Here is a 72,089-nt window from a genome sequence, read left to right as displayed (position 1 = left end):
GCGGCGCTTCCTGCTGTGACGACGAGCGACGCGTGGAGCCAGGCGGGAGGATGCAGGATCGCCTAGTGTGATAGGTAAGTAGCGACCCCCGTCCCCAGCGATGTCACTGGTGAGATCTGCCTGTGTGGCAGCTCACTAGCGACCACTTAGCGATGTACCAGCGATCCTGACTGCGTCATATCGCTGGTCGGGATCGCTGGTACATCGCTAAGTGTGACACTACCTTAAGAATGGTCACCTGTAAAATACAGAGATAACACTGTGATTGCGGCATCTAAGTGATTTGACAAAGTTAGCGGACTTTGTCTATCAACTCATCGCCCTCCTACCCACTCGTAGTGACAAAGCTGTAGAGTACAGATGGGTTGCCATAGCAGCTGGGCATCTAACAAATGATGAAATAGCAAAGTAGTGTATCACTAGCAGACATCATGCATTGCATACATTGCAACAATACATTATTGTAGTGTCTTATATGAGTTTTCAAAAGATCAAACATTTAAGTCATCCATGAGGGCTAAAAAATGTGAAGAAAATAATATTTTGCTATTGGCATCATCTGATTATTAGACTGCACTCTTCTGGGTGTCTTCACCTAGTCTATTCACTGTTTAGCTTGCAACTGAGTTATCAAACTTAAAAACATGCATTTATCATACTGGATAAATGAAACATTATGCGTGGTCAGGTAAAAGCTGTTATCCTACAGATACAGCTGAATTGAACTGTTTGGTGTTGTGACTCATTCCACCTACTTACTCTGGTTGTTGAATAACAGCACTCACTGACGGCGCAGTATGTACCCTTCGTCTGTGTGGACATGTTGCTCTTAGTTTACTAGAATTTATTAAAATGATTGTACAGATTTAATAGACGCAGCAGCAAACTATAATGATTCCAAGTGAGCAAAGTTATGTATCCATATGCCTTCTCTTTAAAGAAGCATTCAAAGACCAACGCCTGAAAGCTATCTCAAGATACAGCTGACTGTGATGAAGAAAAAGCCTTAGGTACATCCACAAATGTAGATTTGCTGATAGAAAGGCAGGAGACATCATTACACAAGATAAAACTCTAACAAGATATGCTACATGTCAGAGACTTTACCAATGCTGCAGGCACTCGGATTGTAAACAGCCAGTAACTTATAAACTAAACCCTAAGGTGGAGGTATAAAGGAATAGAGAAAATAACATATTTATGTGTTTAGTAGTAAATGCACCTCTACAAGCTGAAAACATATAAATGTATTACCCTAAATAATGAGCAGATAACTGGACTAAATATTAAAAAGTCACAAATAAAATGGCAGGCACTCTGTTTAGTCATGATTCAAAAATTCAGAATTAGGATTATAATTCAGACTCCAACCATAATTATTCACTACATTACTGTAATAACCTGTATCAGCTGAAAGCTCGCTTCCGCTGTTGGAAACCATTCGGCAGAGTCTAAGGAGCTCTCTTGTTTTCATCTTTTCTCCTACAGTGAAGGAAATAAGTATTAGATCCCTTGCTGATTTTGTAAGTTTACCCACTGACAAAGACATGAACAGTCTATAATTTTAAGGGTAGGATAATTTTAACATTGAGAGACAGAATATCAAAAATAAAATCCAGAAAATCACATTGTATAAATTATATAAATTTATTTGCATTTTGCAGGGAGAAATAAGTATTTGATCCCCTACCAAGCATTAAGAGTTCTGGCTCCTACAGACCAGTTAGACCAATTAAATCAGCAAGGTCTCAAATACTTATTTCACCCACTGTAAATGAGTGTAGTAGCCTGTGAATAATACAGATAACAATATCATAATAATAATTTTTATTTCTATTGCGCAGCACTTTACATTTTAGAAGGGACTTGTACAGACAAATCATATATATATATCCCTTAAAAATAGTACTTTATAAATAGTGCCTCAATCCTATGTACAAGATATATTAGTATATGAAAAGGGCACTGACTCTAATAAGTCATAACCCACAAGACAGCCAAAGGCTATATCCCATTGCTGTAAATATACAAAAAACGCAGAACTGCCACAGCGATACTTATCTGCAATTTCTGCCACCTGCCAATAAACAGTTAAAGCCTCAGCTAGATAAAACACATATGGCATTCGGTGGTCAAATTTGAACAGCAGATATCATCATGGGAAGCAGCAATTGTGAATAGTGCCTCAATCTCATGTAAAAGATATATTGATATATGAAAAAGGCACTGACTCTAATAAGTCATAACCCACAAAATGGCCAGAGACTGTATCCCATTGCTATATATATACAAGAAACACAGAACTGCCACAGCGATACTCATCTGCATTTTCTGCCACCTGCCACCAACCAGTTAACGCCTCAACGCGTTTCGCCTTATTAGGCTCATCAGGAGGCCTGATGCTGCGATATCTAGTGTCCCATAAAGGTGCAAATAGGGACACTAGATATCGCAGCATCAGAGTCAGTGCCCTTTTCATATACTAATATATCTTGTACATAGGATTGAGGCACTATTTACAACTGTGTCTTTGCTCAAATTTGACCACCGAATGCCATATGTGTTCTATTTATTTTTAACCTCTTTCTCTGGGGCACAGGGTCCTCTATAGAGCAGTTTGGTCTCTGTCTAGAAGTAGGGGTTCCCTTATTTGTATCGGGTAGAAGGGACCACTAGTGGCGGTAGGGTTTACTAGGGCCCCTAGGGACAGCCATCGTTGAGCGGGGGCGCCATAACGTTCTCCCCTAGGGTGCCAACCTCCGCGGACAGGCAGGATATGGCTTAGTCTCATATGAGGGATTCCAAGGTGTCACCTTAGTATGGGCTTTGTTTGAACACTTAATTTCATTTCTTCATTTCTAGTCACTTCTTTTCTGGTGTATACCACATCTGTGGTTTTTAAACAATAAAGTACTATTTTTAAGGGATATATATATATGATTTGACTTGAGAATCCTTATAGTATTACATTTGGACTTGTACAGACAATAAAGACATTACAAAGTAACACACAACTCAACAGATACCATGAAGAGTAAGGGACCTTGCAAGCTTACAATCTAAGTGGAAATAAGGAAAATATGAAAGGTAAAAGGTAAAAAGTGCTTGTATGGTCAATATAATAAATAAGGTATTTCACCTAATATTGCATGAAACGGGCTCCAGCCAGTATCTGTACAGTACAGATTCAGAGAGCTATTAAGTTCATGATGCTACAAGGGATGTGACTTTGAAGAAATTTTTGTTTCGGCAAAACAGGGATAATTAGATATGTGAGGTGAGGGGATAGGCCAGTTTAAAGAAATGCGCTTTAGGACACACTTCAAACTGTAGGTATTCGGAATCAATTAAATTGTCCTGGGTAGGGCGTTCCAAAGAATTGTCGCTACACACGACAAGTCTTAGAAATGGGAGTGGGAATTTTGGATTATTGAGGATATTAGTCTTAGGTCATTAGCAGAATGGAGGGCACAGCTAAGGTGGTAGACTGAGATGAAGGAAGAGATGTAGAGTGGTGCTGAACCATGGCGCGCTTTGTGAGTGAGAGTCAGAATTTTTCTAGTCTACTCCGGTGTAGTGGTTGGAAAGGAATATGATCCTGGCTGCTGCATTCAGGATGGATTGGAGAAGAAAGAGTTTAGTCAGAAGGAGACAGATTAAAGAGTTGCAAAAGTCCAGACTAGATAGAATAAGAGCAAGAGTAGGTAAGTAAGTAATTTTAAAAAGCATAAAAGTCTGGCAGAGAGGTGCTTTTGAACAGTCTAATGTTAACTACTGGGTTACATTCATTTCTATGGTGAGGTCACATAGACGTTATTAATAGTGATGAGTAGAGTTGAGCGAAACGGGTCGAAAAATTTCAAAAGTCGCCGACTTTTGGCAAAGTCGGGTTTCATGAAACGAAACCCGACCCTAGGATGAGGTCGGCCACGAGGTCAGCGACTTACGCGCCAAAGTCGCGTTTCAAAAGTTTGTTTTGCGCTCTTTTTCAGCCAATCAGGATCCACGGACACTGTGGGCAACGTGATGACATAGGCAGGGGTCACCACCATCTTTCAGAAGGGCATGCAAGTGATTGGCTTGCTTTGGTGGGCGTCACAGGGGGTATAAAAGGGCGTGCACGCCGACCGCCATCTTACTTCTGCCGATCTCAGTATAGGGAGAGGTTGCTGCTGATTCTGTAGGGAGAGCGTTAGGCAGGGAAGAAGACAAAAAAACTGCTTCTGCTGCTAGCGATTTGGCCTGCACAACACACCAGTCACTGTGTGTGCAGTGCAAGGGGAGGCTATATAGTGGTGTATCAGTGGTGTTGGTTGTTGGGCTGCCTTCTAAGGCTTCCTGACATTCCTGCATTGCTGTTTACCCACTGCTCCACAAACTGCTTTTTTAAAAGCAATCCCAATTTTTTTTTTTGCCCTGCTGAGAAGAAAAAAAACTACTTCTGCTCCTAGCGATATGGCCTGCACAACACACCAGTCACTGTGTGTGCAGTGCAAGGGGAGGCTATATTGTGGTGTATCAGTGGTGTTGGTTGTTGGGCTGCCTTTTAAGGCTTCCTGACAGGCTGGCATTGCTGTTTACCCACTGCTCTGCAAACTGCTTTTTTAAAAGCAATCCAATCTCCCTTATCCTCTAGTCACTTTTGTCACAGCTGTGCCATCGAGCCTGTGACATAGCGCTCAGATATCAGTGGGCCTCACACAATCCAAAAGTGTCCAGTGTCCACAAGTGTCTGCAGAAATTCAAAATCTCCCTTATCCTCTAGTCACTTTGGTCACAGCTGTGCCATCGAGCCTGTCACATAGCGCTCAGATATTCATTGGGTCTCACACAATCCAAAAGTGTCCAGTGTCCTCAAGTGTGTGCAGAAATTCAAAATCTCCCTTATCCTCTCGTCACTTTTGTCACAGCTGTGCCATCGAGCCTGTGACATAGCGCTCAGATATCAGTGGGCCTCACACAATCCAAAAGTGTCCAGTGTCCACAAGTGTCTGCAGAAATTCAAAATCTCCCTTATCCTCTAGTCACTTTGGTCACAGCTGTGCCATCGAGCCTGTCACATAGCGCTCAGATATTCATTGGGCCTCACACAATCCAAAAGTGTCCAGTGTCCACAAGTGTCTGCAGAAATTCAAAATCTCCCTTATCCTCTCGTCACTTTTGTCACAGCTGTGCCATCGAGCCTGTGACATAGCGCTCAGATATCAGTGGCCCTCACACAATCCAAAAGTGTCCAGTGTCCACAAGTGTGTGCAGAAATTCAAAATCTCCCTTATCCTCTAGTCACTTTGGTCACAGCTGTGCCATCGAGCCTGTCACAGAGCGCTCAGATATTCATTGGGCCTCACACAATCCAAAAGTGTCCAGTGTCCACAAGTGTGTGCAGAAATTCAAAATCTCCCTTATCCTCTAGTCACTTTGGTCACAGCTGTGCCATCGAGCCTGTCATATAGCGCTCAGATATTCATTGGGCCTCACACAATCCAAAAGTGTCCAGTGTCCACAAGTGTGTGCAGAAATTCAAAATCTCCCTTATCCTCTAGTCACTTTGGTCACAGCTGTGCCATCGAGCCTGCCACATAGCGCTCAGATATTCATTGGGTCTCACACAATCCAAAAGTGTCCAGTGTCCACAAGTGTGTGCAGAAATTCAAAATCTCCCTTATCCTCTCGTCACTTTTGTCACAGCTGTGCCATCGAGCCTGTGACATAGCGCTCATATATCAGTGGCCCTCACACAATCCAAAAGTGTCCAGTGTCCACAAGTGTCTGCAGAAATTCAAAATCTCCCTTATCCTCTCGTCACTTTTGTCACAGCTGTGCCATCGAGCCTGTCACATAGCGCTCAGATATCAGTGGGCTTCACACAATCCAAAAGTGTCCAGTGTCCACAAGTGTCTGCAGAAATTCAAAATCTCCCCTGTCCTATAGACACCTTGTACCTTGTTTTACATTACTATATAGTTTGTTGGATTTTGTCTACATTTCTACCAAAAATGAGGAAGGCTGGTGGAAGAGGCCGTGGAATTGGGCGGGGGTTGGCAGCTGGTAATGATTGTGTTGGTGGTGGATCTGATGGTAGTGGCAAGAGCAAAATAGGACCGAATGCAGGAGGTGTTGAGCCTGCGTCATTGTCTGGCTACATAAGGCCTCGAACGCTTAGTTTTCTAGGAGTTGGCAAACCGCTTTTAAAGCCAGAGCATCAGGAAAAAGTTTTGTCTTACATTGCTGACTCAGCCTCCAGCTCTATCGCCTCCATTTCTTCAGTTGTAAAAAGTAAAAGCACTGAGTTGTCATTGGAGGCTCATGTTCATGAACCACACCTTTCCTTGTGTCCTTCACCCCAACCAAGATTGAAGGATGACGCAGGCCATACTACTGATTACTCCATGGAGCTGTTTTCACATACCATGCCTGGATTATCAAGTCAAATGGTGAATTACCCAGGCCAAGATGAATCTGACATGGATTGCACTGAAGCACAGCCACTGATGGATGATTCTGCTGGTACATTCACTCAGAGCACTACATTGTCCTCGCAGTGTACAGAGCCAGATTCTGACCCTGATGAGACTCAGGTGCCCCTTCCCGCACACTATACCACCATACACGGTGACACAGAGGAAGGTGCACATGACATAGAAGAGGAGGTGATGGATGACCCAGTTGTTGACCCAGATTGGCATCCATTGGGGGAAGAGGGTGCTGCTTCCAATAGCTCAGATGAGGAGCATCCACAGCAGACATCGACATCGCAACAGCTGTTATCTGGCAGGCCCGGAGCACTCCAAAGACAGGTTCCAAACATCAAAAGAGTTGCTGGACAGCTTGTCCAGACGGTCAAAAGATCACAGCGTGCTTGGCCGCAAAATGTCTGCCAAAGTAGGAAGAGTGCAGTGTGGCACTTTTTTGACCAAAATCCTCATGATCAGGCCAAGGTTATCTGTAAGAAGTGCGCAAAGACCTTTAGCCGAGGGAAAAATCTGAAAAATTTGAATACCAGTTGCATGCTTAGACATTTAACCAGCATGCACTTGCAAGCGTGGACACAACACCAAACCTCAAGTGCCACATGTGCAACTGATCACAACGAAGGTAGTCAGCAACGCTACATTGTTTCCCCCACTGTAAGCCCACCGGTTAGCACAGCAGTAAATGTTGAGGTGTCGTTGCAAGGCCACAGCAGTCAGGGAATCCCACTGTTATATCAACGAAAGACTGATTCTAGGCCATCAGAAAGAACACCAACTCCATCACCATCATCAACCCTCTCTCAGTCCGCCCTGTCCACCGCTACTTCCACCATATGCAGCTCTCAAGTCCAGCTCACCCTCCCAGACACTATGAGTAGGTCAAGAAAGTACTCAGTCTCTCATCCGCGTACACTGGGTTTGAACGCCCACATTGCCAAACTAATCTCGTTTGAGATGATGCCCTTTCGGTTGGTGGAAAGCACAGCTTTCCGCGAACTCATGGCCTATGCAGTACCACGCTATGACCTACCCAGTCGCCACTTGTTCTCTCGCAAAGCCATCCCAGCCCTCCACCATCATGTGAAAGACCGCATTGTCCATGCACTCAAGCAGTCAGTGAGCGGAAAGGTGCACCTCACAACTGATGCATAGTCCAGTCGGCATGGCCAGGGCCGTTACGTGTCCATCACTGCGCACTGGGTTAATGTGGTGGATGCAGGGTCCACAGGGGACAGCGGTGGTGGGACAGTGCTGCCTAGCCCACGGTATAGGAAACAGTTGGCTGTAGGCGTTCGACCCCTCCAGAAGCGAAAGCTCGTCCACAGAGCGCAGTCGCACGAGCACTCCATCTGCAGCTGCCACTGTTGCACACGATGTGTCCCCCTATCGAGCAGCTAGTGGAAAGCGTCAGCAGGCTGTGTTGCAGATGATGTGTTTGGGCAACAGACACACCGCCGAGGTGCTGGCCGAGTACTTGAAGCGACAAACTGAGTCATGGCTGGGCAGTGTACATCTTGAGGCAGGCAAGGTAGTTAGTGATAACGGCCGTAATTTTGTGGCAGCCATAGCCCTTTCAAAACTCAGCCATATACCTTGCTTGGCTCACACCTTGAACCTGGTGGTGCAGTGCTTCCTCAAAAATTATCCGGAGTTAACAGCCCTGCTCCAGAAGGTGCGAAGACTGTGCGCGCACATCCGCCAGTCGCCTGTACACTCCGTTCGTATGCAGAAGCTGCAGCGATTGCTCCACCTTCCCAACCACCGCCTCATTATCGACATTGCAACAAGGTGGAACTCCACCCTGCACATGGTGGAGCGGCTGTGCGAGCAGAGGCAGGCCATAATGCATTTGTGGGAGGATACACGGCCAGGCACTTTGAGAGCAGACATGGAGTTGACAGATGTGCAGTGGTCGAAGCTGAAAGACCTCTGTAAAGTCCTTCAGTGTTTTGAGGAATGCACACGGCTGGTAAGCGCAGACGACGCCATCCTAAGCATGAGCATCCCACTTATGCGTCTGCTCATGCAAACTTTGACGCACCTTAAGGAGCAGGCGTCTGCAGCCAATGTTGATGAGGAGGAAGAGGAGGAGGGAATCCTTGATGACATTCAGCCATTGTCTGCTCTGGGACCTCTCCTGGACAAGGTGGAGGAAGAAGAGGCGGAGGAGGTGGATGATGGGGTTGATTACTTAGGGGAGGAGGATGCATCTCGTGGGGCAAGTGAAAATGTTGGCGTGGCAAGGTCTGGTACAGGGTTTGTGCGTGACTGGAGGGATGTGGATTTGCCAGAAAGTGCTCCTCCAACCAGCACTCGCAGTGCATCATTGACACCGGGAACATTGGCCCACATGTCAGATTATGCCTTGCAGATCCTAAAAAGGGACCCACGCATTGCCAAAATGATGAACGATGACGACTACTGGTTGGCCAGCATCCTGGATCCACGCTATAAAGGCAAATTACAAAACATCATGCCACAGGAGAACCTTGACCTAATATTGGCTAATAAACAAGCAACTCTGGTAAATCGGTTGCTTGAGGCATTCCCAGCACACAGCAGCGGTGATGGTTCTCACACGAGCCATACGGGCCGGGGGCAGCTTGGCAGAGGTGTTCGTGGTGCACACAGCAGAAGTGGCGTTGGAGACAGGGGTTTCATGACAATGTTGTGGACTGATTTTTCAAGTACCGCTCACACAACTGGTAATACTGCATCGATGGAAAGTGACAGGAGACAGCAGTTGTCAACTATGGTTACAAACTACTTTTCCTCCCATATCGATGTTCTCCCACACAGGTCATTCCCCTTTGACTATTGGGCCTCTAAACTGGACACCTGGCCTGAATTGGCACAATATGCCTTACAGGAGCTCGCTTGCCCAGCTGCAAGTGTGCTATCGGAAAGAGTCTTCAGTGCAGCTGGATCAATCCTGACAGAAAAAGGACCCGTCTGTCAACCCAAAATGTGGATGATCTAACCTTCATTAAAATGAACCACGCATGGGTTTCCAAGGATTTTGTCCCACCTTCCCCTGATGGCACATAGGGTGACAGAAAAATGGCTTGCTTTGGTCCACCTCTTCCTGGGACTTGACCTATTTCACCTTTTGCATCAGCTGAATGTCCAACATCAACATATGCCACTTTCTAAAACTCCCTAACTGTGCTGCCTCCCCCCCCATGGCCGGGGTCACCACCTAGCGCACGACACCGTGCGAGTGCCGTTGCCCTGGACAGGTGGGTAGGCCGACTCTTGGGCGCGGGCACTGGCACAGGGTCCTTCATAGTGCAATCAAGTGTCTCTGACGGTGGTGGTGCACACCCGCCGTCAGACACACCGCCGTACTATGAGGGGCCCAGTGCCAGTACCGACGCCCATGAGTGGGCCCCCCTTGCTTGGGCAGGCCCCCAGCATTTGCAATCTTTACCTCTCCCTGCTCCTCCGCTGTGGAGTCTGGGCCGTCAAATCCATACTGTGCCTGACACCGTCTGAGCCTGCCTCCTGATGTATAGACATATATTTTGAATGTGTACGCTATCCATACATGTTATCTGGGGATACGGTACCCTTTCTAACCTTTGTGCAATCACGTGCAATCCATACTGGGCCTAACACCGTCTGAGCCTGCCTCCTGATGTATAGACATATATTTTGAATGTGTACGCTATCCATACATGTTATCTGGGGATACGGTACCCTTTCTCACCTTTGTGCAATCACGTTTAATCCATACTGGGCGTGAGAACGGCTGGCGAGCTGTTAAGCAAGCTACAGCACCTGTGGTTTGCACACGTAAGTTTTTCATTTTTTCAGGAATGACGGTTAGGCCTAATTCCGGAACTGCGGTTGACCTGCACTTACTGGGAAATCATTGTTCGCGGGTAATAATTGTAATCAGTGATCCCCATCACTAACGTTGTTCAGCGGGTTATCTGCACCTGTAAGCGACAAACGCTGGCCTTTTCAGTGTAGCACACATGCAGCCACGGACATGTAAGGGCATGACACACCAGTTATTGGCCAATCTCATGTGCCAGAGCCTCACGTGTCCCTCTAGTAAGCCGGACTCGGACCGCGGGGCATGACGGAGTGTCGTTCGTTAACGGAATTAAGCTTGCAATGTGTGCATCTGTTCTGTAGCTGGCATGGTTGAGGTTTCCCAGGTGGAGTCGAATTTAACCGTAGGCTCCACTCCTGGTGGTGCCCTTCTGGACAATCCTTTAATGTTCAGCTTTGCAACCATACTGCCCACGTAAAACAAACACTTTGCCTTCATGAACGCTGTTTGGAGGGTCATGACTCGTGGGAATAACGCCGTCCAATCAGTTAACCTGCTAGAGAGATCGTTCGTTGCTCCCAAGCATGACATCACACTCCCTAGGAAGAAGGTAATGCCACTGTGGCGACCGTACTCCTGGGGGCGACACAAGTGCACTGATGCCCAGCCACTGCTCGATGAATCTGCTGGTACATTGACCCAGACCACTACATTCCCCTCGCACGCTAGACAACCTGAATCTGACCCTGATGAAACTCAGGTTACCCTTCCCATATACAGTTCCATCTTACACGGTGACAAAGAGGAAGCTGCAGATGAAAGTGCAGGTTCGGCCCACCCGCCATCAGACACACCACCGTACTATCAGGGGCCCTGTGCCAGTGCCGTCGCCAACGAGTGGGCCCCCCCTGCTTGCTCAGGATCACAGCACTTGCAAAGTTGAAATACTGTGCAGTGAGATGGAAGATGGGGACGACGAGGAGTCCAGACAAGTACAGGGATTCCCTAGCGAGGAGACTTATTTGATTGTTTTCAATGTTGGGACAGCAATTTTTGGGGAGCACTATACTCTGGAGAATGATAGATGGGGCCCACCATACACTGGAACATTCCAAAGGTGGACATCAGACACTGGAGCAGCATTTACAGGGCCCATTATACACTAGAGCATTAGAAATGGGGCCCATTATGTTTGGAGCATTATTTGGGCCCATAAGACAGTGGAGCTTCATCCATGGGGACCAACATTTACTGTAGCATTATGTGGAGCTCATCATATACTGTTTCAAACATTATATGGGACCAATGATTCTGTATGGAGAAATAGATGGGCCTCGTCATGAGATGTAAAAAGTGAGGTATTTTTCATTGTACTATACCGCTATTTCTCTGCCGTATCGGAGCATGATGAGTTGTGGTATGTGTTAAAGGGGCGCTCTTTCGCCAAGGGCACATGAAAACCTGCAGCCAGCCCTCCCCCCCCACAACTTTAGCCAAATAACCCCCATTTTTCAGTGCCTAACTTGTATTATGAAGTTAATTAAGGTTGACAAGCTTATGTAAGAAGAATTGATGCTTTTGGCATTCAAATGGACATTGTAGGTGTGTTTCCTGTCCTCCTCTCACTGCCGACTTTTGTTCCCCATTGACTTACTTTAGGTTTCGTGTTTCGGGACGACCCCGACTTTTCCCTATAATCGGACGATCTTGCTCGACCCGACTTTTGGAAAAGTCGGGTTTCACGAAACGAAACGCGACCCTAAAAAAACAAAAGTCGCTCAACTCTAGTGATGAGCGAGCACTAAAATGCATTACATTGGGCTCGTTGCTCGGGTCGAGCAAATTGGAATGCTTGGGTGCTCGACCCAAGCAACAAGCCCAATGTAATGTCGGAAAACCAATCATTTTTGCCACGACCCTGTGGGGGTCCTTTTAGGGTCTAAAAACATCTGAAATCGATGGGGACAGTGCTCAGCTGACATGGGAACACCATGGAGAAGACCCCTCGAAGCATTTCTGACTCCCAGGTCACAGCTGTGAACAATGTTGTCAGAGTCTTGCGCCACTCGCCGAGCAACTCTAATACAGCCATCCTCAGGTGAGTTCCGAGCATTATCGACTTTGCTTGCTCATCACTAATTACTAAGGTTGTGCTTTTGTTAACAAAATTAAATGTGTTTGGATTGATTCCAAAGTAGCCTAATAGTGGTACACAGGTCTTTACAGGGCAATTGGATGGTTTGCTGTATCGTCATTTGCAGCAAATCAAATAGCTGCTAATCAATTTTTTTTTCATAAAACTGTCTGGCCAGGTGTACTTGAGTTTGATAATATTTGATCATCTTTACTGAAAAAGACTAAATATAGTATCTTATGACCTCCATACATACATGTGAGCCTTGATGTTTAGCATTGTACAAATATTTAGGAATCTATCAAGGATCAGAAATTAAGTATTTCTACTTGTAGCAATATCTCAGCATCATGATTGTCAATGTAAATACAGCAGCATCTCAACATTATGCCATATTTACTAGGCGCAGCTATAACTATTTTCTTCTCTAAGGCTACTTTCACACTAGCGTTTTTTCGCGCTGCGTGCGCAGTCCAAACGTATGCAAAAAATGCATCAAGCGTTTTGCATGCGTTTGCTCATTGTATGCGCATGCATTTTAACCAGTTTGTAGCCATATTGACTCTTAAAACGTATGCAATTTTAAATGCAGGCGTGCTCATGTCCATGCGCACGCCTGAGTTCCCATAGACTGTAATGTGTTTTTTTGCGCATTCCGTGCGCATGTGTTATTTGAGACAGGTTGGACGGACCAAAAATGCAACAGGTTGTGTCCAGCGCGCCTGGGCACACGCTACAAAAAAACGCATGCACACGAAAACGCATACGAACGTGTGCAAATGCTAAACCATGCGCCCCCATGTTAAAGATAGGGGCTCAGGACGCATGCGCATGTAAGCGCACAATGCGCTACGCTAAAAAGCGTTAGTGTGAAACCAGCCTAAGTTTGTGTGTTTCTGTAGCCTTCTCTTTTATTGCCTGAACACCTTCCCGTAGAAGTCAATATGCAATTCTAGACGACTTCCGCCTATGGTTTAGTTGCTGCAATATATACAGTACATATTGGAATTATGTTATGCACAGCTCAAGTTAGATATCTGCCACTAAAACTATGCGGAAGAAATAATATAACAAATCTACAATTAGGAAATTAAAACAGATTAGCAAAATAATTTATATTTATCTCAGTCTATTTGAACATTGCGAAATAAAAATAAATTTGATCCACAATTTTTAACAACATGACAGCATCAAAAATATATATTATTGCCTATTGAATCAATTAGAAATAGGCACCATTGCTCTACAGAGAAGGCCACAAAAACAAAACTCTGTTCTTTTCTGGAAGAAGCAATACTTACACTTGTGCAAAGAATTGCTAGATGATGCTCATTTTTTGATTTATATTCAGCCCACAACCCATGCACCAATACAAAACTTGGATCATGAAGTGGTTGTTGGCACAATTTGTGCTAATTTTCTTTATGCCAGTATCTATTGTTTTGTGAAATAACAAATTAATTTAGATGGAACCCTTGATGTGACATGATGTATTGATAATGGCCCAAATTGTCTACGATTACTGTATATACTTGCGTATAAGCCGAAATTTTCAGCCCATTTTTTTTAAGCAGGGGGGTCAGCAGGGGAGGGGGAACGGGGGTGTCAGATCATACTGACTCCCCCTGGAATGTCTCTGCAGCACCCCTGCTTGTCCCACGGTCTCTGGTGCCTGCCTTCAGTGGTCAGGTGGTACAGCTCATTAAAGTCATGAATATGGGCATATTCATGACATTAATGAGCAGTACTGCCTGACCGATGAAGGCAGGTGCCAGAGACCGTGGGAGAACGGGGCTGCAGAGACCGCTCCAGGAGGGGGTAACTATATGCGTTATTCACCTGTCCCCAGTCTAATGCTGCTCGCCGCTGTCTGCCGCCTCCTCTGTCAGTGACGTTCAGGCAGCAGAGGGCGTGATGACGTGGTTAGTGCACGCCCTCTGCTGAACATCACCGACAGAGGAACTGGCAGGCAGACAGCGGCGTGCAGCGTTGGAACAGGGACAGTTGAATATCTCTGGTGCCGGGTCCTGAGCCAGCGGCGACACCGGCAACTGGCCCCCAGCGACAAGAGGTGAGTATGTCATTTTTTTTTAATAGCAGCACCTGCAGCAATATGGGGCTTATTCTATGGAGCATCTCATGGGGGCAGCATATTGGGGCATAATCTATGGAGCATCTTATGGGGGCAGCATATGGGGGGCATAATCTATGAAGCATCTTATGGGCGCAGCATATGAGGGCATAATCTATGGGGCAGCATATGGGAGCATAATCTTTGGAGCATCTTATGAGGAAGCATATGGGGCATAATGTATGGAGCATCTTATGGGGCATACATGGGGACATATTCTATGGAGCATCTTATGGGGTAGCATATGGGGCCTATTCTATGGAGCATCTTATGGGGTAGTGTCATGAATTCATTTTCTGCTCCACCAGTTGAGAGTTCCCCTTCCGTTCTCCCTCTGGTGGTGACAGGAGGTAGTGCGGTTGGTTTAAGTGGAAGTGATCTGCCACCTGATGAGGAAGATAATACTTGGATCTCTGGAGTATCAGACTGGATATAAGACAGCCGACGCCCTATCCGGGTGCTGGTGATTCAGTCTGCTTCTCAGGTCCTGGACTTCAGCTCTCTTCCAGTCTTCTCAAGTTAAGTTTGCTTTTTGCTAATGTTCACACTTGCGCTTGTTGGTCAATTCAGTTTTTTGTGTAATCAGCCTGCCCCTGCTGGAGCTATGCTGAAATTCCACTCCTATTAATCAGTATTTGCCAATCTGCCTTTTGTCCCTAATTAGATTGGCCTCTTTTTTGCTCTGTCTCAGAATATTTCAGAGTGCTGATATAGGTTTAGAAGTCTAGTGACTTCAGGGTTAATTTTACTATCACAAGTGTTGGACAATATTTTTGTAGTTTTTTTTGGCAAATTGCAGACAGTGTCTTTCCTTTTCTGTCCTTTTTAGTTAGCCAGGCCCCATCGTTTGCTCAGCCTATTTTCCTGCCTTTGTTTGTATTTTCATCTTGTTTCACCGTCAATACATGTGGGGGGCTGTCTTTCCTTTGGGGTCTGCTCTGGGGCAGTTAGTTTTCCTCTTTTCCTGCTTTAGGCTTATGTAGTCATCCGGTTGTGACAAGGCGTCTAGGACCAACGTAGGAACGCTCCACGACTGCTGCTAGTTGTGCGGGTAAGATCAAGGATCTGCAATCTGCATAGTTACCAACTTCTCTGGTTTTCTGAGACTTAGCTTGTTGTCTTTTTTCATCCTCGGTTTTCCGTTTCATAACAGGGCAGCATATGGGGCATAATCTATGGAGCATCTTATGGGGCAGCATATGGGAGCATATTCTATGGAGCATCTTATGGGGCAGCAAATGGGGGCATATTCTATGGAGCATCGTATGGGGCAGCATATGTAAGTATATTTTATGGAGCATCTTATGGGGCAGCATAAGGGCCTATTCTATGGACCATCTTATGGGGCAGCATATCGGGCCTATTCTATGGAGCATCTTATGGGGCAGCATATGGGGCATAATCTATGGAGCATTTTATGGGGCAGCATATAGGGCCTATTCTATGGAGCATCTTATAGGGCAGCATATGGGGCATAATCTATGAAGCATCTAATGGGGCAGCATATGGGGGCATAATCTATGGGGCAGCATATGGGGGCATATTCTATGGAGCAGCATATGGGGGCATAATCTATGGAACATCTTATTGGCCTATTCTATGGAGCATCTTATGGGGAAGCATATGGGGCATAATCTATAGAGCAGCATATGGGGCATAATCTATGGAATGTCTTATGGGGCCATAACCTTTATGGAGCAGCATATGGGGCATATTTTGCATGGAGCATCTTATGGGGCCCATCATGAACTGTATGGAGCATTCTATGGTGCTCCTGATTCAATATTTGTATTCAAAAACATTTAACCTACTGATGTCTCAATTAATTTTACTTTTATTGGCATCTTTTTATTTTTGAAATTTACCAGTAGCTGCTGCATTTTCCACCCTAGGCTTATACACGAATCAATAAGTTTTCCCAGTTTTTTGTGGCAAAATTAGGGGGGGTCGGCTTATACTCGGGTCAGCTTATACACGAGCATATACGGTATATTCAGTAGCCAACTGCAAAATGTGTCTGTTTTTAAGTCTTTCTTTAAAACTTATGTAGCTAGCACTGAGTTTGATGATATGTCAGCATGATTTTCGACTGATGTGTGTCATAACACTGCTATGTCATCTTATGTTTTAGTATGTGCTGTAATCACCAACTGCCTACCACCTGCAAAGCACTAGTTAGGTCACATTACACCTCTGTTAGATATGTTGCAGTAATACAATGTTAATTTTGTAAGGAAGTGGTAGCACCATATGTATGATGAGTAGTGTTGAGCATTCTGATACTGCAAATATCGGGTATCGTCCGATATTCGCAGTATCGGAATTTCGATACTGAGTTCCGATACTTTTTGCATATCGAATACCGGAATCGGAAATTCCCATAATGCTATGAGCCAGTTTGATTTGATTCAGCCAATGAGGAATCCTAAGAAGTGTGGGCACATCCTGTTAGGCATGTAGGCATGTTAACTAATGGCATGGCTGTGATTGGCTGCGAGCAGACCACCCAGCTGCTGCTCCCCCAGACACACGCTGAACAGTGATCTATGGAAAGTGAAACTAGTGAGGGAGAAGGAAACGACAAGTTCTCATTTCAATGCCAGAACACCCCCCCGGACGTTTATCTTAGATGCAAGAGCTGATATCTTGGAAACCGTGCAGACTAGCCACAGAAGGTAAATTACTTATTGTCAGCATTCTGCAGCCTAGATATGCACTGTGATTTTTGTGAAAAGCCCGGCAACCTGTTCTGTTATGTATTTCCGCCAAGATGGATCGCCCGCCAGGTCTAGTGGGGTACTTGGTACCGGGCCCGTTGGTTTCAATGCGAGATGTCTCGGTAGCTGTGACCCGGTCCGTGGCCTTGGGCGTCCATTGTAAAAGGGAAATGTTGAACGTGTGGATGATGATTAAAGTTTATGAGTGAATGATTTGTTTCGCCACCTGTGGTGTTCGGCAATGAAGATGTTAAACCGACGCTGCAGACAGATCCTCTGGGACAGATGGTGTGGTGCAGCAATGATGTTGTGGCCCTCCACAGGTAGGACTGTAGTCCCAGGGCAGTGTAGATGGAGAGGTAGTGAAGAGACGTAGATGGTGCAGTGCCAGGCACAGAGATGTAGCAGTGCTGAGTGTGTTGGCGCAGGAATAACTGGAGGACACCAGGGCATGTAGTTCCAAAGCTTTACTCACAGTCTGTTGTGCATACAGGTACCCGCATCCGTGCCATGTCCTCCGGGTCAGGGGCTCATTCAACCTCCATGCTAGATGAAGCACTCCGTTCCAACACTCCGCCAACATGTGCCTTTTCTGAACGTCTCCCTCTATTGCTACACACCCCCTTTAACATAGTCAATATCTTTGTAACTCCGAATGTCTTAAAAAAATTAATTCCTGCTATTCCATTTGATTGGGCTAAACCTCTATGCCTTTAATGTTTCCTCCACCTCCCCCAATACATTCTACATTATTCTTAGTTGTTTTCCTTCATGTAGAATTAACCTACAAGGAAAGAAAGGGTTTATTTTAATTCCGATATTTCTGTCCCATTGACTTGCATTGGTTTCCGGTATCGGAATCGGCGATATCTGATACTTTTTGGGTATCGGTCCGATCCAATCCGATCCGATATTTCCCAATATCGGAAGGTATCGCTCAACACTAATGATGAGGCAGTGGCCCACAAAGTTCAAGCATAAGCCTCTTTAACCCCTTCACCCCCAAGAGTGGTTTGCACGTTCATGACCGGGCCAATTTTTACAATTCTGACCACTGTACCTTTATGAGGTCATAACTCTGGAATGCTTCCATGGATCCCGGTGATTCTGACACTGTTTTCTCATGACATATTGTACTTCATGTTAGTGGTAAAATTTCATTCAAATAACTTGCGTTTATTTGTGAGAAAAACAGAAATTTGGCGAAAATTTTGAAAATTTCGCAATTTTCCAACTTTGAATTTTTATGCCCTTAAATCACAGAGATACAGCACACAAAAAACTTGATAACTAACATTTCCCACATGTTAGCTTTACATCAGCACAATTTTGGAACCAAAATTTTTTTTTGTTAGGAAGTTATAAGGGTTAAAAGTTGACCAGCAATTTCTCATTTTTACAACACCATTTTAATTTTAGGACCACATCACATTTGAAGCCACTTTGAGGGGTCTATATGATAGAAAATACCCAAAAGTGACACCATTCTAAAAACTGCACCCCTTAAAGTGCTCAAAACCACATTCAAGAAGTTTATTAACCCTTTAGGTGCGTCACAGGAATTTTTTTGAATATTTAAAAAAAAAATGAACATCTAACTTTTTTTCATAAAAAAAATACTTCAGGTTCAATTTTTTTTATTTTACCAAGGGTAACAGGAGAAATTGAACTGCAAAAGTTATTGTGCAATTTGTCCTGAGTACGCAGATACCTGATATGTGGGGGGGAACCACTGTTTCGGTGCATGGCAGAGCTCAGAATGGAAGGAGCGCCGTTTGACTTTTTCAATGCAAAATTGGCTGGAATTCAGATTGGACGCCATGTCACGTTTGGAGAGTCCCTGATGTACCTAAACAGTGGAAACCCCCTACAAGTGACCCCATTTTGGAAACTAGACCCCCCAAGGAACTTATCTAGATATGTGGTGAGAACTTTGAACCCACAAGGGCTTTACAGAAGTTTATAACGTACAGCGGTACAATTAAAAAATCATATTTTTTCCACAAAAATGATCTTTTCACCCCAATTTTTATTTTCCCAAGGGTAACAGGACCCTAAAAGTTATTGTGCAATTTGTCCTGAGTACGCTGATACCCAACATGTGGGGGTAAACCACTATTTGGGCGCATGGCAGAGCTCGGAAGGGAAGCAGCGCCATTTGACGTTTTTGGCTGGAATTGAGATCGGACACCATGTCGCGTTTGGAAAACCCCTGATGTACCAAAACAGTGGAAACCCCCCACAAATGACACAATTTTGGAAACTAGACCCCCTACGGAACTTATCTAGATGTGTGGTGAGAACTTTGAACCCCCATGAGCTTCACAGAAGTTTATAACATAAAGCCATACAATTAAAAAATCATATTTTTTCCACAAAAATGATCTTTTCACGCTCAATTCTTATTTTTCCAAGGGTAACAGGACCCTAAAAGTTATTGTGAAATTTGTCCTGAGTACGCTGATACCCCACATGTGGGGGTAAACCACTATTTGGGCGCATGGCAGAGCTCGGAAGGGAAGCAGCGCCATTTGACGTTTTTGGCTGGAATTGAGATCGGACACCATGTCGCGTTTGGAAAACCCCTGATGTACCAAAACAGTGGAAACCCCCCACAAATGACACCATTTTGGAAACTAGACCCCCTAAGGAACTTATCTAGATGTGTGGTGAGAACTTTGACCCCCCCAGTGCTTCACAGAAGTTTATAATGCCCGGGCGTGAAAATAAAAAATTCATATTTTTTCCACAAACATGATCTTTTAGTCACCATTTTTTTATTTTCCCAAGGGTACCAGGAGAAATTGGACCCCAAAAGTTGTTGTCCAATTTGTCCTGAGTATGCTGATACCCCATATGTGGGAGAAAACTACTGTATGGGCACACGTCGGGGCTCGGAAGGGAAGTAGTGACGTTTTGGAATGCAGACTTTGATGGAATGGTCTGCGGGTGTCATGTTGCCTTTGGAGAGCCCCTAATGTACCTAAACAGTGGAAACCCCCCACAAATGACACCATTTTGTAAACTAGACCCCCCAAGGAACTTATTTAGATGTGTGGTGAGCACTTTGAACCCCCCAGTGCTTCACAGAAGTTTATAACGCCCGGGCGTGAAAATAAAAATTTCATATTTTTTCCACAAACATGATCTTTTAGTCACCATTTTTTTATTTTCCCAAGGGTACCAGGAGAAATTGGACCTCAAAAGTTGTTGTCCAATTTGTCCTGAGTATGCTGATACCCCATATGTGGGAGAAAACTACTGTATGGGCACACGTCGGGGCTCGGAAGGGAAGTAGTGACGTTTTGGAATGCAGACTTTGATGGAATGGTCTGCGGGTGTCATGTTGCCTTTGGAGAGCCCCTAATGTACCTAAACAGTGGAAACCCCCCACAAATGACACCATTTTGCAAACTAGACCCCCCAAGGAACTTATCTAGATGTGTGGTGAGCACTTTGAACCCCCCCAGTGCTTCACAGAAGTTTATAACGCCCGGGCGTGAAAATAAAAAATTCGTATTTTTTCCACAAACAGGATCTTTTAGTCACCATTTTTTTATTTTCCCAAGGGTACCAGGAGAAATTGGACCCCAAAAGTTGTTGTCCAATTTGTCCTGAGTATGCTGATACCCCATATGTGGGAGAAAACTACTGTATGGGCACACGTCGGGGCTCGGAAGGGAAGTAGTGACGGTTTTGGAATGCAGACTTTGATGGAATGGTCTGCGGGTGTCATGTTGCCTTTGGAGAGCCCCTAATGTACCTAAACAGTGGAAACCCCCCACAAATGACACCATTTTGCAAACTAGATCCCCCAAGGAACTTATCTAGATGTGTGGTGAGCACTTTGAACCCCCCAGTGCTTCAAAGAAGTTTATAACGCCCGGGCGTGAAAATAAAAAATTCGTATTTTTTCCACAAACATGATCTTTTAGTCACCATTTTTTTATTTTCCCAAGGGTACCAGGAGAAATTGGACCCCAAAAGTTGTTGTCCAATTTGTCCTGAGTATGCTGATACCCCATATGTGGGAGAAAACTACTGTATGGGCACACGTCGGGGCTCGGAATGGATGTAGTGACGTTTTGGAATGCAGACTTTGATGGAATGGTCTGCGGGTGTCATGTTGACTTTGGAGAGCCCCTAATGTACATAAACAGTGGAAACCCCCACAAATGACCCCATTTTGAAAACTAGACCCACTAAGGAACTTATCTAGATGTGAGGTGAGCACTTTGAACCCCCTAGTGCTTCACAGAAGTTTATAACACTCGGACGTGAAAATAAAAAAATCATTTTTTTCCACAAAAATGATATTTTTGCCCCCAATTTTTTATTTTCCTAAGGGTAACAGGAGAAATTGGACCCCAAAAATTGTTTTGCAATTTGTCCTGAGTAGGTTGATACCCTACATGTGGGGTAAAACACTGGGCGCATGGCAGAGCTTGGAAGGGAAGGAGCAACATTTGACTTTTTCAACTCAGAATTGGCTGGAATTGAGATCAGACGCCATGTTGCATTTGGACAGCCCCTGATGTGCCCAAACAGTGGAAACACCCCAATTATAACTCCAACCCTAACCCCAACACACCCCTAACCCTAATCTGAGCCCTAACCCTAGCCCTAACCCTAGCCCTAACCCTAGCCCTAACCCTAACCCTAGCCCTAACCCTAGCCCTAACCCTAGCCCTAACCCTAGCCCTAGCCCTAACCCTAACCCTAATGGGAAAATGGAGATAAATACTTTTTTTTAATTGTATTATTTTTCCCTAACTAAGGGGGTGATGACGGGGGGTTTGATTTACTATTTATGGCCGTTTTTATATTTGGCAGCTGTCGCACGCTAAAAGACGCTTTTTATTGTAAAAATAGTTTTTGCATCACCACATATTGAGAGCTATAATTTTTCCGTATTTTGACCCACCGAGTCATATGAGGTCTTATTTTTTGCGGGACGAGTTGACGTTTTTATTGGTACCTTTTTCGGGCACGTGACATTTTTTGATCGCTTTTTATTCCTATTTTTGGGACACAGAATGAACAAAAACCAGCGTTTCATGAATTTCTTTTGGGGGGGTGCGTTTACACCGTTCCGCGTGCGGTAAAATTGATAAAGCGGCTTTATTCTTCGGGTCAGTACGGTTACAGCGATACCTCATTTATGTCATTTTTTTATGTTTTTGTCGGTTTTATGCAATGAAAACTATTTTATATAAAAAATAATTATTTTTGCATCGCTTTATTCTGCGAGCTATAACTTTTTTATTTTTTCGCTGATGAAGCTGTATGGCGGCTCGTTTTTTGCGGGACAAGATGACGTTTTCAGCGGTACCATGGATATTTATATGCGTCTTTTTGATCGCGCGTTATTACACTTTTTGTTTGGCGGTATGATAATAAATCATTATTTTTTGCTTCTTTTTTTATTTTTATTTTTTAAGGGGTTCGCTAAAGGGGTTAACTAATGGGACAGTTTTATAGGGCGGGTCATTACGGACACGGCGATACCTAATATGTGTACTTTTATTGTTTTTTTTTTTATTATTTCCAAAAAATGGATTTATTGGGGGAATATTTTTTTTTTTTTTTCTAATTTATTTGGCGATTTTTTTTTAATTATTTTAACACTTTTTTTATTTTTTTTTTACTTTATTAAATAGTCCCAGGTGGGACATCACTGTCCTGTGACAGATCGCTGATCTGTCACATCACAGATCACTGTGACAGATCAGCGATCTGACACAGGCACTGCAGAAGGCTTCCTCATGCCTGCGCTTTGCAGGCACTGAGGGAGCCAGCTTCCTCAGGCCCCCGAAGGCCCCCGTCGCCATCTTGGATTCGGGGGCCTGGAGGAAAGGAGCCCCCCGCAGCAGCGCTGCACATTGCGCTGCCGTGGGGGGCTCAGGGAAGCACGGAGGGAGCCCCCTCCCTGCCGATGCTTCCCTTTAACCCCCGGTACACCGCGATCATGTTTGATCGTGGTGTGCAAGGGGTTAACGTGTCGGGGCGGTCCGTGACCGCCCCTGACACATTGTGCCGGGTGTCAGCTGTGATAATCAGCTGACACCCGGCCGCGATCAGCGGCGCTCACCACGTGGGCGCCGCTGATCGCGCTAGACGTACTATCCCGTCCATGGGCATAGGGGCCCAGGTCCCATGGACGGGATAGGACGTCTCATGTCAGGAAGGGGTTAATGTGTTATTTTCACACAAAAAGTTTCCAATTCACTCAATTGCATATAACTTCAGTGCATATTATCAGTGTTCAATTCACACATGTTCATAGCACTACATAGTGCACAGCTTTGTATCACAGTCCCTAAACATTTCAGACTTCACCTTGTCCAGTTTCCATTGGTAAAGCGTGCAGTCGCCCATGTCTCTTACTTACAGCCTCCTTTAGTCTGCAGTCACAACATACACTAGTCCACCTCTGACTAGTTCCCATGGGTGTCCTGCACCACTGTATCACAGTCTCTCCTTACTGCCGTACACAGACCTTGATATCCTCTGGTCTGCCGCTGTGACACACACCAGTCCTTCCTTCAGGCACAACACAGGTTACCTCTGGTTCACCTACAGGCAAAAGACCTGTCCACATTTGTGACCAGTCATCATGGATGTCAGCTCCACTGTGTACGCTGTGGGTTGCCAGGCCTCTCTCTGGCACTGACATATCTGAGACTTACTAAGCACTCACTAACCCTTTCTTGCAGGGTTTTTAATATAGAAACCTGTGTCTTTCAGCCACATGGAAAACCTGAGTCCGGAATGGAACAGACTGCAACACTATCATACTGCAATCTGTTTCAAACACAACATCCAGAGCAGGTTTTCCGTACCTCTGCCTTGGACACTAACATGTCCAAGACTAACACTTACTTTTATTAAGTCTGCATTGCAGTCACAGCTATGCGAGTGACTGCCATGCATACCTATGGCCGTCATACACCTCCATGTATATCCTGGGGAGTCTACACAGTGACCCCTACCTGAGACATCGGTCACTGCTTTACCATTGCTATCCCAGCTATACCTGTGACCACAATTCATTCCCATAGCCTCAATACACCTCTGTGCATTTCCTGGGGAGAACACACAGCACCCCCTAGCTGTAACAGGGGTCACTGCCTCAAAATGTATAGAGATGAGCGAATATTTCAATGTTCGGTTCAGATTACGTTCGCCGAGTTTGCAATATCTACAGATTAGTTCAACGAATGTTCACCGAACATAACCGATTGCCATTCATGTTAATGGGAGGCAAAAACAAACACATGCACAACACCTTTAAAAGGCCCGAACTGCTGCCAAAACACATCAAATGAGGGAAAGACATCAGGGAAGTGGCTTCAATTCACCCACAGTAAAGATTTTAGCATGGCACTGGAGCAATCAGCCAGGCATGAGGTATCAGGATCTGGGACAGCATTTACAGCTTTCAATTGAATGTCACAGTAAGACGAGGTGGGTGAGGGATTGGTGTAGGCCCTGATACCACATGCAACCACTCTTTCTGCATTCATGCTGAGCCACACTCAGGTGGCACAAATATCAGTTTTGTAGACTACCACTGTCATAAAAATTTAAGGATAGTAACACAGGTAGTTGAGTCCAAGGAAGTGGAGACCTGACAGTATTGGAGGCCTACTGCTATGGGCAACACGCATGAAGGAGACTCAACTAGGAGTTTTCACATTTTCCAAAAATTATTGGCAGACACCACAAAAGTGGCATCAATTTCACCACAGTAGAAATAGTATAATAGGGACCGATAATTTTTCCACTACATCTAATGCAGCAGATGGATACCCAACAAGGAGTGTTCACATTTAAAGAATTGGGGTAATTACACAACAGAACTGGCAGCAATTTTACCACAGAAGAAGTAGTATTATAGGGACTGACAGGTTTTTCACTACACCCAATACAGCAAATGGACACCCAACAAGGAGTTTTCACATTTTAAAGACTGAGTGCCTGACACCACTGAAGTGTAATAACTGTCACGAGAATAGAAATAGTATAATTGGGACAGAGATGTTTTCCACTACAGCTAGCCCAGCAGATGGGGACCATCCATAACTGTTCCTATTTCCACAAATTTGTGTCAACATCAGCAGCAGCCACATCAGGCACAGAAACCAATCTAAAGATATCACAGAGTGCAGTTACGTGACATCACACTAAAAAATGCAATATCACCTAGTGTTTATAGTCTGTGAATGGGGTGCAAAAGTCCTTGGAGATCCATGACTTGTTCATCTTAATGAAAGTTAGGCAGTCTACAATTTCAGGGTTAGCTGGCTGCGCTCCACCATCAGGACACCACCAGCAGCGAAGAAGACACGTTCTGAGAGAAAGTTGGCTGCCGGGCATGATAAAACCTCCAAGGCGTGTGAGGCGATCTCAGGCCACTCATCCATTTTGGAAGACGAAAATGTGAAAGGGTCCAAACCCTCCCTGATGGTATTTATATTTAGTTCTAGATACTCCTGCACCATCCTCTTCATTCGTTCACCACGTGTAAGACTTGGACTCTGTTGTGCTGGCGCACAAGCTGGTCAAATGATTCACAGAAGTTGCTTCTTACACTTCCATAGCTGCTGCAGCAAATGTTTTGGCATTGACGAATTGATATGCCAGGGGTTGAAAATGTAGAGCTGCGATGAAAACTGTGTGCTTCACTGCTGTCTTGGGTAGAAGCTCTCTTAAGGTTGTGTAAAAGTGTGTTTCGATACTTCAGCATTTGCGAGTCCCTTTCTAGGGTAGAAATCATCTGGCAAAATTTGGTTTTGGGATCTAACAGAGTGGCAAGGTAGTAGTCAGCATTATTCCTAGTCATAACTATTCTGGGATCAAGTTCAAGTTGCAGATAGTGCAGCAAGAAGGCACTCATATGTCAGGCTCTACAATGAAGTTCAAGTCCATGCTGTGCTGGTGGCTGGGTAGCAATAAGGCTTGTTTCCTCCATCCCCTCCAACCAACCACGAACAACAGAGAGGGGAGGATAATCCTATTCATCTGACAGTTGCTCGCCCATCACCTCTTCCACCTCCATTTGTTCCTTGGATCTTGCACTTTTGATAGCAGTTGGGACAAACTTGACTGAAAAAAGAGAAATGGAGAATTTTTTTCAAATTTATTAAAAAAGAAAAACTGAAATATCACATGGACATAAGTATTCAGACCCTTTGCTCAGTATTGAGTAGAAGCACCCTTTTGTGCTATTACAGCCATGAGTCTTCATGGGAATGATGCAAAAACTTTTTCACACCTGGATATGGGGATCCTCTGCCATTCTTCCTTGCAGATCCTCTCTAGTTCCATCAGATTGGATGGCGAACTTTGGAGGACAGCAATTTTCAGGTCTTCTCACCAGACCAGAGAATCTTATTTCTCATAGTCTGGGAGTCCTTCATGAGTTTTTTAGCAAACTCTATGCAGGCTTTCATATGTCTGGCACTGAGGAGAGGCTTCCATTGGGCCACTCCACCATAAAGGCCCGACTGGTGGAGGGCTGCAATGATAGTTGGCTTTGTGGAACTTTCTCCCATCTCACTATTGCATAGTCATGACCCATAGTCATTAATAGGTTGCAAGCCAGACACATTTTTTCTACTAGGCAGCTAACCGCTTCATGGTCTGGTAGGTGTGGGGTGGTTGTTTTATCAGTGGATTGCAACTGTGCTGCTCCTTGCCTTTATTAGTGGAGGCTGGCTGCATCCTGCTACATGTGCATTTGTTCATCAGACAAGGTTTTGGGAAGGCCATATCTTGTGGTATGAGTTCTTCTTTAACTCTCTCACCAAGGCTCTTCTCCCACGATTGCTCAGTTTGGCTGGACAGCCTGGTCTAGGAAGACGTCTGGTGGTCCCAAACTTCTTCCATTTAAGGATTATGGAGGCCACTGTGCTTTTAGAAACCTTGAGTATTGCAGATATTCTTTCGTAAGATTGGCCAGATCTGTGCCATGCCACAATTCTGTCTCTGAGCTCCTTGGCCAGTTCCTTTGACCTCATGATTCTCATTTGGTCTGACATGCACTGTGAGCTGTGAAGTCTTATATAGACAGGTGTGTGCCTTTACATATCAAGTCATATCAGTTTAATTAAACACAGCTTGACTCCAAGGAAGGAGCAGAACCATCTCAAGAAGAATCACAAGGAAATGGAGAGCATGTGGCTTAAATATGAGTGCCTGAGCAAAGGGTCTGACTACTTCTGAAAATGTGATATTTCAGTTTTTCTTTTTTAATACATTTGCAAAAATTTCTACATTTCTGTTTTCTTTCAGTCAAGATGTGGTGCAGAGTGTACATTAAGGAGAAAAAAAGTGAACATTTTTGAATTTACCAAATGGCTGCAATGAAACAAAGAGTGAAAAATGTAAAGAGGTCTGAATACTTTCCGTACCCACTGTATATCACCACAGCACTAAATGACAAGGTGGGATACAGAAGGCTGTTTAATATTTTTTCAATAGCTACATGTGAATTAGAATGGTATACTCATGCATGGAGCACAATAGAAGCAATGCACAACATGTCCCCTGCTGGCTTTCTTTGAGGACCTCAGTAATGTCCAAAAAAGAAATAAAAATGCTGGCAGTTAAATTTAAGAGTCATGTTGGACAATATCTCGCTACACTCTTTGACTGATGTACAACCGCCTAACTAACTGTCTCCATAAGGATGTCTTAGCAGAAATATGGCAGAAAAATAACTCCCTGCTACAGATGCTTCATTATTATTACTATGCTTCTTCATTATTACTATCAATCTGACAATCGTTCTGCTTCGCCCTCAGGTTTGTCCACTGGCTGCTGCAATACCATAACCCATTTTTCCTGATCCCAATCACCCTGTATCTCTCTGCTATTACTGGTATGTCCACTGACTGCCTTGTCACCTTATTAAGACTTCTCCCAAATAGCCCCCATCCTCTGGAATTCTTTGCCCAACACATCCGACTATCAACCACACTTAGATCCTTCAGATGGAACCTGAAAACCCATCTCTTCAGGAAAGGTTACAGCCTGCAATGATCCCTGCTGCCTCCTCACCACTACTGGATCTACTGCCTCACCATCACTGGAGCTGCTGCAACCCCCCAACCTACTGTCTCCTTCCCCACCATCCTGTAGAATGTAAGCTCGAAAAGGCAGGGTCCTTCCCTCTATATCAGTCTGTGATTGTTAGTTTGTTTACTGTAAGTGATATTTGTAATTTCTCCTGTGCATCCCCCTACTCTGGAACTCTCTACCACAACATATCAGACTCTTGCCTACCATGGAAACCTTCAAAAACAATCTGAAGACCTAACCCTTCTGACAAGCCTATGACCTGCAGTAACCACCGATCCACCAAACCGCTGCTTGACAATCTCTACCCATGCTTACTATAACCTCACCCATCCCTTGACAATAAACACAGAAAAGAAAAGCGATCAAAAAAGGTCCAAAAAAACTAAATAATTCAAAGGATAAAAAATTGAAACTTTATTGAAATATGACCAAGGTACAGGGAAAGTGAAAACAAGCCAAACATGACCATGGTAGCACAAGGACGACAAAGTGGGGCATACAAGGGTTTCTGGACAGTGTATGGGAAAGCAAATTGCTTAGGCATTGTTATGTTGGCAACATTGAAAATATAGCACCCATCCCCAGAATACACGTATTATAAATACCACCCAACAGGATATATTAGTATAACAACACTAAGTCAAGGTATACACATCTTTACCTGTTGGAATGGGAAATGAAAGTCCACCCAAGTATGACCCCCCCCAACGCACGTTTCGGCAACTGGCCTTTCTCAAGGGGTGATGGGAAATGAGGGAAGTGAGGGATATTTAAAATAGAGTCCACCAATAGGATGATGAGTCACACACATGTGAGGAATCAGGCCGATCATATGGTTAATAGGAATCACTCACAGGGGTGGCGCTTGTAACCATGGTTGCATCACACAAACCACATAGCTCCATATGACAACAACCCATGTAGCGATATCCAGCAGGAAGGAGGCAGACAAATACTACATCCAATGTACAATTATAAGAACCATCACTATCCCATATAGGGTATCACAAAGGATCTCCAATATATAAACATAGAAGAGCTGCGCCCCGTCCTATGTTTATGACAACAGCGGGCACACTAATAATGGGCGGTAGTAACGTCAGGACGGCCACTCCCCCTACTGGGTCACATGAGAAAGCACGTCCTATCATAACGACGCGGTCCCAGAAGAGACCACGTCATAAGCTCCTCCCCTTAAGGACTCAGAGGTGGCGACACGTCCAACCTTAGTGACGCACTCCGTCACCTTGGCAACCCTGGCGGCGGACAACGTCAGCATCGCCCAATCATGGCCATGTCACCAACTCCTCCCCCCTATGAGTCATATGTGACGCGGCGTCCAACCATGATGACGCGCTCCGTCGCCCTGGCAACCCTGACGGCGGCCAGCGTCGGCATCGTGTGGTCATGACGCCCCAAGGGTTAGTCACATGACCCGATGCCGAAAGCCGACCGACATGTGGGAGACAGCGGCGCGTGCGCGTACGGCGGAACCGCCGAACACATATCGAAAAAGACATGTTGATGGAAAGCATAATCAGATCAAATGTAAATACTATAACTACAGGAGGAAAAGGAATCAAAAGCAGGTATAATAATAACAACTGAATAGCATGGCATTAGTTACTAGTGCCTGGAGCAAATGCGATTAGTGGATCATACATACAACCATATAAAGATTTGATATAAACATATAGCGCCAATAGGGCATATACAGTCAAGGGAAGGAAGACATAGCATGGATATATTATAATAGCATCTTGTAATAAATAGATGGAACATCAATAGAAGTACACCAAAGATCATAAATAGACGATGTACGTTGCCACGAAGATACCCATATCATTCCTCATCTGAAAGACTCGATATGCCCAAAGGTATCCAAATATGAAAGGGCCAAAAAGATTTCCAAAGATTGAAACACAGACGTGTAAAATTAGAGAACTCTAAAAATAAAAACATACAAAATTAGAAACTTAAAAATAAAACATAAAAACATAGGTCCAAGGCCACAACACGGCCACGTAAGCAGATGGAAACCGTTTAGAGGAATGGAGCAAAACTGATTGCCTCATTTAGTCCCTTTGGATGAACCGTATCCAATAGCCAAATCCAGCGTGTCTCACACTGAAGGAGTCGCTGGGTAAGATTACCGCCACGAACTCCTGGATTGATAGCATCTATACCGCGAACGCGGAGCAACGATGCATCACAATCATGTTTAAATTTAAAATGACGCGGTAAAGTCCTAAGTGTGGCCGGATCATCATGACCGACTGCCGCCTGTATCCCCAATACATGCTCGCGGACTCGAATCTTCAATGGCCGAGTAGTCATGCCTACATAAATCAAATTACAAGGACATAATGCAAAGTAAATGACATACCGGGTAGTACACGATATACGATGCCGAATAGTAAATGTCCTATTCCTTGATGAATTGAAGAACGCGTCCGCCTGATCAATATTGGGGCAGGCGACACATCGGCCACAGGGAGCACAACCACACCTAGGACGTCTCACGTTCAAAAAAGTTTGTTTGGGTTCGGATTGGTAGTGGCTACGAACCAAATAATCTTTAAGATTCATAGAACGCCGGATGGTAATACTAGGTTTGTGAGGAATTAACTGGTTCAAAATGGGGTCCGTCTGAAGGATGGGCCACGCCCTTTGTAAACAACTTCTCATTTTAGAAAATTGAGCGTGATAATTGGTGATAAAGCGAATTTTATTACAAGATCTATTATCTCTCTGTTTATATAGCAGGGATTGGCGCGTAGACCATCTAGCACGATTGTGAGCTCTCTTAATTGCTCGCCTGCTATAACCCCTCTCCAAGAACCTATCCGAAAGATCCTGGGCTTGAGATTCAAAATCTTTGTCACTGGAACAGATCCTGCGTAAACGCAGGAACTGTCCAATTGGGATCGAATTTATCAGTGATTTGGGGTGAGCTGAGGAGGCATGAAGAAGCATGTTGGAAGAAGTTTCCTTCCTAAAAATGCTAGTCTGGAGTATATTATCATTATCTCTCCACACATTGACATCAAGAAAGCTTACCTTGGTCATGTCATACTGATATGTTAAATGAATGTTTCTGTCGTTTGAGTTTATCCTCTCCATAAAGTTGGATAATTGTACCTCATTTCCCTGCCAGACCAGAAAAATATCGTCGATGTACCGCACCCAAAGGGGGATGCGGTCCATCGACTGATACTGGTCAGACAGGGGGAGGTCCCTCTCCCACAGCCCCAGGAACAGGTTGGCATACGATGGTGCAAACGATGCCCCCATCGCTGTCCCCTGGAGCTGCAGGTAGAAGGACCCCATGAAGGTAAAAAAATTATGTGTTAGGGAGAACTCAAGTAATTCCAGAACCAAGGAAACAATCTCAAGAGGTAAGTTGGACATATTAAGAAAATATTTTGTAGCTGAGAGTCCATCTTTGTGCCGAATACTGGTGTATAAGGATTCTACATCCCCCGTCACCAGCATGGTACCGATGCCAATGTGAAGCCCATCAATTCTCTTTAAAAACTCACCCGTATCCAATAAAAAAGAGGGCAGGCTCTCCACAAGGGGTTGTAGCTTAGAGTCAATCCAACGATTGACTCTTTCCAGGTAGTTACCAGAACCAGAAATAATCGGACGTCCAGGTGGGTTCAGTTTTGCTCCATTCCTCTAAACGGTTTCCATCTGCTTACGTGGCCGTGTTGTGGCCTTGGACCTATGTTTTTATGTTTTATTTTTAAGTTTCTAATTTTGTATGTTTTTATTTTTAGAGTTCTCTAATTTTACACGTCTGTGTTTCAATCTTTGGAAATCTTTTTGGCCCTTTCATATTTGGATACCTTTGGGCATATCGAGTCTTTCAGATGAGGAATGATATGGGTATCTTCGTGGCAACGTACATCGTCTATTTATGATCTTTGGTGTACTTCTATTGATGTTCCATCTATTTATTACAAGATGCTATTATAATATATCCATGCTATGTCTTCCTTCCCTTGACTGTATATGCCCTATTGGCGCTATATGTTTATATCAAATCTTTATATGGTTGTATGTATGATCCACTAATCGCATTTGCTCCAGGCACTAGTAACTAATGCCATGCTATTCAGTTGTTATTATTATACCTGCTTTTGATTCCTTTTCCTCCTGTAGTTATAGTATTTACATTTGATCTGATTATGCTTTCCATCAACATGTCTTTTTCGATATGTGTTCGGCGGTTCCGCCGTACGCGCACGCGCCGCTGTCTCCCACATGTCGGTCGGCTTTCGGCATCGGGTCATGTGACTAACCCTTGGGGCGTCATGACCACACGATGCCGACGCTGGCCGCCGTCAGGGTTGCCAGGGCGACGGAGCGCGTCATCATGGTTGGACGCCGCGTCACATATGACTCATAGGGGGGAGGAGTTGGTGACATGGCCATGATTGGGCGATGCTGACGTTGTCCGCCGCCAGGGTTGCCAAGGTGACGGAGTGCGTCACTAAGGTTGGACGTGTCGCCACCTCTGAGTCCTTAAGGGGAGGAGCTTATGACGTGGTCTCTTCTGGGACCGCGTCGTTATGATAGGACGTGCTTTCTCATGTGACCCAGTAGGGGGAGTGGCCGTCCTGACGTTACTACCGCCCATTATTAGTGTGCCCGCTGTTGTCATAAACATAGGACGGGGCGCAGCTCTTCTATGTTTATATATTGGAGATCCTTTGTGATACCCTATATGGGATAGTGATGGTTCTTATAATTGTACATTGGATGTAGTATTTGTCTGCCTCCTTCCTGCTGGATATCGCTACATGGGTTGTTGTCATATGGAGCTATGTGGTTTGTGTGATGCAACCATGGTTACAAGCGCCACCCCTGTGAGTGATTCCTATTAACCATATGATCGGCCTGATTCCTCACATGTGTGTGACTCATCATCCTATTGGTGGACTCTATTTTAATATCCCTCACTTCCCTCATTTCCCATCACCCCTTGAGAAAGGCCAGTTGCCGAAACGTGCGTTGGGGGGGGTCATACTTGGGTGGACTTTCATTTCCCATTCCAACAGGTAAAGATGTGTATACCTTGACTTAGTGTTGTTATACTAATATATCCTGTTGGGTGGTATTTATAATACGTGTATTCTGGGGATGGGTGCTATATTTTCAATGTTGCCAACATAACAATGCCTAAGCAATTTGCTTTCCCATACACTGTCCAGAAACCCTTGTATGCCCCACTTTGTCGTCCTTGTGCTACCATGGTCATGTTTGGCTTGTTTTCACTTTCCCTGTACCTTGGTCATATTTCAATAAAGTTTCAATTTTTTATCCTTTGAATCATTTAGTTTTTTTGGACCTTTTTTGATCGCTTTTCTTTTCTGTGTTTATTGTCATATTTTTGCGATTGTCCATATGTTTCCTAAACCCGTCACTCCACTATACATTAATGTTTATGGGTTGCTTATCCTTAATGTGGTTATGTTCTAATATTTCTGTGTTATGCACAGGTTTTTTTGTTTTTTCGGATATGGATTTCCGGGCTAAAGACAAGGCCTGGCTTGGACAAATTGACCAGGTATTCGGATCCAGTGGGATCGAGTCACAGCTGTCTGAGGATCATTCACTTGATAGTCAAGCCCTCGAGATCGAAAAGCTGCTATTAAAACGCACCAAAATATGGTGGAATAGGGCTTTTTTGGAGAAATATGTTTCCTCTAATATGATCCCGAGGGGTCTTCGGGTTAGGGTCACTCCTTCTTTTCCAATTGAGGATGATGACTTCATCAAACGTTGGGAGGAAGCTTGTGGTACCTGCTCGTTAATTTTTATGAAGTTGCTAATTGAGCGTAATTCTAAGATCATTGTAGACCTTGATAAAACAATAGATGATATTGAACGAAATTTTAAGGCAGTATGTGCATCTGAGAAGATTGCTGCTTTTGAATCTAGAATTGAGAAGAATTTGGACTTATGTGTTAAAAAAATCAACGAAACTCAGGCCTCAAAATTTCAACGTGATATTAAAGACTTTGCAAATAAGGGTGTTTATTTTTGGAGGAAACCTAACAGCAAAGCTCCAGGCCTACGTGGAGTCTCTTCAGTGGGTTCTCTATCCTCTATGAGTGACTCTTCAGAGTGGTCTACATCCTCCATAACAACACGGTCTGGTTCAAGGCCAAAGAGAGTGAGAGATGTCAATTTCCATCCCTACAAGCGGATGCAATTCAAGTCTCCTGAACGCAAGAAAAGTAATAAGGTAATTAATCTTAGTTCTCACGTTCTGACCGACTCTGACTTGTCACTATTGAGTAGAGGACTCACCTTTTCTCCCAAATCTCATTTCAACACCTTTATGGCCATAAAGGATCTACATTTATTTGCTAGATCCCTGATTTTTAAAAAACATTTCTTTGACCCTGATTTGCAAAGTCTTTTTCCCACAGAAAAGGAACAACTAGCCTTACAAGACCTTGAGGATCTTTCCACCGAACACGAATTTGGCGAAGGAGGTAAGATTCCTCAATCTCTTAAAATCAAGTCCAAAAAATTCCCCCCTCTTACATCTTGTTCAGCTGTCGATCTCTTTGTCCAGGTAGTTACCAGAGACTTTATGAATATCCCAAGAGGTATTGGTAGAGACAATCTTAGCCGCGATGAACGCAGTAGATTGGACGTCCTGAGGGGGCTTCCAGATGTTGTGTTAAAACCAGCTGACAAAGGGGGAAATGTGGTTATCTGGCCCAAACTCCTTTATGAGAAGGAGGCCCTTCGACAACTAAACAATAACATCTGCTATAAACGCCTAACGTTTAACCCTCTTTTGTCATTTGTAACTCAATTAAATAAAATCCTTGACTTAGCTGTCTCTAATGGGGTTATTACTAAGGAATTGGCTGGCTCCCTCAAGGTACAGGAACCAACCATAGCAACATTCTACCTGTTGCCCAAGGTACACAAGAGTCTGGAGGCCCCACCAGGACGTCCGATTATTTCTGGTTCTGGTAACTACCTGGAAAGAGTCAATCGTTGGATTGACTCTAAGCTACAACCCCTTGTGGAGAGCCTGCCCTCTTTTTTATTGGATACGGGTGAGTTTTTAAAGAGAATTGATGGGCTTCACATTGGCATCGGTACCATGCTGGTGACGGGGGATGTAGAATCCTTATACACCAGTATTCGGCACAAAGATGGACTCTCAGCTACAAAATATTTTCTTAATATGTCCAACTTACCTCTTGAGATTGTTTCCTTGGTTCTGGAATTACTTGAGTTCTCCCTAACACATAATTTTTTTACCTTCATGGGGTCCTTCTACCTGCAGCTCCAGGGGACAGCGATGGGGGCATCGTTTGCACCATCGTATGCCAACCTGTTCCTGGGGCTGTGGGAGAGGGACCTCCCCCTGTCTGACCAGTATCAGTCGATGGACCGCATCCCCCTTTGGGTGCGGTACATCGACGATATTTTTCTGGTCTGGCAGGGAAATGAGGTACAATTATCCAACTTTATGGAGAGGATAAACTCAAACGACAGAAACATTCATTTAACATATCAGTATGACATGACCAAGGTAAGCTTTCTTGATGTCAATGTGTGGAGAGATAATGATAATATACTCCAGACTAGCATTTTTAGGAAGGAAACTTCTTCCAACATGCTTCTTCATGCCTCCTCAGCTCACCCCAAATCACTGATAAATTCGATCCCAATTGGACAGTTCCTGCGTTTACGCAGGATCTGTTCCAGTGACAAAGATTTTGAATCTCAAGCCCAGGATCTTTCGGATAGGTTCTTGGAGAGGGGTTATAGCAGGCGAGCAATTAAGAGAGCTCACAATCGTGCTAGATGGTCTACGCGCCAATCCCTGCTATATAAACAGAGAGATAATAGATCTTGTAATAAAATTCGCTTTATCACCAATTATCACGCTCAATTTTCTAAAATGAGAAGTTGTTTACAAAGGGCGTGGCCCATCCTTCAGACGGACCCCATTTTGAACCAGTTAATTCCTCACAAACCTAGTATTACCATCCGGCGTTCTATGAATCTTAAAGATTATTTGGTTCGTAGCCACTACCAATCCGAACCCAAACAAACTTTTTTGAACGTGAGACGTCCTAGGTGTGGTTGTGCTCCCTGTGGCCGATGTGTCGCCTGCCCCAATATTGATCAGGCGGACGCGTTCTTCAATTCATCAAGGAATAGGACATTTACTATTCGGCATCGTATATCGTGTACTACCCGGTATGTCATTTACTTTGCATTATGTCCTTGTAATTTGATTTATGTAGGCATGACTACTCGGCCATTGAAGATTCGAGTCCGCGAGCATGTATTGGGGATACAGGCGGCAGTCGGTCATGATGATCCGGCCACACTTAGGACTTTACCGCGTCATTTTAAATTTAAACATGATTGTGATGCATCGTTGCTCCGCGTTCGCGGTATAGATGCTATCAATCCAGGAGTTCGTGGCGGTAATCTTACCCAGCGACTCCTTCAGTGTGAGACACGCTGGATTTGGCTATTGGATACGGTTCATCCAAAGGGACTAAATGAGGCAATCAGTTTTGCTCCATTCCTCTAAACGGTTTCCATCTGCTTACGTGGCCGTGTTGTGGCCTTGGACCTATGTTTTTATGTTTTATTTTTAAGTTTCTAATTTTGTATGTTTTTATTTTTAGAGTTCTCTAATTTTACACGTCTGTGTTTCAATCTTTGGAAATCTTTTTGGCCCTTTCATATTTGGATACCTTTGGGCATATCGAGTCTTTCAGATGAGGAATGATATGGGTATCTTCGTGGCAACGTACATCGTCTATTTATGATCTTTGGTGTACTTCTATTGATGTTCCATCTATTTATTACAAGATGCTATTATAATATATCCATGCTATGTCTTCCTTCCCTTGACTGTATATGCCCTATTGGCGCTATATGTTTATATCAAATCTTTATATGGTTGTATGTATGATCCACTAATCGCATTTGCTCCAGGCACTAGTAACTAATGCCATGCTATTCAGTTGTTATTATTATACCTGCTTTTGATTCCTTTTCCTCCTGTAGTTATAGTATTTACATTTGATCTGATTATGCTTTCCATCAACATGTCTTTTTCGATATGTGTTCGGCGGTTCCGCCGTACGCGCACGCGCCGCTGTCTCCCACATGTCGGTCGGCTTTCGGCATCGGGTCATGTGACTAACCCTTGGGGCGTCATGACCACACGATGCCGACGCTGGCCGCCGTCAGGGTTGCCAGGGCGACGGAGCGCGTCATCATGGTTGGACGCCGCGTCACATATGACTCATAGGGGGGAGGAGTTGGTGACATGGCCATGATTGGGCGATGCTGACGTTGTCCGCCGCCAGGGTTGCCAAGGTGACGGAGTGCGTCACTAAGGTTGGCCGTGTCGCCACCTCTGAGTCCTTAAGGGGAGGAGCTTATGACGTGGTCTCTTCTGGGACCGCGTCGTTATGATAGGACGTGCTTTCTCATGTGACCCAGTAGGGGGAGTGGCCGTCCTGACGTTACTACCGCCCATCATTAGTGTGCCCGCTGTTGTCATAAACATAGGACGGGGCGCAGCTCTTCTATGTTTATATATTGGAGATCCTTTGTGATACCCTATATGGGATAGTGATGGTTCTTATAATTGTACATTGGATGTAGTATTTGTCTGCCTCCTTCCTGCTGGATATCGCTACATGGGTTGTTGTCATATGGAGCTATGTGGTTTGTGTGATGCAACCATGGTTACAAGCGCCACCCCTGTGAGTGATTCCTATTAACCATATGATCGGCCTGATTCCTCACATGTGTGTGACTCATCATCCTATTGGTGGACTCTATTTTAAATATCCCTCACTTCCCTCATTTCCCATCACCCCTTGAGAAAGGCCAGTTGCCGAAACGTGCGTTGGGGGGGGTCATACTTGGGTGGACTTTCATTTCCCATTCCAACAGGTAAAGATGTGTATACCTTGACTTAGTGTTGTTATACTAATATATCCTGTTGGGTGGTATTTATAATACGTGTATTCTGGGGATGGGTGCTATATTTTCAATGTTGCCAACATAACAATGCCTAAGCAATTTGCTTTCCCATACACTGTCCAGAAACCCTTGTATGCCCCACTTTGTCGTCCTTGTGCTACCATGGTCATGTTTGGCTTGTTTTCACTTTCCCTGTACCTTGGTCATATTTCAATAAAGTTTCAATTTTTTATCCTTTGAATTATTTAGTTTTTTTGGACCTTTTTTGATCGCTTTTCTTTTCTGTGTTTATTGTCATATTTTTGCGATTGTCCATATGTTTCCTAAACCCGTCACTCCACTATACATTAATGTTTATGGGTTGCTTATCCTTAATGTGGTTATGTTCTCACCCATCCCTTGTAGATTGTGAGCCCTCATGGACACGGTCCTCGCTCATCCTGTACCAGTCGAGACTTGTATTGTTTAAGATTACTATACTTGTATTTATTATGTATACCCCTCCTCACATGTAAAGCGCCATTGAATATATGGCGCTATAACAATAAATAATAACTTGTATGTAAGCCCTTCTCATGTACAGCACCATGGAACCAATGGTGCTTTATAAATTAATAATAATAACTAGCTAAAATGTGGGATACAGCAGGCTTTTTCACATTTATCTAGTAAGAAAATATGAATTAGAATGCTATATTTGTGCACGGAGCACAATAGAAGCAGTGCACAACACGTGCCCTGCTAGCTATGTCTGTCAACCTCAGCAATCTCCAAATAATGAAAAAAAATGCTGGATGGTAAATTTAACAGCCACACTGGACAGTAGCTCGCTACACTATCTGACTGATATACAACCGTCAAACTAACTAGCTAAAATCTTGCTGTTAATAGTGCCAGCATCAGGAGCAGCCTCTCTGCGCTGTTACAGTGTCAAAATGGCGATAAAACAAGAAATCTGATATTTATATGGAGAGGGCCATGTGATTTGATTGTGGATACAGCCATGAAATGCCCAATTGGTCATAAGGGAATAGAGCAATAAAGTGCTAAGTGCTGTCCATGGAGAGCTAGTGCCCCATACATATCGACACCAAAAGAGTGTTTTCGTCAAGGGTGATTGTATATCTTTGTCCAGGGGAGGACCTTATTTGGTTGGTCTCTTACTCCTTTTCTGCCTTTGTGCTTTTTAATTGTTTTTATTGGGTGTTTTCTATGCCTTGTTTGTACCTATTTGTACAAAAAAGATTGTTTGTCAAGGTTGATCCCAACTATGCATGTCTTTTCTTTTGTTCTATTGGTTACCAATTTTATGTGACAGGAGAGCACCTTTAAACAGCAGTCTATTCTACATTCCATCAAATCAAGTGTTTACTCTTTAAGGGAATCTGTCAGTAGGTTTCTGCTATATAATCTGAAGGCAGCCTGAGATAAAGGTTAAAACACAGAAGTCAAAAATCTTATATCACTAGAAGATTATCATTGCTATTGCTAAGTGGCCACTGGTCTGACCACGCCCCCTCTTACGATAAGCAGCTCACTGTCAATAGACAGTGTACACACAGAGACTGGTTTGGGCAGGGTCAGCTTTCTCAGCTCTGCTGCATTGCTAAATCTAAAAACTCTGTGTCAGAACGGTTGCACCATGTAATCTAAGTGATACATCATTACAGTTGTGCTCAAAAGTTTACATAATTTTTGCTTTCTTGGCCTTTTTTCAGAGAATATTAATTATAACACCAAAAATTTTTCTCCACTCATGGTTAGTGGTTGGGTGAAGCCATTTATTGACAATCCACTGCGTTTTCTCTTTTTAAATCACTATGACAACTCAAAACACCCAAATGACCCTGATCAAAAGTTTACATACCCTGGTGATTTTGGCCTGATAACATGCACAGAAGTTGACACAAATGGGTTTGAATGGCTACTAAAGGTAACATCCTCACCTGTGCCCTGTTTGCTTGTAATCAGTGTTTGTGTATAAAAGTTGATCGATTTTCTTAGATTGAAACAGACTCTTGTATCTTTCATCCAGCCACTGACATTTCTGGATTGTGAGTCATGAGGAAAGCAAAAGAATTGTCAACAGATCTATGGGAAAAGGTAGTTGCACTGTATAAAACAGGAAACAGATACAGAAAGATATCAAAGGAATTGATAATGCCAATCAGCAGCATTCAAACTGTGATTAACAGTTGGAAAATCTGGGGCTGTGTAAAAACAAAGTCACGGTCAGGTAGACCAACAAAAATTTCATCCACGACTGCCAAGAAAATTGTTTGGGATGAAAAGAAAAACCCACAAATAACATCAGCTGAAATACTGGACTCTCTGAAACTAGCGGTGTGGGTGTGTCAAGATGCACAATAAGGAGGCACTTGAAGAAAAATGGGCTGCATGTTTGAGCTGCCAGAAGAAAGCGATTACTGCGCAAGTGCAACAAAATATCTCGCCTACAATATGCAAAACAGCACAGAGAAAAGCTTCAAAACTTCTGGAACAAGGTAATTTGGAGTGATGAGACCAAAATTGAACTTTTTGGCTACAACCATAAAGGTTACATTTGGAGAGAGGTCAACAAGACCTATAATGAAATTAACACGATTCCTACTGTAAAGCACGGAGGTGGATTGCAGATGTTTTGGTGATGTGTGAGATACAAAGGCACAGGGAACTTGGCCAAAGTTGAAGGAAAGATGAATGCAGCACGTTATCTGGAGGCAAATTTGCAACCATCGTACCGGAAGCTGCACATGGGACTTACTTGGACGTACCAAAATGACAATGATCCAAAACACAAAGCAAAGTCGAACTGTCATTGACTACAGCAGAACAAAGTGAAGATCTGGAGTGGCTATCCCAGTCTCCTGACCTCAATATCATTGAGCCACTCTGTGGAGATCTCAAGCATGCAGTTCATGCTAGACAGCCCAGGAATTTACAGGAACTGGAGGCTTTTTGCCCAGAGTGTGCAGCTTTACCATTTGAGAAAGTAAAGAACTTCAACCACAACTACCACAAAAGACTTCAAGCTGTCATTGATGTTAGAGTGGGCAATACATGGTATTAAGGAATGGGAAAAGTAAACTTTTGATCAGGGTCATTTGGATGTTTTGGGTTGTCATTGTGATTTAAAAAGAGATTACACAGTAGTTTGACAATAAATGGCTTCACTCAACAACTAGCCATGAGTGGAGAAAAAGTTTTGGTGTTATCATTCATATCCTCTTAAATAAGCCAAGAAAGCAAAAATTCTGCCGGGGTATGTAAACTTTTGAGCAGAACTATAAGTTCAGGGTCTTTTTGCCTACATCAGTCTGCTCTCAGAGGAGTTACTCAAAAGCTGCTGACAGATTCTTTAAACACTCCCCTACTGTATATGTTTCTCTTTTTGAGGGCAATATAAAGTTGATAGACACAATAATTACAGACTTTTGGCGAGTCCTGTTGTTTTGTCGAAACTTACACTTGTACCACTCATAAGAAATGAGCCCTAAATGCAATATGCTCACTGTGAAGTCATCAGTATTCATGAGCTTAGGGCTAACCCCTATTCACCCCCCACTGATTGACAAGTTTCATCCGTCACTTAGCTTTGACAGGCTGAGGCTATCCGTGCAGCTCATGAATACCAAAGTAATGCTGCATCTGATAAAGTGTTAGCTTTTCTAAAACTGCTGCATAGGCATATATAAAAGAAAGCTGGAATCATTTCTGTCATTACCTTATGCTGCCCTCAGAGAGGGCAGGATAAAGGTGGTGACAGATTCCCTTTAATGTCATGCAGAAGAGCTACACTCTGTAAAGTGTATAAGATACAAACTGATTAAGCACCCGTCAAAAACATTTTCTTTCACATTTTTCTAGATGATAAGCATGAACTACCCTTTTTGAGCATATAGAGCATTTTGAGAATCTGATACAGTTATTACGGTCTTTGGCAGGGAAGCATATTTATTCTACTTCGTACAGTTCTGTTCATATTCTTTATGATGCAGATAAATGAAATCGCTTGGCTTCCATATATTGTGAGCTTGAATATTTCAATTTGAGAACACAAAATTTCAATCAGCTTTAAATGCTGTAGAATGGATTTAGGAAACAAAATAGGATGATGTTCTTTTGCATTTTATAGATTACCTCTTGTATATAATTTGTTGCAATTTGATTTTTTCAATTGACCTCATTTAAAAAAGACAGCAAAACAGAAATTAAATCAGTTGCCAGAACAAATTTTATATGTGTTTTCAAACAATTAATATTCATTGTTTTTACAAAGCGTAATTGTGTTTACATTTAGATAAATGAATGACAAAAGTCTAGATATTTAACCCTCACTAGACAAAAAACACCGTTCCCAGAACTATTACGTATGGCACAAGACATGCCACAATTATTCAAATAGACAAGTAGGACATAGGGAAACTAACTTTATATTAGCACTCCTCCAATTGGAGAGGAAATGTATCTCTAGTGCCACTCCTAGGTGGCGACATTGAATGCAATGACTAACACTTTAAAGGGAAAGGACCCTTTATTTTTATTTTAAATATTGCATCGGGAACATGTATTTTGCATTACTTACTAGCATATAAGTATTGCAGATTACCCTTCGGCATTTATTATCAAAGCTTCTATACAGATTGCACAGCACTTTTGAGGACAAAACAGCTGCAGGTGGAGAACCATTTAACCCAGTTTGTCATCCTCCTTAAAGTGAAAAACAGTTTTCCAATGTGCAGTGTTTTATTGTTGAATGAGGCTCCTGGATGGATCTGGTCTTATTCTCCTATATCCACAGTCATATTGAGAACAGTAGTGCTGAGCAGTCTGTGAGGAAATCTGTGCTAACAAGGGTAAAAGGAAAACTTGTAATTAGAGAGGAAAGAACACAAACTGTAAAGTTCCGGGTTTGTACCAAACAGGTGTCCGGTGCTGAACTACAAATATGGACTTCTCCCAGAAGTAATTTTAGTATTCGGAGATCCAGGAGAACAGAGACCCCTAACTCTTATTATGACCATTTTATAGCACCAAAGTTTCTATGGGGTTCAGGTTCAAGTTCATCTAGAGTTTTAGTTGTTCTTTGAGCTAAAATTTGATCGAACCCGAACATCCAAGAATTTGCTCATCCCTACCTGTAATACTTATATAATATTCTGTGCCAAAATAATGTACTTGTCACTAGAGTTGAGCGACTTTTGGTTTTTTAGGGTCGAGTTTCGTTTCGTGAAACCCGACTTTTCCAAAAGTCGGGTCGAGCAAGATCGGCCGATTATAGGGAAAAGTCGGGGTCGTCCCGAAACAAGAAACCCAATGTAAGTCAATGGGGAATAAAAGTCGGCAGTGAGAGGAGGACAGGAAACACACCTACAGTGCTCATTTGAATGCCAAAAGCATCAATTCTTCTTACTTAAGCTTGTCAACCTTAATTAACTTCATAATACAAGTTACGCACTGAAAAATGGGGGTTATTTGGTATGAAAAATACTTCACTTTTTACATCTCATGACGAGGCCCATCTATTTCTCCATACAGAATTATTGGTCCCATATAATGTTTGAAACAGTATATGATGAGCTCCACATAATGCTAAAGTATATGTTGGTCCCCATGGATGAAGCTCCACTGTCTTATGGGCCCAAATAATGCTCCAAACATAATGGGCCCCATTTCTAATGCTCTAGTGTATAATGGGCCCTGTAAATGCTGCTCCAGTGTCTGATGTCCACCTTTGGAATGTTCCAGTGTATGGTGGGCCCCATCTATCATTCTCCAGAGTATAGTGCTCCCCAAAAATTACTGTCCCAACATTGAAAACAATCAAATAGGTCTCCTCGCTAGGGAATCCCTGTACTAGTCTGGACTCCTCGTCGTCCCCATCTTCCATCTCACTGCACAGTATTTCAACCTTGCAAGTGCTGTGATACTGAGCAAGCAGGGGGGCCCACTCGTTGGCGACGGCACTGGCACAGGGCCCCTGATAGTACGATGGTGTGTCTGATGGCGGGTGGGCCGAACCTGCACTTTCATCTGCAGCTTCCTCTTTGTCACCGTGTAAGATGGAACTGTATATGGGAAGGGTAACTTGAGTTTCATCGGGGTCAGATTCAGGCCGTGTAGCGTGCGAGGGGAATGTAGTGGTATGGGTCAATGTACCAGCAGATTCATCGAGCAGTGGCTGGGCATCAGTGCACTTGTGTCGCCCCCAGGAGTACGGTCGCCACAGTGGCATTACCTTCCTCCTAGGGAGTGTGATGTCATGCTTGGGAGCAACGAAGGATCTCTCTAGCAGGTTAACTGATTGGGCGGCGTTATTCCCACGAGTCATGACCCTCCAAACAGCGTTCATGAAGGCAAAGTGTTTGTTTTACGTGGGCAGTATGGTTGCAAAGCTGAACCTTAAAGGAATGTCCAGAAGGGCACCACCAGGAGTGGAGCCTATGGTTAAATTCGACTCCACCTGGGAAACCTCAACCATGCCAGCTACAGAACAGATGCACACATTGCAAGCTTAATTCCGTTAACGAACGAGACTCCGTCATGCCCCGCGGTCCGAGTCCGGCTTACTAGAGGGACACGTGAGGCTCTGGCACATGAGATTGGCCAATAACTGGTGTGTCATGCCCTTACATGTCCGTGGCTGCATGTGCGCTACACTGAAAAGGCCAGCGTTTGTCGCTTACAGGTGCAGATAACCCGCTGAACAACGTTAGTGATGGGGATCACTGATTACAATTATTACCCGCGAACGATGATTTCCCAGTAAGTGCAGGTCAAACGCAGTTCCAGAATTAGGCCTAACCGTCATTCCTGAAAAAATGAAAAACTTCCGTGTGCAAACCACAGGTGCTGTAGCTTGCTTAACAGCTCGCCAGCCGTTCTCACGCCCAGTATGGATTACACGTGATTTCACAAAGGTGAGAAAGGGTACCGTATCCCCGGATAACATGTATGGATAGCGTACACACTCAAAATATATGTCTATACATCAGGAGGCAGGTTCAGACGGTGTTAGGCCCAGTATGGATTGTACGTGATTGCAAAAGGTGAGAAAGGGTACCGTATCCCCGGATAACAAGTATGGATAGCGTACACATTCAAAATATATGTCTATACATCAGGAGGCAGGCTCAGACGGTGTTAAGCCCAGTATGGCTTGCACGTGATTGCACAAAGGTGAGAAAGGGTACCATATCCCCAGATAACATGTATGGATAGCGTACACATTCAAAATATATGTCTATACATCAGGAGGCAGGCTCAGACGGTGTTAGGCCCAGTATGGATTGCACGTGATTGCACAAAGGTGAGAAAGGGTACCGTATCCCCGGATAACATGTATGGATAGCGTACACATTCAAAATATATGTCTATACATCAGGAGGCAGGCTCAGACGGTGTCAGGCACAGTATGGATTTGACGGCCCAGACTACACAGCGGAGGAGCAGGGAGAGGTAAAGATTGCAAATGCTGGGGCCCTGCCCAAGCAAGGGGGGCCCACTCGTGGGCGTCGGTACTGGCACTGGGCCCCTCATAGTACGGCGGTGTGTCTGATGGCGGGTGTGCACCACGACCGTCAGAGACACTTGATTGCACTATGAGGGACCCTGTGCCAGTGCCCGCGCCCAAGAGTCGGCCTACCCACCTGTCCAGGGCAACGGCACTCAGATGGTGTCGTGCGCTAGGTGGTGACCCCGGCCATGGGGGGGGAGGCAGCACAGATAGGGAGTTTTAGAAAGTGGCATATGTTGATGTTGGACATTCAGCTGATGCAAAAGGCGAAATAGGTCAAGTCCCAGGAAGAGGTGGACCAAAGCAAGCCATTTTTCTGTCACCCTATGTGTCATCAGTGGAAGGTGGGACAAAATCCTTGGAAACCCATGCATGGTTCATTTTAATGAAGGTTAGATCATCCACATTTTGGGTTGACAGACGGGTCCTTTTTTCTGTCAGGATTGATCCAGCTGCACTGAAGACTCTTTCCGATAGCACACTTGCAGCTGGGCAAGCGAGTTCCTGTAAGGCATATTGTGCCAATTCAGGCCAGGTGTCCAGTTTAGCGGCCCAATAGTCAAAGGGGAATGACCTGTGTGGGAGAACATCGATATGGGAGGAAAAGTAGTTTGTAACCATAGTTGACAACTGCTGTCTCCTGTCACTTTCCATCGATGCAGTATTACCAGTTTTGTGAGCGGTACTTGAAAGATCAGTCCACAACATTGTCATGAAACCCCTGTCTCCAACGCCACTTCTGCTGTGTGCACCATGAACACCTCTGCCAAGCTGCCCCTGGCCCGTACGGCTCGTGTGAGAACCATCACCGCTGCTGTGTGCTGGGAATGCCTCAAGCAACCGATTTCCCAGCGTTGCTTGTTTATTAGCCAATATTAGGTCAAGGTTCTCCTGTGGCATGATTTTTTGTAATTTGCCTTTATAGCATGGATCCAGGATGCTGGCCAACCAGTAGTCGTCATCGTTCATCATTTTGGCAATGCGGGGGTCCCTTTTTAAGATCTGCAAGGCATAATCTGACATGTGGGCCAATGTTCCCGTGTCAATGATCACTGCGAGTGCTGGTTGGAGGAGCACTTTCTGGCAAATCCACATCCCTCCCGTCACGCACAAACCCTGTACCAGATCTTGCCACGCCAACATTTTCACTTGCCCCACGAGATGCCTCCTCCTCCCCTAAGTAATCATCCCCATCATCATCCTCCTCCTCCTCTTCTTCCTCCACCTCGTCCAGGAGAGGTCCCTGAGCAGACAATGGCTGAATGTCATCAATGATTCCCTCCTCCTCTTCCTCCTCATTAACATTGGCTGCAGACGCCTGCTCCTTAAGGTGCGTCAAAGTTTGCATGAGCAGACGCATAAGTGGGATGCTCATGCTTAGGATGGCGTCGTCTGCACTTACCAGCCGTGTGCATTCCTCAAAACACTGAAGGACTTTACAGAGGTCTTTCAGCTTCGACCACTGCACACCTGTCAACTCCATGTCTGCTCTCAAAGTGCCTGGCCGTGTATCCTCCCACAAATGCATTATGGCCTGCCTCTGCTCGCACAGCCGCTCCACCATGTGCAGGGTGGAGTTCCACCTTGTTGCAATGTCGATAATGAGGCGGTGGTTGGGAAGGTGGAGCAATCGCTGCAGCTTCTGCATACGAACGGAGTGTACAGGCGACCGGCGGATGTGCGCGCACAGTCTTCGCACCTTCTGGAGCAGGGCTGTTAACTCCGGATAATTTTTGAGGAAGCACTGCACCACCAGGTTCAAGGTGTGAGCCAAGCAAGGTATGTGGCTGAGTTTTGAAAGGGCTATGGCTGCCAAAAAATTACGGCCGTTATCACTAACTACCTTGCCTGCCTCAAGATGTACACTGCCCAGCCATGACTCAGTTTGTCGCTTCAAGTACTCGGCCAGCACCTCGGCGGTGTGTCTGTCGCCCAAACACATCATCTGCAACACAGCCTGCTGACGCTTTCCACTAGCTGCTCGATAGGGGGACACCTTGTGTGCAACAGTGGCAGCTGCAGATGGAGTGCTCGTACGACTGCGATCTGTGGACGAGCTTTCGCTTCTGGAGGAGGAGGAGGAGGAGGAGGGTCGAACGCCTACAGCCAACTGTTTCCTATACCGTGGGCTAGGCAGCACTGTCCCACCACCGCTGTCCCCTGTGGACCCTGCATCCACCACATTAACCCAGTGCGCAGTGATGGACACGTAACGGCCCTGGCCATGCCGACTGGACCATGCATCAGTTGTGAGGTGCACCTTTCCACTCACTGACTGCTTGAGTGCATGGACAATGCGGTCTTTTACATGATGGTGGAGGGCTGGGATGGCTTTGCGAGAGAAGAAGTGGCGACTGGGTAGGTCATAGCGTGGTACTGCATAGGCCATGAGTTCGCGGAAAGCTGCGCTTTCCACCAACCGAAAGGGCATCATCTCAAACGAGATTAGTTTGGCAATGTGGGCGTTCAAACCCAGTGTACGCGGATGAGAGACTGAGTACTTTCTTGACCTACTCATAGTGTCTGGGAGGGTGAGCTGGACTTGAGAGCTGCATATGGTGGAAGTAGCGGTGGACAGGGCGGACTGAGAGAGGGTTGATGATGGTGATGGACTTGGTGTTCTTTCTGATGGCCTAGATTCAGTATTTCATTGATATAACAGTGGGATTCCCTGACTGCTGTGGCCTTGCAACGACACCTCAACATTTGCTGCTGTGCTAATCGGTGGGCTTACAGTGGGGGAAACAATGTAGCCTTGTTGACTACCTTCTTTGTGATCAGTTGCACATGTGGCACTTGAGGTTTGGTGTTGTGTCCACGCTTGCAAGTGCATGCTGGTTAAATGTCTAAGCATGCAACTGGTATTCAAATTTTTCAGATTTTTCCCTCGGCTAAAGGTCTTTGCGCACTTCTTACAGATAACCTTGGCCTGATCATGAGGATTTTGTTCAAAAAAGTGCCACACTGCACTCTTCCTACTTTGGCAGACATTTTGCGGCCTAGCACGCTGTGATCTTTTGACCGTCTGGACAAGCTGTCCAGCAACTCTTTTGATTTTTGGAACCTGTCTTTGGAGTGCTCCGGGCCTGCCAGATAACAGCTGTTGCGATGTCGATGTCTGCTGTGGATGCTCCTCCTCATTTGAGCTATTGGAAGCAGCACCCTCTTCCCCCAATGGATGCCAATCTGGGTCAACAACTGGGTCATCCATCACCTCCTCTTCAATGTCATGTGCACCTTCCTCTGTGTCACCGTGTATGGTGGTATAGTGTGCGGGAAGGGGCACCTGAGTCTCATCAGGGTCAGAATCTGGCTCTGTACACTGCGAGGACAATGTAGTGCTCTGAGTGAATGTACCAGCAGAATCATCCATCAGCGGCTGTGCATCAGTGCACTCCATGTCAGATTCATCTTGGCCTGGGTAATTCACCATTTCACTTGATAATCCAGGCATGGTATGTGAAAACAGCTCCATGGAGTAATCAGTAGTATGGCCTGCGTCATCCTTCAATCTTGGTTGGGGTGAAGGACACAAGGAAAGGTGTGGTTCATGAACATGAGCCTCCAATGATGACTCAGTGCTTTTACTTTTTACAACTTCAGAAGAGGAGGCGATAGAGCTGGAGGCTGAGTCAGCAATGTAAGACAAAACTTTTTCCTGATGCTCTGGCTTTAAAAGCGGTTTGCCAACTCCTAGAAAACTAAGCCTTCGAAGCCTTATGGAGCCATACGATGACGCAGGCTCAACACCTCCTGCATTCGGTCCTATTTTGCTCTTGCCACTACCATCAGATCCACCACCAACACCATCATTACCAGCTGCCAACCCCCGCCCAATTCCACGGCCTCTTCCACCAGCCTTCCTCATTTTTTGTAGAAATGTAGACAAAATCCAACAAACTATATAGTAATGTAAAACAAGGTACAAGGTGTCTATAGGACAGGGGAGATTTTGAATTTCTGCAGACACTAGTGGACACTGGACACTTTTGGATTGTGTGAGGCCCACTGAATATCAGAGCGCTATGTCACAGGCTCGATGGCACAGGTGTGAAAAAAGTGACTACAGGATAAGGGAGATTTTGAATTTCTGCAGTCACTTGTGGACACTGGACACTTTTGGATTGTGTGAGGCCCACTGAATATCAGAGCGCTATGTCACAGGCTCGATGGCACAGGTGTGAAAAAAGTGACTACAGGATAAGGGAGATTTTGAATTTCTGCAGACACTTGTGGACACTGGACACTTTTGGATTGTGTGAGGCCCACTGAATATCAGAGCGCTATGTCACAGGCTCGATGGCACAGGTGTGAAAAAAGTGACTACAGGATAAGGGAGATTTTGAATTTCTGCAGACACTTGTGGACACTGGACACTTTTGGATTGTGTGAGGCCCATTGAATATCAGAGCGCTATGTCACAGGCTCGATGGCACAGGTGTGAAAAAAGTGACTACAGGATAAGGGAGATTTTGAATTTCTGCAGTCACTTGTGGACACTGGACACTTTTGGATTGTGTGAGGCCCACTGAATATCAGAGCGCTATGTCACAGGCTCGATGGCACAGGTGTGAAAAAAGTGACTACAGGATAAGGGAGATTTTGAATTTCTGCAGACACTTGTGGACACTGGACACTTTTGGATTGTGTGAGGCCCACTGAATATCAGAGCGCTATGTCACAGGCTCGATGGCACAGGTGTGAAAAAAGTGACTACAGGATAAGGGAGATTTTGAATTTCTGCAGACACTTGTGGACACTGGACACTTTTGGATTGTGTGAGGCCCATTGAATATCAGAGCGCTATGTCACAGGCTCGATGGCACAGGTGTGAAAAAAGTGACTACAGGATAAGGGAGATTTTGAATTTCTGCAGACACTTGTGGACACTGGACACTTTTGGATTGTGTGAGGCCCACTGAATATCAGAGCGCTATGTCACAGGCTCGATGGCACAGGTGTGAAAAAAGTGACTACAGAATAAGGGAGATTTTGAATTTCTGCAGACACTTGTGGACACTGGACACTTTTGGATTGTGTGAGGCCCACTGAATATCAGAGCGCTATGTCACAGGCTCGATGGCACAGGTGTGAAAAAAGTGACTACAGAATAAGGGAGATTTTGAATCTCTGCAGACACTTGTGGACACTGGACACTTTTGGATTGTGTGAGGCCCACTGAATATCAGAGCGCTATGTCACAGGCTCGATGGCACAGGTGTGAAAAAAGTGACTACAGGATAAGGGAGATTTTGAATTTCTGCAGACACTTGTGGACACTGGACACTTTTGGATTGTGTGAGGCCCACTGAATATCAGAGCGCTATGTCACAGGCTCAATGGCACAGGAGTGAAAAAAGTGACTACAGGATAAGGGAGATTTTGAATTTCTGCAGACACTAGTGGACACTGGACACTTTTGGATTGTGTGAGGCCCACTGAATATCAGAGCGCTATGTCACAGGCTCGATGGCACAGGTGTGAAAAAAGTGACTACAGGATAAGGGAGATTTTGAATTTCTGCAGACACTTGTGGACACTGGACACTTTTGGATTGTGTGAGGCCCACTGAATATCAGAGCGCTATGTCACAGGCTCGATGGCACAGGTGTGAAAAAAGTGACTACAGGATAAGGGAGATTTTGAATTTCTGCAGACACTAGTGGACACTGGACACTTTTGGATTGTGTGAGGTCCACTGATGCTGTATGGTGTGAAAAAATGCACGCTCAGTACCTCAGCAGGACAAAAAAAAAATTGGGATTGCTTTTAAAAAAGCAGTTTGCAGAGCAGTGGGTAAACAGCAGTGCAGCTGTCAGGAAGCCTTAGAAGGCAGCCTAACAACCAACACCGCTGATCCACCACAATATAGCCTCCCCTTGCACTGCACACACAGTGACTGGTGTGTTGTACAGGCAAAATCGCTAGCAGGAGAAGCAGTTTTTTTTTCTTCTTCCCTGCCTAACGCTCTCCCTACAGAATCAGCAACCTCTCCCTATGCTAAGATCGGCAGAAGTAAGATGGCGGTCGGCGTGCACGCCCTTTTATAACCCCTGTGACGCCCACCAAAGCAAGCCAATCACTTGCATGCCCTTCTGAAAGATGATGGTGACCCCTGTCTATGTCATCACGTTGCCCACAGTGTCCGTGGATCCTGATTGGCTGAAAAAGAGCGCAAAACAAACTTTTGAAACGCGACTTTGGCGCGTAAGTCGCCGACCTCGTGGCCGACCTCATCCTAGGGTCGGGTTTCGTTTCATGAAACCCGACTTTGCCAAAAGTCGGCGACTTTTGAAATTTTTCGACCCGTTTCGCTCAACTCTTCTTGTCACATTTGTTAAAGCAAAGGTAAGTGACCAGTCCCTTCAGCGATCTTGAAAGAAGTTTTAAGCACAGTATATAACTGACAAACACCAATCTGCACGTGATTCCAATTACCAGTTGTCTCATTGGTGGTGTGAAAGGCTGTTTGAATGTCTTAAATAAAGAATATTTACAATAATGTAAGACAAACTTCACTGTTAAGACTGATGACTATTCTTTATAGTGAAAAACTTTAGCATTTCCAGAAGTGATACCAGTACATAATAGCATAACTTCATTTAGTATGCCTTATTTGATATGGGTCTGAAAAATAATGACCCTGTGTCCGATAACAATTCTAAAAAAATTATTTACAGAAAAGAAAAAAAAATCTCCTGGAAAGGTGGTTGTATCTTGAACAGTTTCTAAAAAGGTAACAGAAATGATAGCATATGGCAAATAACTTGTGTTTAATCAATACAACAATGCAAATGAATAAGTAAATAATGGTCAAACTACATTATATGTTAAAAAAGTTCTATTTTGTAAAGTGGAAAAGTATTAAAACATATTGCACCTTTTTGTCACTGTCATAATAGTCCAACAAATCAAAATAAAGATACTGACGCACATTTACTATTACTGTCTAACATTTAAATGGCATAAACTTAGAGGAATCCATCGGAGGATGAACCTAGTCTGTCACAGGGGTGAGCGCAGTTTCACAGATTTGGATAATCTAGATGGTAAACCTGCCGCTTTGTCTTGTTTATGCAGCATTTACCACCTTAATAACCAACCTCATTTTGACCTTAATAACTAGGCCATATTTTATTAAATCTGACCAATGTCACTTTATGAGGTAATAACACTGGAATGCTTCAATGGATCCCTCAGATTCTGACATTCATTTCTTTAACACATTGTACATCTTGATAATGGTAAATTTTGTTTGATATGACTTGTGTTAATTTGTAAAAGTATCACAATTTTGGCAAGAATTTTGAAAGAAATTGCAATTTCAAACTTTCTATATTTAAAGAAGTAAGTCATGTCGTACCAAGTAATAAATAACATTTCCCATTTGTCTACTTTACATCTGCATCCATTTTCAATTGCCATTTTATTGTGTTAGGATGTTAGAGGGGTTAAAAGGATAGCAGCAATATCTCATTTTTTCAACACGTTTACAAAACCTGTTTCTTTAGTGACCTATTTAGATTTTAATGGACCTTGATGGGCCTATATACTGGAAACTTCCCAATATTGATACTATTTTAAAAAATTGCACCCCTAAAATTCTTAAACTGTTGTCAGGAAATTTTTGAACCCTTCACCCTACTCAGGAATAAATGCAAAGTGAAATGACAAAAAATAAATTTAAATTTTACCTCTAAAATTTTGCTTTAGCCCCAATTTTTTCACTTTTGCAAGAGGTAACACCAATAAGTGGACCCCACAGTTTTTTACCCACTTTCAAATTGAGCTCAGTGATAGCACACTTGTCGTCAAAAAATTCTGGTGAACAAATGGCAGGGCTCCTAACAGAAAAATCACCATTTGAATTTCATAACACAAATTGGCTGAAACAGATTGTGGGTGACTTGTCACATCTCTAAGGATCCTAAGGTGCCTAAATAGCAGAAGCCCAGCGCATGCGCCTGACATTTTTTCCTCACAAAGAGGAGGCAAAGGGCCAGGGGGAGGCACAGAAGGGGGCTTGGAAACAATTTTTCTCTCTCCTCTCACATGTTTTATAATGTCAGAAGAGAGAGAAATGATATTTATAGCGAACATACTTTTTTACATGATTGCCGTTATTTATAGAATAACTGCAATCACGCGAAAAACTGTCCCAGATCGTGCCCTCCAGGGTCTCAGCTACCACTGGCAGCTGAAATCCTCGAGATTTTCAGACTCTGCGGGATGCTATAGACTTCTTCCCAAGAATCGTTTTAAAACAGCAATGTGAGAATTAGGTCTCTTAATGGCCGCTGTTTTAATGAGTATCATCGGTTCTTCATGCACCGTACCTCTCCGCCCAATCACAGAGGTGTATCTAGGTTTTTGACATCTGAGGCAAAAATTCACTTTGATGTGCTTTCCGTCAAGCACATATGCAATTTGAACACATAGTCATGTACCAATGAGCTGATCTCCCTAATGCTCTCAATATTCAGTGAAGAACTGAGCCTAAATGCTGTGGCATTTCTGTGCCCCCTGCCGGAAGCACCCAGGACACATGCTCCAGCTCCCCCCTAAATATACATTTGCCTAATCAGCATTGATTTATAATATTTGTAAAAACCCTTTAAGGCCTTACATACCACAATACCACAATACTACACACAATCTATATAACAATAGTATAATAACAATTTGCTTCGGGATAAAGCAGCTTTTTTCTAATTTCAAAGAACCTCTTTAACTTTCTCATCTTTAAGACAGAATATTCAAAATACAGTATATAATGAATTTAGCTAAGTCTGTTAGGTAAAGACAACCTACAGACCTAGCTAATTTTCTTAATTAATATACACATCATGTTGCAGCAAGAAACTTTGATGCAAAATAACTGTAACTCCATTTGTAGTATACACCCATGGGAACTGAAAAAAAATTAAAAAGCAAACAAAATCAAAGTAAAAAATAAATAACAGTACTGAAGGTTAAATGGATTAATCAAAGGGGATAGTACAAAACAGTGAACAAATACAGTATTCCCTTATAACTATAGTTTATTGTTAATATCGGTAAAGTACACCAAAACAAAAATACCTTGTGTATGAAAACACTAAATAAAGTCTCATGGAGACTACACGTAGCTAAAATAGAAATCAATCTGTACCCTAGTGTAATCCTATTACTTCTCCTACCAACCAGTGGAAGTTGGCACCCTAAGTTTTGAGATGGTACCCCTGCTCGATGGCAGCTCTCCTTGATGTTCCTGGTAAGGTTCTGTTCGAGATACTGCAATACATATGAATATAATATTGGAAAGGTGTACAAATGGGGTATTTGTATTTTGGTGTATTTTGCCAATATTAATAATAAACTACAGTTTTAAGGGAATATATGTTCACTAAAAATAAATAAATAAAATAACATAAAAAATAATATCACCCTATTTTTTCTTCAAAGAAATGTAAAGAATAAAAAAAATCATATTTGATATTACTGCATCAATAAAAGGCTGATCCATCAAATATTTTCCATGTAAAATAAACATGGACTGGTTATTTTGATCAGAGTTTGGTAGTGTCATCAGTTTTGCTCATGTGTGGAGGAAAAAAAATCTACCTTTTTCAAGTAGGACCGCATTCGGATATCATTTCTATGTTGTCTGATTTTTTTCACAGATCCATATAAACTTGCATTAATGGTTTTGATCTGACATTTGGATCAAAATCAGACAAGTCCGCACATTTTGAAACAGACCACTAGGTACGAGCAAAAAAATCAACCTGCGAACATTGGCATAGACTATCAAAGCAATGAGACCTCTCTGTGAAAATCATGGATAGCATTTGTATGAAAAAAAACCTGTTGTCTGATAGATGCATTAATGTCGTAGATATAAAAACACCAAAATACCAAATTAGCCATCTTTTTATTGCCGCACCTCACCAAACGTCAAAAGATGTTCCTCAAACTGGTATCACTAAAAATATTATGCTGAGTCACTTTTCATGGACATGACATGAGTTGGGATAGTCAAGGAAGCCAAGGTTAAAAGCATAGATGGTATGTCATAAACAAAGGTATGAGACAAAAGGCCCCGTCACACACAGCGATCTCGCTAGCGAGATCGCTGATTTTGTGATGCCACAGCGATCTCGCCAGTAAGATCGCTGTGTGTGATGGGGATCAGTGACCAGCCCCCCTGCCGGGTATCGCTGATCATGCTTGAATGGCCTGGGCCATTTTTTGATTGCTGGTCTCCCACTGGCCAGCACGCATCGCGTGTGGCAGCGAGAGACCTGCGATCAGCGATGCTGGACGCTGGTTTCTAATGTAAACATCGGGTATCCAGCAGCTCCTGGATACCCCCTGTTTACCTTGGAAACCGGCATACAAGCTGGGTTCCAAGGTAAACAGCGGGTATCCGGGCGCCGCACGGCTCTTAGATACCTGATGTTTACCTTGGAAACCAGCGTGTATGCCAGTTTCTAAGGTAAACATCGGGTATCCAAGAGCCACAGCTCTTGGATACCAGATGTTTACATCAGAAACCAGCATGCTCGCTGGTCCTGATCACTGGAGGGGCTGTCGATGTGAGAGCTCACCAGCGATCAGCCTAACGATGTCCCAGTGATCCCATCCATGTCAGATCGATGGTGGGATCGCTGGGATATCGTTATGTGTAACAGGGGCTAAAGGCGTAGTCACGTAACGGTCCAAGATCAAAATACAAGGAGGATAGCAGATCAGAGAGGTGAAACAAATGGAGGGACCGAACGAGGTCCAAGATCATCAAGCAAAACAGTAAGCACAAAGAACCACACTTAGCTGAAGCTGGCAGAGGCCTGGGAATAACAGCCCAACTGAATAGCCAGGCAATCACTTTGGACGATGAACACCTGGAGACAGCCCAGCTCTTCTCAGTCTCAGATTGGACAGTCGAGCTTTAGTAGATCAGAATGCTCCTGAACAAGACTGGACAGTGAGCTATCAATCAAAGCACACCCCTGTACCAGATTGGACAGCTGATGAGCCAGTAAATGCATTCAGACTTACTGAGGGTTGAATAGTGACAGTATTCCCTTCTTCTATGAGTGACCACTGGACCCCCATTTTTCCCGCCAACCGACATGACTTTGCATTTCGAGCTGGAACCCAGGATCTCTCCTCTCATCTATATCTCCTACTGTGTATATGGTAGTGGAGGGAATTTTGGACCGTACACAAATTCACAACCCTCTGAACCTCATACTCCAAGCCACCATCGACAGAAACCGAAGTAGGTGGGGATGAGGGAAGCACTGCTGAAGGGAAAAACTTCTCATAACAGGGATTTATGGAACACGTTAGGGATGCGAAGGGATGGAGGAAGCTTTAATGTCAATGCTACCCAATTGACCATCTCCAGGATCTCATATGGACCAATAAACATTGGTCCTAACTTCACCAATGACACTTTAAGTTTAGTACTCCTAGATAACAAACTGTACCCCCAATCTTAAAAAATGACCCACTGGGCATGGTCTGCCTTCCATTGTTGGTGAATCTGAGCAATCCCAATATTCTATTGAACCTGCCTCTTGAAACCCCCATTTTCTGAACGTTGACCTCCACCCCAGGACATTCAGAGCTAATCCTTGAAAATTCATTCAAATCTGGATGGAAACCATAGTTACAGAAAACCAGTGAGGTTCTAGTAGACTGATTTACTCAACTATTAGGGTACCGTTACACTTAGCGACACACCAGCGATCCCGACAATGATACGACCTGGTAAGGATCGCTGGTGCATCGCTAAATGGTCGCTAGTGAGCTTTCAAACAGACAGATATACTCACCGACGCAGCAGCGATCCAGCGATCCATACAACGACCTCGGCGGTCATTGGTATCTTGTCCCACAGCGGCTATTCAGACGACTCTCGCCTGCGTCCATATGTTCTGCATCGCCAACGAGGTCGCTCGTTGACGTCAAACACTGCAAAGCGCGCTGGCCAGTGGGACACCAATGATGAAAAAATGGCCCATGTCATTTGAGCACAATCAACGAGATCGCAGCGGGGGCCCGGTCGCTGCTGCGTGTCACATGTAGCAAGATCGCTAGCGAGATTGCTGTTGCATCACAAAATCGGTGATGCTTCAGCGATCTCGCTAGCGATCTCGCTATGTGAGAAAGGGCTTTTAAATGAAAACTCAGCAAGAGGTAAAAAGAAAGACCAGTACTCCTGCTGATCTGCCACAATGCACCTTAAAATTTGTTCCAAAGACTAATTTGCCCTTTCAGTGTGACCATTGGTTTCAGGGTGGTAAGAAGATGAAAATGACAAGTCAATTTTGAGTTTAATTCAAAAAGCTCTCCAGAATTTAGAGACAGATTGCACTCCCCCATCAGTCACAATGTTAAGAGCAATCCTATGTAATCTTACAATAAAGGGCATGTCACAATGAGAGATATCGCTAGCAATATCGCTATAACTAGTGATGTTATAGCGATATTGCTAGCGATATCTCTGTGTGTGATACTTACCTACAACCCGCTCCCCCGCTGGTAATCGCTGATCGCGCGAGAACAGGCTGGACTGTTTCTCGTCGTCAGCTTCCTGCGGCGCTTCCTGCTCTGAGGACGAGCGACGCGTGGAGCCGGGCGGGAGGACGCAGGATCGCCTGGTGTGACAGGTAAGTAGCGATCCCCGTCCCCAGCGATGTCGCTAGTGAGATCTGCCTGTGTGGCAGCTGACTAGCGACCACTTAGCGATGTACCAGCGAACCTGACCGCGTCATATCGCTGGTCGGGATCGCTGATACATCGCTAAGTGTGACAGTACCTTAACATAAATAAACTACCTGGAGAGTGTCTATGGGTTAAGTAATCCTGACAAAGGAACAAAATGAGCTTGTTTACTGAATTGGTCACCTACCACCCATGTAGCAGTTTTCCCACCATAGAGAGTTAATTTTGTGATTAAATTCATGATGTGCAGACTTCATAAGTGGATACAAAATCCTTAATATCATTATGCATGGAAGGCCACCAAAATAGTCAAGAAATGGCATTCCATGTAGCAGGATGATCACTCAAGACGGAATTATGAAACTCCTGTAACAGACACTATCTTAGGTACACAGGCACAAATAATTTGGACCCTGGAGTAGTAAAAGGAGCTAAGGACTGGACTTTATGGATCTCCTCTTCCAACTCTGAGGTTAGCATAGAAGCCAAAATATTCAGAGTAAAAATGGAGAGTGGGGTTTCTGGAGGATAAGCTGAATCAAGATTGAGAGATAACACATGAGCTTTCACATTCTTAAGGCCCCGTTACACTAAACGATGCACCAGCGATCCCCACAACGATACAACCTTGTCAGGATCGCTGGTGCATCTCTGCATGATCACTGGTGAGCTGCCAAACAGGCAGCTTCACCAACGATCAGCACCAGCGAGGACGCTGGTTTCTAAGGTACACATTATTAGTTTAGTTACCCGATGTGTACATTAGAAACCTGCATGCTGGCCCCTGGAGCTGCGAGCATGCTGGTTTCTAACGTACACATCGGGTAACTAAGTGACGTGCGCCGCTTAGTAACCCGATATTTACCTTAGAAACCAGTGTCCTCACAGCTCCAGGTGCCAGCACGCAGGTTTCTAAGGTACACATCAGGTAACTAAGTGATGTGCATCACTTAGTAACCCGATATTTACCTTAGAAACCAGCTCCCAGTGCCTGCTTAGAGTGCTGGGAGCGTCGCTGATCGTTGGCTCCCGCTGCCACATGCAGCGATGCGCACTGGCCAGCGGGAGAGCAACGATTAAAACACGGCTGTGACCGGGGGGCCGGTCGCTGATCCCCATCACACACAGCGATCTTGCTGGTGAGATCGCTGTGGTGTCACAAAATCAGTGATCTCGCTAGCAAGATTACTGTGTGTGATGGGGCCTTTAGACTCCGACCTGAATGTGATAGCATCACTTGGCCTGTCTAGGAGTTAGCTGTTTAGCTGATTCAATGTAAGCTAGATTCTTGTGATCAGTGACCACAGTAAAGGCCGCGTCACACACAGCGAGATCGCTAGCGAGATCGCTGATTTTGAGATGCCACAGCGATCTCGCTAGCAATCTCGCTGTGTGTGGCACGCATAGCGACCAGCCCCCCGCCGGGTATCGCTGATCATGCAGGATCGCCCTGGGACGTTTTTTGATCGTTGATCTCCCGCTGGCCAGCACACATCACTGCATGTGGCAGCGGGAGAGCAACAATCAGCAATGCTGGGAGCTGGTATTCAACGTAAACAGCGGGTAACTAAGAGCCGCGCGACTCTTAGTTACCCGCTGTTTACCTTGGAAACCAGCTCTTAGATACCCGCTGTTTACATTGGATACCAGCTTGCTCTCTGGTCCTGATCGCTGGTGGGTCTGTCTATGTGCCAGCTCACCAATGATCAGCTAACTATGTCCCAGCGATCCCATCCTCGGCAGATCATTGGTGGGATCTCTGGGACATTGATGTGTGTAACAAGGCCTTAACTGGATGAACCATCACTTCACAAAATGCCTCTATTCCTCAAATGCCAATTTAACAGCAAGTAACTCACTATTCCCAACATCATAATTTCAAATTAGAATTTTTTTTTAGAAAAAGCACCTTTTTTTGGACAAAGGTTAGTCAGAGTTTTGTTCCCCTGTGATAAAAATGCACTTACCCCAACCTCCAAAGCATTCACCTCCACAATGAATGATTATTTGAGATTAGATTGGATTAGAATGGGAACAGACATGAAATAAGCCTTGATAGCATCCGGTGACCAAACCTTGAGATTCACAGCCTTACATGTAAGGTCAGTAAGAAGTTTAGCAATCTTAAAAAAGGCGAACCAAATCAACTATGGCCTGCACCTTCCCAGGGTCCATCTTAAACTCTTATGCTGACAATATAGACCCCAAGAATGAGAATTTCCTAAACAGAAAAAACACGGTTCTCTAATTTAGAGAATCCAGCACAGATATGTTCCTCGTGAGAGTCAAAAACAGGCAAGAAAATTAGAATATTATCCAGGTAAATCACAACATATCTTCCAATGCAATCAGAGAAAATATAATTCTTTCAATTTTGAAAAACAGCAGGTGCATTGGATAACCCAAATGGCATGACAAGATTTTCATATTAGCTATCAGATGTTAAAGGTTTGTACCATTATAATGATTAAAATGATACCTGGGTTGTTATTGTTTAAGCTTTAATTGGGTTTTTTCAGTTGTTGAAATTCTCATGCTTTGCGTTGGGCCTGTGGGGGTCTTTATGTGGTGCTATGCTTACATATTCATAAGAAAAAAAGTTTCACATTCAGCAGGTATGTGCATGAAGCATGATCGCATGTATAATATCCATGTAATTATTTTATTTGGTGATATAAATTTATTCCTAAAAAAATTATTCTCTCTCAAAATTGTGCCTGCCACGCCTGCGCAGTAGCCTCTATCAACGGTCTGATATTGGATCTATGGAAATGTATGTACTGTATGTAAAATAGTATGTAAAATAGTATGTAAAATAGGTGGCAGGTCACGAAGGGATCAATAAGCCATACAGATGAATATGTAAGCAGAATACCACATAAAGGCCCCCCCATAGGCCCTCCCCAAAGCACGAGAGTTTCATTAACTGAAAACTGCAAATACAGATTAAACAACTACATGATATATTTCATCAACCAAGGTATCATTTTAATCAGTATAACAATGCCAATTTCATACTCTCTGTAGGTTACTCAGCACAATCCTGCTGACAGGTTCCCTTTTTTAGATACCATTTTCCAATCAACATCCTTCCAGTAAGTCCCTCTAAGATGAAGTTTAGAAAATGACCTGGTTCCCAGAAGCTGATTATATAGATTGGGGATGAGTGGAAATGGGTATTTTTTACTGTGATTTTGTTAAGTTCTCGGAAATAATTTTTTATGGCAGTCCATTTAGGCCCAAACATATTGTAAAGTTGAACTTTAAGTAATTTGGCATTAGGGAAAAGATTAATAGCACAATCATAGGGACAATGGGGAGGAAATATCTCCACCTCCCTTTCCGAGACCCTTCAGACTAGCAGAGCAAATTTGTTTAGCAATTTCTTGGAACAATTGGGGCTCCATTTAACAATCTCATTCTGACACACATTAATAACAGGTATGTGGATATGCAACCGTGACAGCCCCTGTATCAACCCAGCAGGTAAATTATAAAAAACAAAACATGAGATGGATTCAGAGTGGAGCATGAAATCCACTTTTACTCTCGTAACCAAATTCCAGGCTAACAGTGTCTTTTCAATGACAAAAAATTGAATGGGTCATTCCAAACTAACTGTTTCTAATCCTATTTTCAGAACATATTCCAAGTCAATAAAATTAGCAGCAGACCCGCAATCAATGCCAATGTTGATAACACCTGGTTCCTGAAGGATAACACCTTATTTAACAGAGGAAGAAAAAGTTACCTGAGACTCTTGGTGACCTCGTCAACTGTCACCCAGACTCAGATGTTCTACAAGTGGTTTGCTTGCCTGAGAATAAGATGAGTAATTCTTGAGAAAATATCTAGAGAGATCACAGTACAGACAGAGAATCACATTTTGTCTATGGTTTTTTCTTCCCAACACAAAGACTGGAAACATCTTATCTCCAATGACTCTACATAACTCCTGTAAATGGACCTGCTCTGGGAAAGTATAACAGGAAGCCTGCTGTTCACCACATCTCTCACGGATTCTTTTGTCCACTCGTATGGCCTGAGTCATGTCCTCCACCAGAGAACAAGGAGCGTCATGAGGAACCAGAGCGCCCTTAAAAGTTACGGAAAGGCCTTTGTAGAATTGACACATGAGAGCTGCATCATTACACAGAACTTCAATGGATCACTGGCGGAACTCAGTGCAGTAGTCCTCAGCTGTGCAACCCCCCCTCTGTAAGGTTGATGATCTTAGGCTCAGTACATGGATCTTTTCAGGTTTGCCATAAATCATACCTAAAGTGTCAAAAAATTAATCCACAGAAAACTGTTCTGGGGCTTGTGGGGACATGGAAATTTCTTGCAGTATAAGAAAGATTATTCCCACCCACTGGAACTCATTGCCTGATGAGTGGGGACGCAGGGTAAAAAAATAATTTACAGCTCTCCCTGAACACCCTAAACTTGCCTTTCACTCCCCATTGTTATGAATGGGTCACCGAGGAGAAAAAAGCAAAACAAGCTAAGTGACAGAAAACCAGATAGGTTGGTAACTATGCAGATTGCAGATCCCTGATCCTACCACACAACTTAGCAGCATCCGTGGAGCGTACCTACGATGTTCCTAGACGCTCCGTCACAGCAGGAGGACTAAATAAGCCTGAAGAATGAAACGGGGAAAACTAACTGCCCCAGAGCAGACCCCAAAGGAATAGATAGCCCCCACACATGTATTGACGGTGAAACAAGATGAAGGCACAAACACAGGCAGGAAAATAGGCTGAGCAAATGATGGGGTCCAATTAACTAGAAAGGAAAGGAAAGGAAAGACACTGTCTGCAACCTGCAAAAAACCCTACAAAAATAATGTCCAACACTTCTGATAGCAAAATTAACCCTGAAGTCATTAGACTTCTCCCACTATATCAGCACCATGAAATAATCTGAGACAGAGCAAAAATAGACCAAACTAGTAAGGGACAAAAAGCAAATTGGCAAAATACTGATAAATAAGAGTGGAAATTCAGCACAGCCCCCAGCCGGGGCTGGCTGACCACACAAAAAACTGAATAGACCAACAAAATCAAGTGTGAACATTAGCAGAAAAACTTAGCTTTAGATGACTCGAACAGAGCTGAAAGCCAAGAGCTGACAAGCCAGAAGGAATCACCAGCAACTGAATAGGGCGTCGGCTGTCTTAAATCCAATCTGAGACTCCTGAGGTCCAATCATCATCCTCATTCTCAGGAGGCAGATCTCCACCGATCAAATCAGCCTCACTACCTCCTGTTACCACCAGAGGGAGTCTGGAAGGAGAACTCACAACTGGTGAACCAGAGAATGAACTCACAACACCCCATAATGTATTGCAGGTTCCGGAGAGACCAACTGTACACCAGAGGGTACTGCCGTCATAGCCACTGCAGGGAGTAGAGAATTATAGGAAGTATTCATAAAATAAATTATCTGACCCAGCAACTGATATTGTGATGATTCCAGACCCTGGCAATTCTTGGCCAGATTCTGAGTAATCTGCATCACATTCATCACTTGGTCACTAAGCATGTTAAAGGGGTTAATGTCATGTCATGTCATTAAATTTGAAGTTCCTCCTCAAGGTGAGTTCCTTGCACCAGGAACAAATTTCATGTTATGTTATGAACAATCTTTCTGCAGAACTGGTTTCAGGGTTCCCCAGGTTACAGAGGCATAATCCTGTTATAGACTGGGGATCTCATTGATATTGTTAACTAGGGTCTTAATTGTTCCAATGGTTGGTTTTCTTCTCTTCTTGTGTCTGTCATTAGTCTGGAGGGTATTCCGGAGTACCTGAAGGACTTTGGGGACGTGTTCTCCAAAAAAAGGCTGAGGTCTTGCCACCGCATTGTCCTTATGATTATACCATTAATCTTATTGCAGGTTCTAAGTTGCCAAAAGCCTGATTGAACAATTTTTCTGGCCCGGAATGTACCGATATGAAAAACTATATGTCTTATAGTCTATGCAAAGGTCAAATCTGTCCCTCTGTCTCACCTGTGGCCGCTGGATTCTTTTTTGTCAAGAAAAAACATGGTGGTTTACACCCGTACCTCGATTTCTGGTAACTAAGTAAAATTACGGTGAGAAATACCTAACATCTCCCACTCATTCCTGATCACTATAGCCAATTGTCTGGGGCAAAGTGGTTTTCCAAACTTGATCTCAGAGGAGCATATAACCTTATCTGCATTCAGGAAGGGGATGAGTGGAAAATGGCATTTCTAACCTCCGAGGGTCTGTTTGAAAATTTGGTCATGCCCTTCAGTCTCACGAATGCGCCCACAGTTTTTCAGAACTTCATGAATGATAGCTTTTCTGATTTTATTGGGCACTTTACCTGACAAGGAATCCAACATTGGTCATTTACGTGCTGTTCTTCACAGGTTATGGGGAAATTCACTGTTCGCTAAACCTGAGAAAGTTTTGTTTTGTGTACAGAAGCTTTCCTTTCTGGGGATCATCCTTTCAGCCAATTGGTTTTGGATGGATCCCGGAAAGGTACAGGCCATTGTTGATTGGGTGAAACCCAGAGACCTCCAGGGTCTGCAGCATTTTTGTCAAGTATTATTGAAAATTTATCAAGGGGCTTTCTCAGGTGGTCAAGCCTCTCACCGATCTCACTCGCAAGGGGTCTGATCTCAAAGTCTGGTCACCCTTGGTGGTTGAAGCATTTACTTCTTTAAAGAAGTACTTTATGTCTACTTCTGTATTTGTTCAGCTCAATCCATCAGAACCGTTCATTGCAGAGGTGGATGCATCAGAGGTGGGAGTGGGGGCGATGTTGTCTCAGGGACCCGTTACTTTGACCAATTTAAGATCATGTGCCTTTTTCTCCAGGAAGATATCTTCTGCAGAGAGAAACTATTATGTTGGTAACCGGGAGTTATTGGCCATAAAATTGGCTTTTGAAGAATGGAGGCATTTTTTAGAGGGGACAGTTTATCGGATCATGGTGAGTACGGACTACAAGAAATTGTCTTACATTGAAACTGCCAAGCGGTTTACTCCTAGACAGGCTAAGTGGTCACTTTGCTTTTTCTCGTTTTCATTTTTCTATCACCTTTCGATCTGGTTCCAAGAATATCAAGGTGGATGCCTTATCTCGCAATTTTGATCCGATATCACTCCCCGAACCTCCTTCCTCCATTCTTCATCACAGGGTGGTTGTTGCTGTGGTATCCTCTGAACTGGAGCATGAAATTCGGGAGGCTCAGTCTCTTGCTCCTCCATCTTTGTCTGATAATATGCTCTTTTTCCCGATTCTGTACCAGTTGAGGGTTCTTTGGGAGTTCCACGATTCTGCTCTCAGTAGGCACCCGGGAAACTTGGCCACCCGGAAAGCCATTGCTAGGCTGTTTTGGTGGTCCTCCATGACCTCTGATGTCTCTAGGTATTCAATCCAGTACCACTCGGACTTTCGCCAGATCCATGCAAAAATTGGTGGACAATTAAACATATCCTAGAAAAGGGATCTCCTCAACCAAGTGTTATGGGCTAGTGGAATGCACCAAATAATAAAGAAGGTAATGCTCGCTGCCTGGGGTCCACGTGCAGAGATGGTAACTGCTGCTCGGTAATGACGGACGTTATATAGCGGTACAATAGAGGAACACACGTGGTTAATTCCACCTAGTATATACAGAGGCGGACTCTGTTACCTCACAGAGCGGCCCGACCGCCAAACACAAATGCTGCAGCCTGTTTATGCTCACATAGCTCGGCAATGTGAGCACTGTTGTATAGACACAGGACTCTACCCCTGAGACACTGGGTTAGAGTCCCTCTAGTCATACTAGTGCTCAGCACCGCAACTGTGGTGCCAGGAAGAAACAATATTGAACTGCAGCGCTCTGGCGGACACCACTAACCACCCAGACTTGGGAGAAAAGCACTAGACTTGTGCATGGCATCGCACTGGCGGATGCAGACGCTTAATGCGGTACTGAAGGTGCCCAGAGCTGGGCGGCACCATATGGCGCCTTGTGAGATGCTGAGACTTGGAAGCACCGTGGCACAGACCAACCCACTAGTAGTCACTGACTCTAACTCTAAATCCCTAAAACATAAGTATCCAAGGGAGGGGAGTTATAATGCGTCAGTCACCAGTTTCATGCATCCATCATCACTCACACAAAATACAATAAGTCTATACTAGTGCATGGCCATGCGGCCATGTGACTCTTTTATGGCAGCATCCTTCTGGGACCTTCCAATGGGAGCAGCAATAGGATCTGAGCATGTGACCTCAGACCTCCAATGAGAGGACTTCCCATGGGCATGCTCAGTGGGCCGAAAGAAGGACTTAGTCCCAAGAGCTGCTCGCTTCTGGCTATTGCAGGTTACTATAGCTGAACCCTGATAGACAGCAGTAACCAAGCCAACAGTATAGACTGCACAAGACACCGGGAATGACACCTTTGCTGAGCAGTCTCCTCTGCAGCTGGAGAGGAATGGGAGACCGCAGACGGCAAGGCTCAAGATTCCTCCTGTGCAGATGCAGGAACCTGACGCCTAACACCAAGAACATATATTTCTTTGGTTTGACAAATAATTTATTGTCTCTGAGTATCTGTAAGACCTGCTTGACTTACCTGATGAGACTCAAGGTCAGATGAATAAATTAATATATCATCAAGATAGATTACCACAAATCTAACTTCCAGGTGACAAAATATGTAATTTACAAAGTGCTGAAAGATGGCCAGAGCATTACTCCACCCAAATGGCATCACCAGGTTCTCATAGTGCACCTCAGGTGTATTGAAAGCTGTTTTCCACTCATTCCACTCTACAATAAGAATGATATTATAAGCCCCCCTGAGATCTAGTTTAGAAAACCATTTTGTTCCTACAATCTGATTAAAGAGGTTCAGAATGCGAGCGAGAAGATACGGATCCTGGACCATCATCTGAATGAGTTTGCGGAAATCTAGGCAGGGGCATAATCCCCCGTCTTTCTTCTTTACAAGGATAGCCCCACATCAATGGGAGATGAGTATGGCATGATATGACCCTTTGCCAAAGTTAACGAGATATAATCCTTCATGGCCTGTCACTCTGGACCAGAGATATTATATAATATGTTCTTTGGCAGCTTTTCCCCAGGGACAAGATTAATGGCACAGTCATAAGGATGATGGAGTGGAAGTTTTTAGCACCCCTGATCTGAAAACTCATCCCCAAATTAGATAGGTATCTAGGAACAGACTGGGTATAAACCCTTGCAAGCTGGGTGCCCAAGCAGTATAGTTGACAATACTCACTCCACTTTAACACCAACCGAATCTGCCAATCTACCACAGGGTTCTGCTAAGTGAGCCAATGAAGTTCAAGAACCACATTAGAGGGCAGACCCTCTATCACATAACAGCCAATACCTTTTGAGTGCATGGCCCCTACCTGTAGGTGGAACTCTTGGATAACCTGAGTAAAATACCCATGGCTCAAGGGTGCAGAGTTGAAGGCTATTATGGATATAGGTCTGGACAGTGCATGTGGCTTCAGGCCCTGGACCTGGACAAACCAAGCATCATTCAAGTTAAACCCAACCCTATTGTCCAGAAAGGAAAAAATAACCATCTTATTTTTCCAGATTGATTTCAGCAGGCAGAAAAAATTGTGTCCTACCCATGGAGGAGATATGTACACTTGAGTTGCTAACTACCATGCAATCTGGCTTCTTAGCTTTCCAGAAGCTGTTTACAGTGAGATAGGGAAGGACATGCAGCCACAAAATGGCCCTTTCTACCACAGTAAAACATACTCCCCTATGCACTCAACAACTAACTGCTTAGTTTCAGTACATCACCTCGAAACAAACTTGAAGCAATACTCCTCCACTGGCCAGTCTTCCTGCTGAAGTTGATGAAGTGTGGGGCAGCACGATGGCTCAGTGGTTAGCACTGCAGCGCTGGAGTCCTGGGTTCGAATCCCACCAAGGACGACATCTGCAAGGAGTTTGTATGTTCTCCCTGTGTTTGCGTGGGTTTCCTCCGGGTACTCCGGTTTCCTCCCACATTCCAAAGACATACTGATAGGGAATTTAGATTGTGAGCCCCATCGGGGACAGTGATGATAATGTGTGCAAACTGTAAAGCACTGCGGAATATGTTAGCGCTATATAAAAAAAAAATAAAGATAAAAAAAAATAAAGTGTGGACACAGCTAAGGAGATGCCATTGGGGTCATCGTATATATGACCCAGCACCATGAAAAATTCCACAGTGGTCTGGAGGGACTGGGAGTCAGACAGGAGAGAGAATGCCCATGCTTGGAGGTCACCCTGAAGGAGATACATTATCACCACCCATTGCTCATCATTTTCTGAGGAACAAGGGCGTAACCTGAAGTATAGTTTACAGGCATCCCTGAAAATAATAAACTTGCCACATCCCTCACATCACCTGTCAGACAAAGCAATCTTGGGCTCCACTAGTGGATGCCTGAGAGTCATCGTCTCCAAACCAGATGTGTTAGGGTGCTGTAAAATGACAGAGCATAGATTTGCCACCTCCAGGCTGAGCTGCTGCAGTTGCCCTGTCACAGCAGTAATAGGATCCATAATGAATCAAAAAACAGTTTCAGTCAGAGTTAATGTCACATCAATGTTTTGGGGTGTCCCAGGATCAGGGGCTCCTTCCCTGTCCGTAACGCTAGGGGTGCCATAGCTTGCCCTGTTTTGCTTTTGTTCTGCTTGCCCTCTGGATTACTTTGGATGGTGAAGATACCGGGGCCACTTACCTTGCCATAGCTCCTGAATCCACCCTCAGTCTGAACACCTACCCCACCAAGGGAAAAAGGTAGTAGTATTATACCGTCATACATAAACCAAACAAGGTTATACAAATGGGGTAAAGGAATTCCCAACATGCCAATATACTCACACATGCAACATAGCAACAGAGGAATGCATCAGGGAGTGGAGGATGAAGAAAAGGAATTATCACACATGCAAAACTTAGCAACAGCGACAGCTAAATCCACCAAACGACTTTTCCAATAATAACTAACAACAACCAAAAGAAATGCAACAAAAGCTACTCTGACAATGAGTGCTAGCCAGGGTCCAGATTATATAGTAGATGGGAGTGGCTACCAGATCACAACTGAGCCTTGATGAAGGGAACCTTCCAGGAGTTCTCAACTGAGCAGATTAATCTCTGCACTGCTAAAAGAAATTTACACAGTTTAATATGAAGTTGCAGTACTTGTAACCAGTGCAGGAGGAATCAAATGCTGTGGTCTTCCATTTCCTTCTGCCACAGTAAACCCATGACAGGTAATTTTTCATCAACGCTGCTTTTTAACGGTGCTGAGAAAAAAGCATATAGCACTCTTCGGCATCAGAAAATCTCCAGAATCTCAGTTACTACTGGTAGCTGAGGCCCTGGAGAACATGATTAGGGATGTTTTTTGCAGCCCACTGTCATGTGATCACCATTATTCACTGAATAACAGCGATCACAGTAAAAAAAAGTCTAATTTAAAATTAATTTCTCTCTCCTCTGATCTATCCTTTAAGATAAGAGAGAAATGGGGTCCCCCTTGCCTCCCCCAGCGATACCTCCACCATCCCCTGGTACCTTCTGCGCCATGGCCTGGACATCTATGTCATGTTCCTGGAAAAAATGGCCGGCGCATGTACAGTGCACCCACCAGGATCTGTCAGCCGGTACCCCGCAGCAATAGAAAATTTTTCCTATTGGCTACTTTTGATCAGTTTGACAGAACCTATGACAGTGATCAAAACCAAAAAATATAGTTAGCTAGGTAAAAAGTATAAAATAAAAAAATTTCATTTTTTCCTCTTTTTTGCAGTTAGCGATGGGGTTGGTGTTAAGGTTTCTATTTATGTTTGGTTTGGGGTTAGGGTTGTGTTAGAGTTACGGTTAGAGTTCGAGTTGAAATTAGAATTGATGTTTTTTCAAAATTAAAAAAGAAACAATGATGACAGCTAGTGTTGAGTGCAAGTACTCGGTACTAGAGCTTGCATCGGCTGCTTGGTTGTGCACGGAGTATTGCAAATCCCCACATGTTTTTCTTTAGTATTTCAAATCCACGAAACAAACGGGACAGGGACTTGAGCATGTCACTCAAGCACCCGCAAAATTTGGTGTGTACCCGAGCGCCCAATGCAAATTGGAGTAGAGAGCACTTGCGCTCAACACTAATGGTGACATATTTAATATGACAAACTAATGTTTCAAATTCTGTGTTGTAACTGTGGGTTCAAAATGCTTACTACCCCTGGATAAAATAATTTTCCAGCCAATTTTGGATTCAATTAGAGGAAAAACCTTGGCACACAAATATAAATGATTTCAAAAATTTCTTTTATTTCTTTTATTGCTTCACAAAGTGGTGAAAATTGTCATCAAGACCAAAAACTAAATACAGATAAAAATAAATCAACGTTTCGGCCCTCTAGCCTTTATCAAGATTTATCTGAAATAATAAAAATTCACAATAAAAGACAAGTAAGGGAAATCCTTCCACAAAAAAAAAAATAAATAACATGGGTCCATGCAATATACTATTATACAGTTATTCATATACAGTCATGGCCAAAAGTATTGACACCCCTGCAATTCTGTCAGATAATACTCAGTTTCTTCCTGAAAATGATTGCAAACACAAATTCTTTGGTATTATTATCTTCATTTAATTTGTCTTAAATGAAAAAACACAAAAAGAATTGTCCTAAAGCCAAATTGGATATAATTCCACACCAAACATAAAAAAGAGGGTGGACAAAAGTATTGGCACTGTGCGAAAAATCATGTGATGCTTCTCTAATTTGTGTAATTAACAGCACCTGTAACTTACCTGTGGCACCTAACAGGTGTTGGCAATAACTAAATCACACTTGCAGCCAGTTAACATGGATTAAAGTTGACTCAACCTCTGTCCTGTGTCGTTGTGTGTATCACATTGAGCATGGAGAAAAGAAAGAAGACCAAAGAACTGTCTGAGGACTTGAGAAACCAAATTGTGAGGAAGCATGAGCAATCTCAAGGCTACAAGTCCATCTCCAAAGACCTGAATGTTCCTGTGTCTACCGTGCGCAGTGTCATCAAGAAGCTTAAAGCCCATGGCACTGTGGCTAACCTCCCTAGATGTGGACGGAAAAGAAAAATTGACAAGAGATTTCAACGCAAGATTGTGCGGATGTTGGATAAAGAACCTCCACTAACATCCAAACAAGTTCAAGCTGCCCTGCAGTCCGAGGGTACAACGGTGTCAACCCGTACTATCCGTCGGCATCTGAATGAAAAGGGACTGTATGGTAGGAGACCCAGGAAGACTCCACTTCTTACCCCGAGACATAAAAAAGCCAGGCTGGAGTTTGCCAAAACTTACTTGAAAAAGCCTAAAACATTTTGAAAGAATGTTCTTTGGTCAGATGAGACAAAAGTAGAGCTTTTAGGGCAAAAGCATCAACATAGAGTTTACAGGAGAAAAAAGAGGCATTCAAAGAAAAGTACACGGTCCCTACAGTCAAACATGGCGGAGGTTCCC

The 72,089-nt window shown here is 44.0% G+C and overlaps 1 protein-coding gene across 1 annotated transcript; it reads left to right on the top strand.

The window, feature by feature from the left end:
• Window positions 1-33,707: 33,707 nt before the first annotated feature.
• On the top strand, window positions 33,708-37,724 carry LOC141094563 (uncharacterized). Its single transcript, XM_073580449.1, has 2 exons — window positions 33,708-34,830; window positions 37,006-37,724. Exons 1-2 carry the CDS (start codon window positions 33,768-33,770, stop codon window positions 37,107-37,109), a joined length of 1,167 nt encoding a protein of 388 aa, XP_073436550.1. The 5' UTR covers window positions 33,708-33,767; the 3' UTR covers window positions 37,110-37,724.
• Window positions 37,725-72,089: the final 34,365 nt, after the last annotated feature.

The sequence above is a fragment of the Dendrobates tinctorius genome, unplaced genomic scaffold (genome assembly GCF_039654945.1).
Source record: "Dendrobates tinctorius isolate UK_male_01 unplaced genomic scaffold, ASM3965494v1 ptg000064l, whole genome shotgun sequence".
NCBI lineage: Eukaryota > Metazoa > Chordata > Amphibia > Anura > Dendrobatidae > Dendrobates > Dendrobates tinctorius.
The sequence above is the reverse complement of the archived record's forward strand: the minus strand, read 5'-3'. Positions and strand labels throughout refer to the sequence as shown.

What these genes read in the sequence shown, in the direction of transcription:
- LOC141094563 (XM_073580449.1), top strand. Translation starts at nt 33,768, where the DNA reads ATGTTTATGGGTTGCTTATCCTTAATGTGGTTATGTTCTAATATTTCT. An exon ending in ACACGAATTTGGCGAAGGAG is followed by an intron (nt 34,831 to 37,005) that starts GTAAGATTCCTC and finishes TTTTATTTTTAG; the next exon opens with AGTTCTCTAATTTTACACGT.